General features: G+C 37.1%; 4 protein-coding genes across 5 annotated transcripts; 3 read left to right on the top strand and 1 right to left on the bottom strand.

Annotated features, from left to right (window-relative positions):
- The first annotated feature begins 7,941 nt into the window (after window positions 1-7,941).
- On the top strand, window positions 7,942-11,096 carry LOC145115804 (Putative endonuclease or glycosyl hydrolase). Its single transcript, XM_079052157.1, has 3 exons — window positions 7,942-8,422; window positions 8,619-9,906; window positions 9,997-11,096. The coding sequence occupies exons 1-3, from the start codon at window positions 8,011-8,013 to the stop codon at window positions 10,898-10,900; spliced, it is 2,604 nt and encodes an 867-aa protein (XP_078908283.1). The 5' UTR covers window positions 7,942-8,010; the 3' UTR covers window positions 10,901-11,096.
- A 25,489-nt stretch (window positions 11,097-36,585) lies between these two features.
- Window positions 36,586-38,752, top strand: LOC145113036 (protein neprosin-like). The gene is made up of 7 exons (XM_079049146.1): window positions 36,586-36,612; window positions 36,718-36,804; window positions 37,466-37,657; window positions 37,759-37,920; window positions 38,014-38,067; window positions 38,150-38,281; window positions 38,369-38,752. Exons 1-7 carry the CDS (start codon window positions 36,586-36,588, stop codon window positions 38,750-38,752), a joined length of 1,038 nt encoding a protein of 345 aa, XP_078905272.1.
- Window positions 38,753-63,124: 24,372 nt separating this feature from the next.
- On the top strand, window positions 63,125-65,962 carry LOC145114966 (endoglucanase 25-like). The gene is made up of 6 exons (XM_079051093.1): window positions 63,125-63,691; window positions 63,915-64,228; window positions 64,296-64,757; window positions 64,837-64,972; window positions 65,201-65,373; window positions 65,450-65,962. The coding sequence occupies exons 1-6, from the start codon at window positions 63,319-63,321 to the stop codon at window positions 65,849-65,851; spliced, it is 1,860 nt and encodes a 619-aa protein (XP_078907219.1). The 5' UTR covers window positions 63,125-63,318; the 3' UTR covers window positions 65,852-65,962.
- On the bottom strand, window positions 65,940-69,761 carry LOC145114965 (DEAD-box ATP-dependent RNA helicase 3, chloroplastic-like). Of its 2 annotated transcripts, none has more exons than XM_079051091.1 (10): window positions 69,191-69,761; window positions 68,875-69,011; window positions 68,365-68,779; window positions 68,171-68,269; window positions 67,862-68,086; window positions 67,383-67,760; window positions 67,132-67,275; window positions 66,867-66,962; window positions 66,451-66,785; window positions 65,940-66,310 (listed from the first exon to the last, which is right to left on the bottom strand). In XM_079051091.1, exons 1-10 carry the CDS (start codon window positions 69,641-69,643, stop codon window positions 66,229-66,231), a joined length of 2,364 nt encoding a protein of 787 aa, XP_078907217.1. In that variant the 5' UTR covers window positions 69,644-69,761; the 3' UTR covers window positions 65,940-66,228. The 2 variants fall into 2 exon arrangements, with proteins under 2 accessions (XP_078907217.1, XP_078907218.1); XM_079051092.1 differs by having other exon boundaries at window positions 65,940-66,307.
- Between the last annotated feature and the right edge of the window lie 2,328 nt (window positions 69,762-72,089).

The following is a 72,089-nucleotide window of genomic DNA, read 5'->3' as shown; positions in this document are numbered from 1 at the left end:
CAAGAAAAAGGGATGGAACAAGAGGAAAATCGGGACTTCACAAGAATCCTCAAAGAGACAACAACTAGTTACAATCAATGCTGCCACGGTAACTCCTGTTGTCCCTGCTAATCCCTTACCAGCGAAACCTTACGCCGGTAATCTTCCGAAGTGCAACAAATGCACCTTCCACCACAACGGACCTTGCCGGGAAATGCAGTGCACTAACTGCAACAGAAGGGGGCATACTGCCCGTTTCTGCAAGACTCCAGCAAGGCCGACCGCTCAAGTTCCTAACGCCGGTGTGGGCCAAGCTTGCTACGGTTGTGGCGAAGTGGGCCACTACAAGAGGAACTTCCCTAAGGCAGGGATATCTGGCGGAGTAGGAAGAGTTCTGGCCATAGGCCACGAGGAAGTCGTAGCTGATCCTACAATAGTTACAGGTACGTTTCTCCTCGATAACTCATATGCTTGCATACTTTTCGACAGTGGAGCGGAGAAAAGTTTCGTAAACCAGAAATTTGCACACCTGCTTAAACAAAAACCACGTGCACTAGATAAATCATTCACTGTAGAAATGGCAAACGGGAAAACGGAAAGTACTAACTGCATATACGTAGGTTGTACTCTAACTTTAGATGGTCATACTTTCAAGATAGACCTCATGCCGGTCCCAATTAAAAGTTTCGACGTCATAATCGGCATGGATTGGTTAAGTCAGCGTCGCGCCGACATCATGTGCTTTGAGAAAGCAGTTCGTCTTAACCTCCCTAACAACGAAACTCTAGTTATCTACGACGACAAACCTAGTACGAACTTTCGCATCATTTCGTGTATCCAAGCTCAGAAGTGCTTGCGAAAGGAAAATCATGCATTCCTCGCACACATCGTCGATACGAGTCAAGAAGTGAAGGACATTCAGAACATCCCAGAAGTACGCGACTTTCCCAACATCTTTCCGGAAGAACTACCAGGATTACCACCTCAACGCCAAGTCGAGTTCAGAATCAACTTAGTGCCAGGGGCTACCCCAGTAGCCAAATCTCCATATCGTCTGGCACCAGCGGAGATGCAGGAACTTTCCAGTCAGCTTAACGAACTTCTCAAAAAGGGATTCATTAGGCCAAGCTTCTCACCATGGGGAGCACCGGTCTTATTCGTTAAAAAGAAAGACGGATCGTTTCGTATGTGCATCGACTACAGGGAACTCAACAAGCTTACCACTAAAAATCGTTATCCTTTACCCCGCATTGACGATTTGTTTGATCAACTTCAAGGAGCCAACTACTTCTCGAAGATAGATCTACGATCCGGGTACCACCAACTACGAGTGTTAGAGGAGGATGTTCCCAAGACAGCCTTCTGAACTCTTTATGGACACTATGAGTTTGTAGTGATGCCGTTCGGATTAACCAACGCACCAGCTGTATTCATGGATCTAATGAATAGGGTGTGCTGTCCTTACTTGGATCAGTTCGTCATTGTCTTCATCGATGACATACTCATCTACTCTCGAAGTAAGGAGGAACATAGTCAACACCTGCGCAGAGTCTTAGAAACATTACGATCGGAGAAGCTCTATGCGAAATTCTCTAAGTGCGAATTTTGGATTCGAAGAGTAGAATTCTTGGGCCACGTAGTTAGTGAAGAGGGAATTCACGTGGACCCTTCCAAAATCAAGGCCATTGAGAACTGGTCAGCACCGAAGACACCTACAGAAATTCGTCAATTTCTAGGTCTCGCTGGCTACTATCGCAGGTTCATTCAGAACTTCTCCCGAATTGCGAAACCTCTTACAACACTGAACCAGAAGGGCGTAGCCTTTGACTGGGAAGAGAAGCAGGAGAGAGTATTCCAAACGCTCAAGCGAGCCTTGTGCACCGCACCAATACTATCTCTCCCCGAAGGGATAGAAGACTTCGTTGTCTATTGCGATGCTTCAAATCAGGGGCTCGACTGTGTACTGATGCAATGAGGTAAGGTCATCGCCTATTCCTCGAGGCAGCTGAAGACACACGAGGTTAACTACACCACTCACGATCTTGAGCTAGGAGCAGTTGTATTTGCTCTGAAGATCTGGAGACACTACCTGTATGGTACAAAAAGTACTATCTTTACAGACCACAAAATCCTACAACATATATTCGACCAGAAGGAGCTCAACATGAGACAACGACGGTGGGTCGAGCTACTCAATGATTACGAATGTGAAATTCGTTATCATCCGGGTAAAGCCAACGTAGTAGTTGACGCCCTAAGTCGGAAAGAATATTCTGGTCATAGAGTCAAATCTTTGACTCTAACCATCCATTCACACTTGTCCATGCAAATTAAGGAGGCTCAGCTCGACGCTTTGAAACCTGAAAATGTGGCGAGTGAATCCCTGAGAGGGATGGATAAGAACTTGGAAGTCAAGGGTGGCGGAGCCTTATACCTCATGGATCGGATCTGGACATCGAAACACGGTGGCTTCAGAGACTTGGTCATGACCGAGGCACACAACACTCGTTATTCCATCCACCCAGGTTCAGATAAGATGTATCTGGATCTTAAAAAGCTATACTGGTGGCCTAACATGAAAGCAGAGATTGCTACCTTCGTAAGTAAGTGCCTTACTTGCGCCAAGGTTAAGGTCGAATACCAGAAACCCTCTGGTTTACTACAACAACCAGAGATACCAGAATGGAAGTGGGAGCGGATCACTATGGACTTCATAACCAAGTTGCCCAAGACAACGGGTGGACTTGATACCATATGGGTCATCGTCGACAGATTGACCAAGTCTGCACACTTCCTGCCTATCAAAGAAACAGACAAGATGGAGAAACTTACAAGAACCTACATTCGGGAGATTGTACGACTGCACGGTGTTCCCATATCCATTATCTCGGACAGAGATAGTAGATTCACTTCGAGGTTCTGGCAGTCGCTACAAAGTTCCCTAGGAACTAGGCTGGACATGAGTACATCCTACCATCCACAGACCGACGGACAAAGTGAGAGGACTATCCAAACCTTGGAAGATATGTTGCGAGCCTGTGTGATCGACTTTGGGAAGGCATGGGATACTCATTTATCCCTTGTCGAATTTTCTTACAACAACAGTTATCACACGAGCATAAAGGCTGCTCCATTCGAGGCCCTATATGGCCGAAAGTGCAGATCCCCTCTGTGCTGGGCTGAGGTGGGTGATACCCAGTTAGCTAAAGGACAAGTTCCTGACAGCACTCTCACGGGTCCGGAGATCATTCGGGAAACGACAGAGAAGATCGTTCAGATTCGTGAACGATTGAAAGCCTCTAGAGACCGACAGAAAAGCTACGCAGATAAACGAAGGAAACCATTGGAGTTTCAGGTGGGCGACCGTGTTCTATTGAAGGTCTCACCCTGGAAAGGCTTGATACGCTTCGGAAAGCGTGGAAAGCTAAATCCAAGATACATAGGGCCTTTCGAGATTCTCGCTAGAATCGGCCCTGTAGCTTACAAACTCAACTTACCGCGTGAACTCAGTAACGTACACTCTACTTTCCACGTCTCGAACTTGAAAAAGTGTCTGTCCGACGAGACTCTTGTAATCCCACTCGACGAGATCGAGATCAACGAGAGCCTCAACTTCGTGGAAGAACCTGTAGAGATCATGGACCGAGAGGTCAAGCAAACGAAACAAAGTCGTATCCCTATAGTGAAGGTTCGCTGGAACGCCAAGCGAGGACCTGAATTCACTTGGGAACGAGAGGATCAGATGAAACTGAAATATCCTCGTCTTTTTACTACTTATTTGCTTAAACACTAATTTCGGGACGAAATTCCTTCTAACGGAGGGATGATGTGACAATCCGAAAATTCTATTATGTATAACCATTCACTTTAATAGAAGTCAGAACTGTTTCTGCTAACTTTCAAGCTTTCTGGAGTCGGTTTGAGTGTTTTCAAGTTAGTACTTCAAGAGATATCAGGAGAAAGGATGCCCTAGGGTTTATTGTGCAACAATAAAGTCCCAAAACTCCAAGAGTTTGGAGTTTACGGCCTAAACATGGTGTTTACGGCCGTAAACCCCAAGGGTATAAATATGGCACTTAGCCATTTTTACCACTTTTTCACATTTTCAAGATCCAAACTCAAATCCTCTCAAGTATCATCCGATTTTCCTTGTTGATCTTCAACTTTGTAAGTGTTTCTAGCCCTAATAAGTTGATATCTTACTTAATCTAGTGATCTTACATGATTCCATCCGTGAAATCATTCCATATGTGTATATCTTCAAGTTTCACCAAGAACACCAAGAACACACACTAGTGTTCTTGGACTTTTAGCACATTTTCAAGCTTCTACATAGTAAGTACTCTTACCCTAGTGTGTTATAAGACTTGTTACACTTCTTAATCATCTAGAAAACACCAAGAAACACAAGATCAAAGGTGTTTACGGTCCAAGAACACCTTGGACCGTAAACCCTAATAAAGGGGCCAAAGTGTGCCCTAGTCCCTTACCAAGCCTTGGATACTAGTCTAGATACCATCCTTGATGTGCTTAGGACATAAAACATCAAAAAGACCATAAACCATTAGGGTTTACGGCCGTAAACCCAAGGAGAAATGGTCCATGGACCGTAAACCCCACAAAGGGGTGAAATGGTGCCTAATCACTTCCAAAGGCTTAGACATGAAGTAGAAATGCTTCTTATGACCTTATAAGCTTCAAAACACAACATGGTAAAAGTACCATGAGTTTACGGCCGTAAACTCATGGGTTTACGACCGTAAACTCAAATGGAGTTGGTCCCAAAACCGTAAACTCATAAAGAGTTTACCCTTGGACCCTAAACTCAAATACAAGGTCCTACAACCCTTAGATGCAATCCTTAGGACTTATAACACTTAAATCAAGTGTTTTACATGTCTTAGGATGTCTAAACTTGGTTAATTAGTTGTTTAATGACTAATTGGATACATATATGTGCTATTATATGTTAACTAGGATCCTTGTGTGTGTTCAAGTCTTCACTTGACACTTAGCATCCTATACCATCCGTTCATCCAAACCACTCACTACAGGTGAGTTCATACCCCTTAATCAATCCTTTTAAATGATTTTAAATGCTTTTATGGGGGGGGGGGGGGGAATACAAGTAGAAAACATGAAGTTATAGAATCAATCACATGTGATTTATAACTGTGTTTTCAACCAACTAATTTCACATACTTCAAAATGTGTTAAATACAATGGTTTTCAGTTATTTTATACTTTGTTATCAAACAAACTTCTTTTGAATCATTTTATAAACTGACATCAAGTCATTATTACTTATTGTTCAAAACTCTTAAATGTATTACAAAACCTCTTTCAACTTAGTGTTAAAAACCATATCTATACACTTATGTTTCAAGTATATATGTATTTATATGAGAGCTTTCATTCTTTATTCAGTTCCAACACTCTTGAGTAGCAAGGGTGTATAAACCTACTTGGACATTCAATCTACATTCCAGTAAACTATTATAGGTATAGTTTAGGAGATACAAATTACTATTCCTAATACAAGGAATTACACAAGAGTCAGTTCATTCATGAGTCTATACAAATATACTAAATACTATATGAAGAGATACTATTACATGCTATACAAAGAGAAATACTATATACTATACAGAGAGAGATACTATATATATATACTATACGGGACTGACCATCCTACACCTGGCTGCTAGCTACAGCGGGACCTGTTCATCGACGGATGTTCTCGGTTGTACTGTTCGGCGAGTTTCCACGCCGTGATTATCCTAAGGCAAAAGGATACGATTTCAATGATTATATAATTTTCCCTATTACTTTTATTTTGTGACACATTCACATAAACGATGAGGGAGACTATATTTTTATAATAATAGTTGTACAAGGGAAAAACCTTCATTGATACAGAAATGCAAACCTTCAAAGCATTCGGGTCTTGGTAGAAGACTACCTTTTATACTAGTAGGAAATATGGGATTTTCTAGGGTTTTCACACTTATACTAAATGTTCCATTAAACATTGACAAGTCTTTCATAACAGCTTTACAAATCAATGACACTAAAATACTTATGAATTCACCAGCTTTATGCTGATCTACACTTTCAAAATAACTTGTATTCTCAGGTCACCAGTAGACAGGTACGATGACCAGGTTTTGAGAAGACGGAGCACAGACAAGACTCGTCTTTTATTTTGATTACATATTTTGGTGTCTTATTACTATGAAAGAACACTCATGTATTAAAACTTTACTTTTAATGCAATGGATGATGTTGTTGCTTGTTTACTACTTTGCACTGTTATGATACTTTACATGACGTCCTCCACCCCTGAACGTTTCCGCCGTTCTTGGTCTTGGGGTGTGATAAGATCTATGGCCAAAATTTTACTAGGAGCCATAAAGTTTCCAACTTTATGACCTTGCATGCTCAATAAGTGCTTAAAACACCAAAACTCCACATCTTAATGCATTAAGTCCTTCAATATCATGCATGGGACAAAACTAACCATTAAGACTCCATTTTTATGGCTTAAGACCCTTCCTAAGGTCTGAAAGGACAGCTTAACAGGTCAAGAACATGCTATGTTCATGAATCTCCATATTTGGGACAAAAGGGCCAAAAATCAACCCAACACAAGATCTAAATGAAACTTCACCAAGTTTAGGACTTTATACCTCCAAATGATGCCAAAAGGTGGTGAGATTCTGGATCTAAAGAACTTCACTCCTCCAAGATGGTCTCCACTCCTTTCTTTCTTCTTCAAAGGCATAAAACACACACACTTAAGCTTAGAAATGCTTCACAAGATGGATTATGGTTGCAAGAACATTTTAAGAGGATGAAGGCTGATGAAGTGAGGGGAAATGAGGCTATAATGGGGTTTAAATATGCGCCAAACCCTAAAAATTAGGGTTTGCATGTATGGTACGTACACCCTAGTACGCTCCGCGTACACACGTACGCATGGCGTACTCCCCCAAAACCCAATTTACGAAAATGCCACTAGGGCCCTCATTGCACTCTTTCTTTTACTTAGGGTCCAAATTGCAATATAAATAAATCATAGGGTCAAAATTAGAAGTACCTCATCATCAGGATGTTACAGTTAGTTTAGGAGTTTATTATATTTGCCGGTAAAAAAAGGAAAGTCATTACATTACACGTTAGGAAACGTCTATATACAGTTCAATTCTAGGTCTTTTGAGCTTTTTGTTGATATCGCATATACGTATTTGGTACAGTACTAATTTCGGGTTCGGGAAATGATTTTGGTTGCTAATCCCTAGACCCTAGATGTAACGATGTTGATTGCAATGGGTATGACTGTAAACGAACTGAACGTTCAACGAATTGTTTGTGAACCGTTCGACGAGAAAGTTCGTTTATGTTCGTTTATTTAATAAATGAACGAACATGAACACAAATTTTCGTTCGTTTAGTTAAACGAACAAACATGAACAATGACCTCGTTCGTTCAATTATGTTCGTGAACGTTTGTTTATATTGTTCGTTTACGGTCGTTTATGTTCGTTCATATAAGTTTTTTTATGTTCATATATGCTTAATTGTATTTGATTTCATTTGTGTTCATACATTTTCAATTATGTCTGTTTATCTTTGTTCATTTATGTTCGTTTAGCATGTTCACGAACATAAATGAACAAACATGAACGATGTAATTTGTTAAACGAACATGAACAAGAATACTTGTTCATTTATCCGTTCGTGTTCGTTCGTTTGTTCATTTGTTTACTAACTTAAACGAACGAACAAACATGAACAAATCTCCATTCATATTCGTGCAGTTTGTTTATAGCCGTAACAATGGTCACCATTTAATTTTTTTTTTTTGATGGCTTTTGTTTTATACGTGACCCGTTCTGTGTACAAGTCTCATGGCTCACGTGATGTGCATGTGATGTAGGGTTTTAAGCTGTATCGAAGGTTTTTGTTATGTTCACCGACCTTCCATTCGACGGGGGTATGGCACGGTGATACGCAAAAACTGCCTCCACCATGAAACCTCTCTCTTCCATCACCATCTTCCTCTGCTCTTCCTCACGCCGTCTCTTCACCCATACAACACCACTACCGTTCCTCAATTATGAAGCTGAAAAACTCCTCGGAATCTCCCATTTCTCAACCTCATCGCCGGACTCAGCCTCCTCTTCCTATCATTCATCTTCAAGACGCAACCCTGATGATGTTAGAAACGTCAGGGTTTCCGTGTGGTGGGACTTCGAGAACTGCTCTGTACCTTGTAACGTTAATGTCTACAAAGTTACTCAATGCATAACTGCTGCAGTCAGATCAGTTGGTATTAAGGGACCAATCCAAATTACGGCGTTCGGTGACGTTCTTCAGTTATCTAGGTCTAATCAGGAGGCGCTCTCTTCCACAGGGATCAACCTCACTCATATCCCTCATGGTTAGATGCTTCTCTTCTTTTATTCATTTTGTTAACTCTCCATCAATTGCAAAATTACTCTCCCCTTGTAAATTTGCCTCTAATATAGATCAATTAACTATACAAGGTGCAATTTGATGGTTTTGTTCCATTAGAACAGACGATTTTAGACGGGATCTATACAATGTGTAACCATCTTTTCTTTTGTGTCATACAGGAGGGAAGAACAGTGCTGATAGGTCTCTTCTAGTGGACCTCATGTATTGGGTTTCTCAAAATCCACCACCAGCACATCTTTTTCTAATTTCCGGGGACAGGGACTTTGCTAGCATATTACACCGATTAAGAATGAACAATTATAACATATTGCTTGCTAGTACAGAAAATGCTCCTGCAGTTCTTTGTAGTGCTGCAAGTATCATGTGGCAATGGCCAGCAATGGTGAAAGGAGAAAATCTAAGTGGAAAACATTTTAATCAACCTCCAGATGGACCTTATGCTTCATGGTATGGCCATTATAGAGTTCCTCTTGAGGACCCTTTTGCAGTTTGTAACCATGTTTCTAACCAAACTTCATCTGTGCAACCAGAGGAGGAACCTCGTCCAGTTCCAAAGGCAGTTGTGAATGTGATACGTAATATAATGAATTCATACCCTAAAGGGCTTTCAATTACAGAATTGAGAGCTGAATTGGGGAAGAGTAATGTTACTATTGAGAGGGATTTATATGGTCATAAGAAGTTCTCCCGTTTTCTCATGGCCATGCCACATTTGTTGAGGCTTCAATTTGAAAAAGATGGGCAATATATTATACATGGGATTACCCCAAAAAACCGTGAAACATCTGTGTCTACTCCTGATACATCTACTGCTCCTAATATGAGTGCAAAAGACTCTGTTCCTGTCACTTCTGTGCCTCATAAGGAGGAAACATTGGCATCATCATCCAAATTACAAGTCCCAAAGGTTTCTACAGACTCATTACCACTTCCAGAGGCACAACAAGTTAAAGAACAGTCTCCTGTTATTGAAAAGTCAAAAGAAGGTGAAGTGAGCCTTGGTCATCAGCTGTATCCAGTAAAGATGAAGAGCCAGACACCTGAAGTGGGAGTTTTGAAGTCTATCTGGAGGAAATGGTTTGGGGGTAATGATGGTTATCAAGATAAGATGACTCCTATTAATGAGTGTTCTACTTCAAGAAATAGCACTGATACAGTAAATGCTGATGCAAAAGATCAATCTTCCCCTTCTTTATCAACTAATGAAGTGATTCAAGATGCAGAGAACAAGCCTCATGGTATCTTGAATCAGTTTGTGAGTTGGTGTAAGTTTTGGAAAAATGATAAGAAGTCTGATAATCTTGAAGCAGAATTAAGTAAAAGTGATAAAGAGATACCGAGTCATTTAGATATGCAGGAAATCTTTACTGAATCTTTTTGGAATGACATTTTGACATTTTTAGAAACCTCCAAAAATTCAGCCTCAGTTTTACAATCCAAGACCAGGTGCATGCTTCTCTTATTTCCATAGTTATAGTTACTTACCCATAATTATAATTAATTGAATTGTTTCATGTTCTTTTTGTTTTCAATTAGGCACGAAATGGGACAAAAGTTACAGCAATTTGGTCCTTCTCAACTCCAATCTCTAAGCGAAAAAGACATTCTACACCTTGTTGAGTTACTGATTTCTGAAAAGAAATGGGTGGTGGAAACCCCATCTCACACTTTCCCATTCAAACTCGTTACACCTTCAAAAACCACTTCTCCAACCAAACCTTCCATTTTAAAGGAATTCACAGAATCCAGCAATTCACAAGGGCAAGAACGTCAAATCAAGAAAAGAGTCTCTCCAAAAACCCGAAGTCAGATACTAAGTCATTGCCAAAAGCTCGTGAACGAGGTCGTTAAAGAACACCCTAAAGGTTACAAACTTAGCAGCTTTAAAAAACTGTTTCTTGAAAAATACGGGTACCCTTTGGAAGTTCAACAGCTTGGTTATCAGAAACTAGCCACTTTGCTTCAGATAATGCCAGGGGTAAAGGTGGAATCAAGTTATATTCTTCCATCTGGTGAGCATTTCCGTTCAGAAAACCGTAAATCAGAGGAGGAGAAAGATAATGATACAAAATGGGAAGAACTGGGACCGATTTCAAGTACTAAGAAAGATCATGACTTTGAAAGCGTGTCAGATAATGACATGTCTGATTCAGAAGAAGAGAACAGTTGTCAGAAGGGTAAGAGGGAAGAAAATAGCAGCTCTTTATTGCAGATACTTGATTCATGGTATAGTAACAAAGAGGATAATTTGAATTCAGATCATTTGAATAATGGAAAGAAGGGTGAAGGGAATGACTGGGCACAGAAGGAAAAGCCTGTGAAACAATACTCATTTGTGACAGATAAACCCAGGAATGAGAAGGAAAATAAGATAGATGGCATATTGGTTAATTTGAAGAAATTGGGTAATGGTGCACAAGAATCAAAAATTGAAGGCTGAAAGATAAAATGAGGTATTGTTAAGATTTTAAATGATGAAAACCATATTTTTGTTACCCATTTATAATATCTTGATTCTATTAACTATTTAAGGTTTTAGTAGGCATAGAGTAGAAGCACTGATCTATCGAGAGATATAGAGATTGTATTTTTGATGTTTGAGCTTCAGTATAATCTGAACTTATGCATTGACAACTTGTTTCAGTTGCCTTGACAATATATATATATATATATATATATATATATATATATATATATATATATATATATATATATATATATATATATATATTTATTATCATCTTTGTGCTTGGATTTTTCTTGATTTTACTTCCTTCTTTGTTTTGGGATATTGTGGTTTACTTTTCTATGTTGATCGGTGTGTTCTCGCTAATCAATTTAATTAACTCAACGATTATTTGGTCTTTGTATGGATCTATTAGTTTCAGCTCACGTTGGCGTTAAAGCCAGTGTGTTTGATGTCTTTCTAAATAGCAATTATTACTTAGAGCTATAATAAGATTTAATTGTTATTGTCAATGAAATAGAAACCCAAAGGGTCTCACCCTTTGTGCGTGTTGTTTAATTAGGATTAACAATTGTTTTATAGTTTTGTTAATCAGATTAATTAAACAAATATTAAATGGTACCAAGGTTTAATGATGAGAAGAAAAAAAAAATCCGTAAGCCCAAAAGAAAAAAGAATTTGTAAGATTTTTTGATTTGGGACAAAGTCAATCTCGTATAAAACCCTAATGTTTCAAGGTTATGTTTTTTTTTTTTTTTTTATCTTAATTTGTATTTACTTAAATAATATTATAAGTCTCCACTAAACTGTTATTTGTTTATATACTAACAAAAACAAACATTTTATGTTTACAACAACACTATTTTTAATATTCTATAAATATAATATTTATAGGCATTCCATTTTAATAATATACATAATCTTTTATTTTTTTCATCAATTGGTCTAAAATTGTTCTTACATCCATAAAGTAGATATCATTCTCTTGAAATTGTGAGTGTGAGTTATACGGTTTTTAATATGATTTCGTATTCCTATGAGCATGTCATACTATGACTTATAATTTTTTTTAAATGGTCTAATTTTACTACCTACGAAATGTATTTTTCTACGAATGATATTGCAATTTATGTTCTTTAATTTTATCATTCTCGTGAGAATGGATCAAATTTGGTGGAATTTATAATACGTATTCTATAATCTAATTCTTGATAACTTCAATAGAGAATGAGTTTCAGTAGAGACTAGAATCAAATAGGGATGAATAGATTGTGTCAAATCTCGATCCCGTACCGAAACCGGTATCGAATTTAAAAATATGAGACGATACTCGGTACTCCAAAATCATGAAATTCGGGATTTGGTACCGCCTGGTACGAGTAACGAAAACCGGTACCATTTCCGGTACCGTTACTGGTAAAGTTAATACCAGTAAGGCTTCTTAATATGCTAGAAAAGCCCTCAAATCCACCCAAAAGAGATCTAGAATGAAACGAGGTTAAGATAACGGCTTAATACCTTCCAATGGATGCCAACTGAGGTAGATCTCTGATTCCCACACGTTCCTTGCTTCTATTCACTTGCTCTCCAAGCCTTTCTCACCAAAATCCTCTTCTAAATCTTAAAACACACAAATGGAGCACACTCACACGAATTAAGTTTTATGGAATATCAAGAGGCTGTAAGGGGAGGCTGAGGAGGCCAATGATCCTTTAAATAGGGTGCAAAGCCCCGGAAATTAAGGTTTTATCCTCCAGCTCCTACTCGTCGAGTCTTATCTTGGACTCGGCGAGTAGGTCACTTAAACATGTGGCCCAACCCGTTGCTACTCGACGAGTCAGGCATCCAACTCGTCGAGTAGACCTTGAATTATGAAAATTAAAACCATAAATTAATACTTGAGAATCGGGGCGTTACACCCAAAAATATATATAATTTATTTTTTAGCATTCACAATGTGAAGTTGTGAATTTAGAAATTTTTAGTTTTTTTCGATAAACAATAAACTCTAAAACTTGGAAAAAAAAATTTGGTTCCTTGGAGAACCAATAATTATGATTCTTTATTGAATTTTTCCATATATATCTATTGAACTTTTCCATATATATATACAAAAGATCAAATGAGAACAACTAAAGGTTAAGAACCATGTTTATTAAAGTATAACACAAGAACTCACTTTTATCTTTTGTTATATCTGATCTACACACTACATACACTCTCACATTGTTATCTTCTCTCTCATCTCAAACTTGAAGAACACACAAACATTACCACCAGTTAGCCACCAGCCACCACCTTTGACTGCCGCCACCTCCTACCGCCAGTGAACCGTCGCCACTTCTTACCACCGACGAACCACCGCCAAATCTACAAATTCAACTTCTGATATGCTATTTTACTCTTCAGATCTACAATTTCAGCTTCATATCTGTGATTTCCCTCTTCAGATCTATGAGTTTTGTCTTCAGATCTACTATTTTTGATTTCAAATCTTCGATTTTCTCCTCCAGATCATGAGCTCCAACGAGTGGTGATAACCACCACATTCCTCCATCACTGTCACCGCTAATTCATCTTCCATGTTATTACCCTACCACCAACAAAAACACAAAGCTGACAAGATCCGATGAAAATACCTCCATATCCACCGTCGATCGCCACCTGGTCTCAGATCTGGAGTCAAGAAGTTGTTTTAGCTTCACTTTCTCTTTCTAAAATGTAAAACATATCAGATCTGGTGCAATTTGGTCTCTCACTAGACTAGTTTCTTAAGTTGTGAATAAGTGTTTTTTACTATTTTTTAAGTTATTAATGCATGGATTTTATACATATCTGACTGTTTCAATTAAAATAAGTTTTTAATGTGTGAATGCATGATTTTTTTTATAAGTATTAAGTTTTGAATGCATGATTTTTTGTAAGTGTTAAGTTGTGAATGCATGATTTTTTTATAAGGTTTAGTTGTGATTAAATGAATTTTTTAGACAAAATTAAAAAAATGGTCCATATGGTTTGCCAAAAGTAACAAAGTTAGTCCCTGTTATTTTTTTTTGATGCAAATGACCCTTATGGTTTGCAAAACTTGCACAAATGGCCCTTTTTACTAATGTCGTTACTATTCAGCTGTTAGGGACTGAATCTGTAAGGGCATTTTCGTCTTTTCAAGTATAAAGGGACTGAATTCGTGACATTTGGTAAACAATAGGGACCATTTCTAAAATTTCTATAAAAAAGACAATTCAATTGCTAGTGGGAGGGCTCAAACTCATGACCTCCACCCCCTTAAATTATCAAGGCCTTAACCAATTGAGCTGAATAAATTGATGAATCAATGAATCGACTAATGAATTAATCAGAGTATGAATTCAAGTAAGAATATAAGATTTGAACATAGGATGTAAATATGATCTTGTTATGCTCTATTATGCTTTCGAATTCTTTACAGAGTATAGTAGACAAGTCTGTAAAAGTTCTTATCTAACTCTAGTAAATAACCCTATTTATAGGGAACTGAAAGCATACAAAAAATATACTAAGGCATTGACTCTAAAGCTTCGAATAAAAGCGCCCTAGTAAAATACATTACAAAACATTCGAAGAGTCCAAAACATACTTCGACTAATTACAACAATTCGACCCTTACAATCTCCCCCTTTGTAATCATAATCGAAGTCTTCAATTTGTAAGAAGTGTGATGAAATACAGTAATACTCTTCGAATCTCCGTGCACCAGGAAATAATCTTCTTCAGCTCTTTCTTGTCACCTTCATTGTTCTTCTTGCAATGATTCATACGAACAATCAAGTTCGTATATTGAGATGTTGAATATCTCTCGACTTCACTTGCTTGGAATAAGAACCGTTTAGACTTTCCAGCTTTGTCTTTTCCTGCGAAGACAATTCCAAAAGGCTTCATGCAAATTTCACCATCAGCATACTTCTTCAGTTCCGCCTGAGTCTTCGTAGGAGCCATCGGAGCTTTAATTTCCATTCCTTTGGCAGTAGCTAATTAAACATCTGTTAGTGCCAAGCACTCATAATAGTTTTCGATAAAAATCTTGATGTGAGCTACTCCAAGCTTGAATTCATCTGGTTCTGTGTTTTGAAGGTATGAGAATGATTTGTCTTTCAAAAGTAATGCAACTTGTATAAGATCATACAAGTTCATTAATGGAAAATCTGCAACAGTGAATTCACAAATATTTCCATTTGCCCTGGCAACCACATACTTAACATTTTGGACTGTGTTTTCGAAAACCACATCCTTTTTCATACTTATGACCTTCTTGATTTTTATTAAAGACCAAACTTCCTCAGGGGCTTTTCCAAGAACAGCATGAAAACGAATTTTCATGTGTGTACCTTCATCTTTATTTTTAAAATTCCCTTCTGCTTTGAACTGAGGCATGATAAACATCATTTCGTTTATGGGAAAATCCAGCTGGCCTGCATCAGTATTTGTGACCAAATAACTCTGCTTTGGTTTCTTCTCGAATGTATACATGTGATTAAAAGCAACCTTGGCCTCAATTGTTTCGTAATTATAATGTTTGGCTGGATCACCTTTATCCATTCCCTTCGGATCACTAGCACGCTGAGTCATAATACTTTGAATAATCCTCAGTTTTTCAAGTTCAGCTTCTACTTCAGCCTTCTTTTCCTCTTTCGATTTTTCCACTACAATTGATTTGCCTTTATCTTTCAAGGCTTGATTGTCAATTGTCTCTTTTGGTTTTGAACCACTCCCACCAGTCTCCGAAGATTTACCAATCATAATTCCTTTCGAAATTGGTCTTGCAATTGGCATTGTTGTTACAACAGTTGAAGTAACAAGTTCAGCAGAAACTATTACTGGTTTTGTTGTTGGGATTTTCGAAGAAAAGACTTTTCCCACAACTTTCGCATCTTCTCCACTAGTCTTCGACTCACTAGTTTTTCTTTCTCCCCCTTGCACCCCTGTGAAAACAGGCGGGGCAAACGTTGTTGGAAGAAGACTTGATATGCGAAAGAGAGGAGCAAGTTGTTTGTTGAGAATTGCTTCGAAGTGGACAAACTTTTGTGACAAAAATTCAGGTGTAATCAAGGAAGAAGACACCGGCCTGCCAGATATTTCTTTTAACTCCTTGAGTAAAGTTATCACTTCCTCAAAGTTTGTACTTTCAGTTGATGAAATTTGAGTAAGTTGTGGACTCAAATTTTCATATAATTTGACAAATTTGGTGACAGCGTCACAAATTATATCAACCTTTTGATGCAATGATGCATAGTCGTGTTGAACAGTAGCTATTTCTCTTTTCATATCTTCACGAAGTTCGTGAATTTGCAAGTTTACATCCTCTCGAACTTTCTTCACATATTGAATAAAAAGAACATGTCTTTCCTTTGCAACATTCTTCAACTCTCTCAGATCACCAGCAAATTTCGAATTTTGAGAATTGATTCGAATTTCATTGTTTTGATCATTGAGATCAACTTTCTCCAAAATTCGTGATTCAGAGTCTGTAAGCATTCCAGAGACTTTGCTCACAACTCTGGCTTCGAACATTTTCAACATCGAATCAATCTCCAGACTTGAAACAGATGAACCACCCCCCAGATCAGCTTGGGATTGAAGTATCGAATTCAACTTCTGATTCAGGATTTTAAATTGTTTCATGGTCATCAGCATATGATCAGGAAACTGTTCCTCGTCTTCATGAAATTCCAATTCATTAAACATACCACCAAACCCCTCATTATCAGTCTCTGTCTCCACAAAAACGGTTTCTTGAACAGGTGAAGTGGGTTTGGGTGGCTCAGTAGATTGAGAAGAAAAAATAGAAGTAAAGGGTTGATCAAGAATGTGTTCGAATGTTGGGGAATCTGTTGTTGAAGTAAGAGGAGTAGAAGATAATGGTAAAGAAACAATACTTGCAAAAGGAGAAGTAGATGGACCTGTAGCTTCATTTTTCGAACCTCCTTCACCCATATTGACATTTGCATCCGTATCAGATACGTGTGCAGGGATGCCTGAAGTTCGAACCTCCTCAGGAACTGATTTGGCAATCGAATCTTCGGGTGGTATGACAACTGTCTTCTCAGGAGTGAAACTTTCTGTGATAAGAGTAAACTCTGGAGTTTCTGGAATTCTTTCACTATCATCTTCTGTTGACTCAGTAGAGATTACAAGTTTTCGAGTCTTCTTCTTCTTTTTCTTTGACAAATGCTTTGCCATATCTTCAGCCCTTCGTTTCTTGGACACCGGTGAAACAGGTGCGGGCACTTCCCTAATTAAAACGCCTTGATGAGTGATTTTAGGTTTTCGAATCACTTGTTGTGTGGGAGACTTGCGTTTATGAGTTGACTTCATTTTAATTCTTCGAAACATTCCAGTCTTCGAAGGAATGATAACATTTTCTTGGGTTTCTTCAAGAATAGGCTCAATCACTTGAGTCTCAGCAACAGACACTACATCAGTTTCAGGCTTCTTCTTTGGAGATTTCGAAGATTTTGACTCAGTTTCATTCTTCTTCGTCTTCTTGGATTTCGTATCATCTCTATCCATGAGTATGTCGGTTTTGTTTGAAGAATCAATAGTCTTCAAATATGCCACCAATACAGAGTTCGAAGGATCAACTCTTTTAAGCATAACATCTGGAATACGAGAAACTGATGGAAAAGCTTCAGCACTATCTGTGACATCCTTCGGATAGTGGTATGATTGAAAAACTGTTTTGTCTTCATCATTGGGTACCAAAATCCCTTCCTTATTGTAAAAGTGTTGCAAAATCAAACTCTAGTATCTTGCACACGAAATACCATGAATAGCATTCGTGTGTTCTACACCCTTTTGGAATTCCTTCCACAACTGTGTAGAATAATCTACTTGAAGATCATAGTAGATGCCAGTAACCATGGCATAAACCTTCATTCTTCCTTTATCAAGGCCAGCTGATCTCCCAATCAAACATCGTAAAAAAATACCAAATAAGAAATTCCAGATTCGTGGAAGTCCAGAGTTCCTAAAATCACTAATCTTGGACAATGGTGGCTGATATCCCATCTCATTAAACATGTGAACGATTTGTGGAAAAGTAAATGAAACAAATGGAGGCGAATTCGGAATATCAAGAATTTGGCAAAATAGTTTCTTGGTTAGCCTGACCTTTTTGTCGTTCACCAGATGAAAAGTAATCGTATCAGATGCTTTGTTGTATGTCACAGTTGATCCTGCTTGAGAAAGCCAGGACAATGGAACAGAGAAAGAGTTGAACATCGCTTTAGCCAAAACCGAGTTCTTCAAAGCAACTATGAGCATCTTTAATTATTCCGGGTACTGAGAAACTTCACCCTCCAAGTAATAGTTTGTTGCTTGAATCTTCATTATCGGTAATGAAGAGGCATCTTCAGTGGTATGAGAATCAACATGAGCAGAAGTCGCCATTGTTAGGGTTTGAAGATGATGATGAACAGAGAATTTTGGAAAATTTGCTTTTTGATCGCGTAAACTGACAATGAACCCCTGGAATTCCCTTTTATATGTAACCCTTGAATTTGAATTTGAAGCGGGATATGTATTTAATGATATCCGACGTGGCACCTTGAAAATCGGACCATTACTGCGTAAAAGTAGCCATGCGTCAAAAAGTAGCAGTCACATCGCCTTGAGAAACGGACAGAATACCATACGTCATTTATAAACAGCCTGTCTTGTAATCCCCAAGAAAATTGTAACCGTCAAAACCCTTCGAATGGAAGCAAGGCTCTTTCACTTTTGGGATGAAAAGCGAAGTCATACGCCAGAAGTTCGAAATCATCAGCCTGAGTTGGTATTACTCATAACCTCAAGGATTTCGTGAGTGCTGTGTTCCAAAGAATAGAGACGTGAAACAAATATAAGAAAAATATGGGATATTGTGATGTCAAACCATTGACACAAAAGCAGATGAAATCCCGGGCAAAGATTACTTCATTAATCATTAAGAAAAATGATCAATAGCTTGTGTGGGTTCCCGTGAATTACAATCGAATACTTGTTGATAAGTATCAAAGGGCTTCTTTTATAATGCTTCGTGGATAGTTCAAAATTTCGTTACATGTCATCCTAAACATAAGGTGAGAAATTATAACAGAAATTACTTGTTTGACCAGTGTAGTCAGTGACAAGTTGGCGTTGAAAATTTTTGAAATGACTAGGACATTCGAATGAAACTCACACGGAAATCATATTCAAGAAAAAAAATTTGTGTTCTGGATCTTGTTGGGTAACAAACATCATGGGTTTCAAATGTTTGATCAAGACCACTCATTCGAAATGAATATGATTTGGAGATTCTAATTTTGGCACAGAAACAAAAGTTTCGTGAAAATCTGGAACTTAGTTCCCCGTCAATTCCTTAAAAAAGATAATGAAAATTGGGTTTCACTTTCATCACGGTCTCATGATGTCAGATCATTAACACAGAGTTTTGATATATCTAAGTCTCGATGGGTTTGATCAGAGACCTCTCGGACATATGTCTTCGTGTGTGATCGTGTAAGAACTTTATGGATGAAAAAGATTGATATAAGACACGAAAAGTACCTCTGTTATGTTTGGACCAAACAGTAAACTCTTAACTCATTTTGAGAAGAGTAAGGTAGCTCAGAGACTAATGTGAATATAAGCCTGATTGGGAAGAAATCTTCGTATGAATAATATCATTAAGGCTTTCGTACACACACATTGAGTCATGGAGGCTTTGGTCAACATACAGCAGCATGCTTCTAGGGACATCCTAACTAGTTCGAATGATGAAAAATTTATCGATTCATACGAAAAATGTACCTTACCCGAGTACTGCAAGCATAATCTCCTCTGTATCTTCATGAGAATCTGCAACAAAATACTAAAAAGAAATAAGAATCAAAATATTTTTGATGTTTTGATTTTTCGAAAATAAAGACAGAACAAACGAAAATCTTTTTGAATTTTTAAATTTTTCGAAAATTAAATGACAAAATAAACGAAAATCTTTTTGGATTTTTGAATTTTCCGAAAATTAAATGACAAAACAAACGAAAATCTTTTTGAATTTTTGAATTTTCGAAAATTGAAATAGTACTTGATGCAAATATGCAAAATTTTATCATTCCCTTATAAGTAACAAATGTACGAATTCGAAGAGGTCGAAGCGTTGACTATGAACAGTAACAGCTGAATCAATCCTTAAAATGAGTAACAAATGTGTGAATTCGAAGGGGTCGAAGCGTTGACTATGAACAGTAACAGCTGAATCAACCCTTAAAATAAGTAACAAATGTGCGAATTCGAAGGGGTCGAAGCGTTGACTATGAACAGTAATCTCTGAATGCTGAATGACTTTGTCTTGTCTTTTATTAATCGCCTCTGATTCATTCCTTATCGTGCATCATTCTTCTTTTTCGTATGGAACAGAATTTCCATCGATCATTCCAAGTCCCTCTATAATTCTCACAAGAGATTTTTCATCTAAAGGTTTCGTGAAAATATCAGCTTACTGATCAGTTGTTTTCACGAAATGTACTTTAATATTTCCATCTTCCACGTGATCTTTGATAAAATGATAACGAAGAGCTATATGTTTAGTCTTCGAATGCTGCACAGGATTATGACAAATTCTTATTGCACTTTGAGAATCACAATATAATGGAATCTTTTTCATATTTATTGCATAATCACGCAATTGACTTTGGATCCATATTATTTGTGAAGTGCAAGCAGCAGCAACAACATATTCTGCTTTAGCTGTTGAAATTGATACGCATGTTTGCTTTTTCGACTGCCAGCTTACCAATTTGCCATCAAGAAATTAACATCCACCACTTGTGCTTTTTCGATCAATATTACAACCACCCAAGTCTGCATCCGAATACGCTTGTACAAAGAACCCAGTTTTCGAAGGATACCACAATCCTAACGAAATTGTTCCTTTAAGATAACGAAAGATATTCTTTACAGCAGTGAGATGTGGTTCTCGTGGATTAGACTGATACCTAGCACAATTACACACAGAAAACATGATATCAGGTCTACTAGCTGTAAGATAAAGTAATGAACCAATCATGCTCCTATATAAAGTTATGTCAACAGCAGGTTTATCTAACGAAGGTGTAAGCTTTATGCCCATTGCCATTGGAACTCGTAACTTCGTGCTATTCGTCAATCCAAACTTTTCCAACAGATTCTTCGTATATTTTTCTTGATTAATAAAAATTCCTTTTCTGTTTTGACGAATATTCAAACCAAGAAAATTATTGATTTTTCCCATCATGCTCATTTCGAACTTACTCTTCATCAAATCTTCGAATTCTCTAGACAAAGCAGGGTCAGTTGAGCCAAAAATAATATCATCAACATAAATTTGAACAATCATTAGATGATTCCCCACTTTCTTTCGAAATAATGTGGGATCAACTGATCCTTGTTTAAATTTAGATTGTTTCAAAAATGAGGTAAGAGTTGCATACCATGCTCGTGGTGCTTGTTTCAAACCATAAACTGTCTTATCTAAAATATAAACATGATTTGGAAATTCTTCGTTAATAAAACCTGGGGGTTGTTCCACTTAAACAGTTTCTTCAAGCTCTCCATTTAGAAATGCACACTTCACGTCCATTTGATAAACATCAAAATCTTTGTGAGCTGCATAAGCCAGAAATATACGAACCGCCTCGAGTCTTGCGACAGGGGCAAAAGTTTCTTCATAGTCGATTCCTTTTTGTTGTGAATATCCTTTAACAACAAGTCTAGCTTTGTTTCGAACAATATTTCCATCTTTGTCGGTTTTATTTTTGAAAATCCATTTTAACCCGACAATCGAAACATTTTCAGGTTTAGGAATTAACCTCCAAACCTTGTTTCGTTCAAATTCAGACAATTCAGATTGCATTGCAACAACCCAATATGAGTGTTCCATTGCAATCTTAACTGTTTTTGGTTCAATCTTAGAAATGAAAACATTGAACATGCAAAATTTTTGATGAGTATTCAATACCTCATTCTTTGCACGAATTTGAGCTCTTGTTAAAACTCCCTCTTGTGGATTCCTAATTACTTGATTCTTCGGATGATCTTTTGTCCACTTTTCCATTGGTGGATATGCTGGATCAAATTCCAAAGGTGCATCTTCGTATATATCATCGTTTTCTGAGCCTACAATCGAACAAACATCATCAAAATCATTATTATTCTCAATGTTTTCTAAATTCTCCCTCTCAACATTATGCTCCCCCTCAACATTATGCTCCCCCTCAACATCATCATTCAATCTTTCTTTCTCCCCCTCGAAAGAATGTATGTTGTCATCTAATGTATTCGAATCCAAGTGCTCCCCCTCCACTGGATTGTTTTGCATACTTTCGCCTTTCTCTGGAGAATTTGATGTTGAAGCATCATTAAGCTTTGTTAGTTCAGTGATATGATTATCACTTGCATTTATTTCAGCATCAACAACATGATCTGAAATTCCAAAAATTAAATCATAATCAATATCTAATGTTTGTGAGAATTCAGATTCATCTTGTATGTTTTTCAGAATTGGATGATTTTCAAACTGAGATGTTGTTTGTTTAATGTAGTAATCATCAAATGTAAGATTAAAAGTTTCTTCAACTTTTCATGTTCTTTTATTCAACACACGATATGCAACTGAATTATGCGAATATCCCAAGAAAATCCCTTCATCTGCTTTTGCTTGAAATTTCGTAAGATTATCCTTGAGATTCATAATGAAGCACCTGCATCCGAAAACATGGAAAAATTTGACATTAGGTTTTCAATTGTTGAGAATTTCATATGGAGTAATGTTAAAACGACGATGAATGAACGATCTGTTTTGAGTGAAACATGCGGTTGATACTGCTTCAGCCCAAAGATATTGTGGAAGATTCGCATATGCCAACATAGTCCTTGCCGCTTCGCATAGAGACCTATTTCTTCGTTCAACAACACCGTTTTGTTGTGGTGTGTATGGAGATGAAAAATTATGTGAAATCCCTTTGTCCATCAAAAATGAATCAAGAACATTGTTCTTAAATTCAGTTCCATGATCACTCTTAATTTTTCGAACAATCTTCTTCAATGTTGTTTCCATCTTTTTGATAAAGTCAATCATGATTTGTGCAACTTCAGATTTAAGCCTGAGAAAATAAACCCACGTAAATCTGGAAAAGTCATCAACAATCACTAAAATGTACCGTTTCTTGTTGAGAGTTGAAACTGTCGAAGGTCCACACAAATCAATATGTAAGAGCTCCAGAGGTGCAACTATTTTCGAATCAATCGTAATTGGATGACCTTGTTTATGTTGCTTGCCAACTTCACAAGCTGCACATAAAGAATCATTGTCAAATTTAAGTACAGGTAAATCTCTTACCAGATCTTGTACCACAAGTTTATTGATGTTTCGAAAATTTAGATGAGAAAGTCTTCGATGCCAAAGCCAACTTAAGTCTGATGTTGCCTTCGAAAGAAGACATATAGCAGTTTTCCCTACTATCGGATTGATGTCCAAAGTGAACATGTCACCTTTCCTTTTGGATTTCAGTAACACCTCTTTTGTTGTGACATTCGAAATAATACTTCTTCGTTAAAAAGAACTTGATTGTCAGTGCCCACAACAAGTTGAGAAACACTTATCAAGTTATGTTGAAGACCTTCAACATATGCCACCCGATTCACTGTGAATTGACCATTCGTGATCTTCCCATATCCTTTGACTTGACATTTTTTTATTGTTCCCAAACTTCACTACTCCAGCATTTTTGAGACTTCGAAAATCACGTAAATTCTCATTCTTCCCAGTCATGTGACGAGAGCAACCACTATCGATGTACCACTTGTTATCATATTGCTCATCACATAGTACCTACATTCAATGGAAAAATTTAGGTACCCATGGCTTTTTGGGTCCTTGGAAATTAGATTTCAATTTCGAATGTAATGAAGAACTTTTAACCCAATCACAAACTTTTGTTTTGAGACTATCAATTAAGTTTACATCTTCATTTAAAGGAACCGAAACATAAATTTTTGATGGTTTCGAATGTTCACTGACATTACCCTTCGAATTCTGAGTTTGTGAATGAACATTCTTTGCTTTTATTACTGGTTTCCATGCTTTGACTGAAATGTTCGAATCCTTAGACGATGAACTGCCATTTGATGAATTATTCACATACTTTTCATATGCTTCGTGAATTTGCTCCTTTGAAAATGTATTTGACTGATACATCTTTCCTTTTCCTTCAAGCCAATGATCAATGTTCTTCCTTGACGTTATTCCTTTTTCTCGTGAAGTCTTCATAGTTTCTTTCTTCGTTTGATTTGGAAAATTTGGCTTTTTAGGAACAAAATCAACTTTTGGATTTGTTATAAAAGATTTAGCATATGATGTATCAACTGTTGATTTAAAATGTTGACGTTGAATGAATTTTTGATTTGGTTTTGAGTTATTTGAATTTTTTTTTGGAATATTAGTTTCTGAAACTTTCGAAAACCTTCGGTGTTTATTTACTTCAGACTTTGAATGATTTGATTGAGATGAGTGTTGAGGTTTTGTTGAAAAAGATGAAGTTTTAGCTTTGAAAACATTTTTGGGTGATTGTGATTCAGACATCTTTTGAGACTCAAAATTTTGCCAAAATATTTTCTTTCTTGCTTGTCTTTTTGAAATGTTGTTTTCCTTCGAAAATTTGTCAATTTGATCTTTAAATTCCTTGGAGTTTAATTTGACAACTTTTTCACTTTCCTTTTCAACTTGTTTTGAATTCTCTTTTTCAATTTCTGATTTTTCAACCCATTTTCTTTGTGGTTTTTGACGTTGGAAAACATACGAATTCTTTGTTAAGTTGTTTTCAACTGTGCTTTGATTTGCGAAAAAACCTTCATCAGTTGTTTTTGTATTATCCTCTTCAACTAACTTCTTTAATTTTGGTTTGATTTTCTCAACATTTCCAGTTGTTACGAAAACTTGATTTGGAAAAATGACATTATCTGTACATTTGAAATTTGGATAAACCACTGAATACGTTTCAAGATAGTGTTCACCTTTTTCATTCATCACTTTTTCGAACTTTTGAGTATCACCATACACCTGATCAACCACAATTCGAGGAGTTTCTTCTTCCTTTGAAGATTTCTTTTCCTTTGAAATGTTCACTTCATCTTCATCATCACTATCATCAGTTTGGCTGTCTTTGAGATCTACGAAGTTCATATCATAAACTTTCGAAGTTGAGGGTATATCAGTTTTATTTTCAACCATCAAATCCTTAACTTTTTCTTTTCCTTTAGATGTTGAAGCAACATTAACAACAGACAACTGAGAACAATCAACATCTTCAAGTTCACTAATTTCACTAATATTGTCAGAATTATCTTCAATATCAGCAAAATTAGATTGAGAATCAGATGTTGAATTCTCAGTCTTTTTCAAAATTTGAATTTGTTCAGATTTAGTCAAAGTATCATTCACTATGTTAACTAATTCATTCGCATCAAGACATTCATCAATTTTGACAATTCCATATTTATATCTATCATCAGGAACTCTGTCAAAATCAGCTATTATTTGCTCACAATCATACGAAATATTATCTACCTTGGCTCTTTCGAATGCTAGGAAGGGTAGTAATTTTCTATGTTGCTCTTTACTTATATCACATGAATGATGTAAATCAGTTAATTTGCTATAAAGTCGTTTAGCAGAATTACAATAGATGTTTCTTTGAGCTAGCAAAAGTTTAACATCACTCGATAACCTATCCCTATCACACATTATATTTGTCATTTGTAATTCCAAACATTCAATTTTGCTTATTTTCATGTCTAATCTCTTTTTGACCTCTAACAACTCCATTGACAACTTGTTGGCCTCATTGCTAGCAGACACAACAATTGAATCAAAATAAGTAACCGTCTCATCAAAAGAAATTAGTTCAGAGTCATAAGCATGTGTAGGAATATTAAAAGATTCGAGAATTTTACGTACCTTTGTTGTCATTGGAGATTTGTCAGCTGCTTTGGATACGAAGCATCGTCCCCTCACTTCGAATTCCTCATCATCTGAGTCCTCCTCCATTTTCGCATACAACGCTCCATGCGTTGGATTCCTCATATCTTCATCGTCTGACCTGGATGACCAGATTTGATAAGTTCCATCTTCATCCTCATGCTCAACCTTTGCAACCAGTGACAAATTCTTTGTTTTAGCACGAACCACCTCAAGCTTCTCTGCATAGTATGCCTCATCTTTGACTTTATTCTTCCTCTCATCCTTCTTTCGAAGCATACAGTCATTTGCAAGATGATTCGCACCGTTGCAATAATGACAATCTATTCCAGCATCACCTTTCAGCTTCTTCTCACCCTTTCCATCAGCTATCTTCGAATCTTGCTTCTCAACTTTCTTTTTCTCCTCAACAACATTTTTACTCACAGAATTTCCTTTCACCTCAGCAAGCTTAGTTTTCGAATTGAACGGCTTTTTGAAAAATTTCTTGACACGATTATTCGAGTAAAATGCTATTGCTTCATCATCCGAATTCATGATGAATCCTTCTTCTTCCTCAGAATCACCATTTTCAGCTTCTTTCTCAGAAATCTTTGACACAAGAGCTAATGGACCTCCCAAATTCAACTTCGATTCCTCAGCAATTTCATTTACCTCAATTTCGTGTGTTTTCAACTGATTGTACAAATCATTGAGAGTTGATGTATCAAAACTTTGCTGATACTTCACCATCATACTCACACTTCTCCATTCTTTTCGAAGTCCCATTACAAAGATGAGATTGAATTCCATTGAAGTCCTGGTAATTCCATAGCGATTGCACCGATAGATTAACTCGTTCAGACGATCATAGTAAACTTCAATTGTTTCTCCTTCTTTTTGTTTGAAATCTTTTAACTCAACCAAACACTGTTTAACTGAATTGATTTTTGTCTTCTCACTTCCTTGAAATTTATCTTTCAGATTGTTCCAGACTTCCTTTGCAGTTGTACAACTCCTAACGTAATTGTACACAACTGGAGGTAATGCACCTCGCAGTTCCCTCATACACCTCTTCTCTAGTTTCTTCAGACGATCAGTTTGATTATCAACTCCAGAATTTGTAGAAGATGATCCAATTGGTTGAACATTCACTGGAACATTGACATTTCCAGTGATACATGACCATAATTCTTCATCCAGACCATTCAGATAATCCTGCATACGATCAGCCCACTGATCATAGTTTATATAATAACAAAATCGTTAAAACATAAACAATAAATAAATTATAAAAAATATTTTTTTACATAACTTTTTTTAAATAAAACAAAATTTATTTTAGTCGTATTATAAAAAAATAGTTTTTTAAAAACAATTTGTATGTATTTTTATGCATTTGTTTTACGTACAATATATTTTTGTCTTTATAAAATACGTTTTCGTAAAATATATATTTTTAATATATATATATATATATATATATATATATATATATATATATAGAGAGAGAGAGAGAGAGAGAGAGGGTAAGGTTCAATAGAGAACCATAATTATCCAAGGAACCAAAGAACCAATCTTTTTTTCAACTTTTAGAGTTTATTTTTTTATTAAAAAAAACAAAAAATATAGAAATTCATAACCTTTTATCTTTTTTCCAATGATATCAAATTCGATAAAAAAATTCGTCAAATTCACAGTGTGAATCTGTATAGATTCACAGTGTGAATCTGAATTCACACGGTGAACCCAAAAAATATATAATTTATTTTTTAGCATTCACAATGTGAAGTTGTGAATTTAGAAACTTTTAGTTTTTTTTTTTCGATAAACAATAAGCTCTAAAACTTGAAAAAAAAATTGGTTCCTTGGAAAATCAATAATTATGGTTCTCTATTTAACTTTTTCTATATATATATATATATATATATATATATATATATATATATATATATATGTGTGTGTGTGTGTGTGTGTGTGTGTGTGTGTGTGTGTGTATATATATATATATATATATATATATATATATATATAAGATCAAATGAGAGCAACTAAAGGTTAAAAATCATTTTTATTAAAGTATAACACAAGAACCCACTTTTATCTTTTGTTATATCTGATTTACACACTACATACACTCTCACATTGTTATCTTCTCTCTCATATCAAACTTGAAGAACACACAAACATTACCACCAGTTAGCCACCAACCACCACCTTTGACTGCCGCCACCTCCTACCGCCAACGAACCGTCGCCACCTCTTACCACCGACGAACCACCGCCAGATCTACAAATTCAGCTTCTGATCTGCTATTTTCCTCTTCAGATCTATGATTTTTGTCTTCAGATCTACTATTTTTTATTTCAGTTCTTCGATTTTCTCCTCCATATTATGAGCTCCAGCGAGTGGTGATAACCACCACATTCCTCCATCACTGTCACCGCTAATTCGTCTTCCCTGTCGTTACCCTACCACCAACAAAAACACAAATCTGACAAGATCCGATGAAAATACCTCCATATCCACCATCGATCGCCACCTGGTCTCAGATCTGGAGTCAAGAAGTTGTTTTAGCTTCACTTTCTATTTCTAAAATGTAAAACATATCAGATCTGGTGCGATTTGGTCTCTCTCTAGACTAGTTTCTTAAGTTGTGAATAAGTGTTTTTTTTATAAGTGTTAAGTTATTAATGCATGGATTTTATACATATCTGACTGTTTCAATTAAAAAAAGTTTTTAATTTGTGAATGTATGATTTTTTATAAGTATTAAGTTTTGAATGCATTATTTTTTGTAAGTATTAACTTGTGAATGCATGATTATTTTTTCATAAGTTTTAGTTGTGATTAAATGAAATTTGTATAAGTTTTATGCAGTATATGCATGAATGTTTATAAGTTTTAATGTGAATTTAAACATGTTTTTATTATATTAGTGTTTTCTCAAATATTGTGAATTTAAGTTTTTTAAGTTGTGAATTGTGATGATTGTGTGAATTGCTATCTAATACAGCCTCCAAGGCTCCAAACATCATTAGATGTAATTTTTAATCTGTAAATATATTTTATTAAACTGTGAATTTGTGTATTAAATTGTGAATTAAATATATTAAGTTGTGAATTGAGTATATTAAGATGTTTTTTTACGAAATTTATGTTTGCTTCTAAAATATGAGATGAAAAAAAAGCATTATGCATAGATTTTATTTTCTCTAATTTTGAATAAAATATGTAAAATTTAAATTGTGAATATTATGTAAATTAAAATTTGAAAGAAACACTAGCACACATATTTGAAGGTATAAATATAAGTTTTAAGTAGAGAATATGGATGCAAATGTATAGTTTTTGTGTATTAAACTATGAATTAAATATATTAAGCTATTAATTTTGTGTATTAAATTGTGAACTGATTTTATTAAGTTGTGAATTAATTGTATTAAGTTGTGATTTTTTTTTATGAATTTTATGTTAAAATATGAATATTTGTATTAATTTTCTTGTGGGTATTTTTTGTAGAGTAAATATGTAAGAATGCATTAATTTTTATAATTGTTGCATTAAACTCTAAATTAGTGAATTAATAGGTTTATTAAACCGTGAATATAGCATTTAAGCTGACAATGTATGATTTTATATACAGATTTGGTTTGAAATGAATGATGGTTGCGACGTTGATTAAGATGATTCATGCTGACGTGTGGTAGTTGGTGATGGTGGTAGAGTTTGGGTTTGACTCTCTTAAATTAGTGAATTAGTGATATTGTAACGTCCCAAAAATTAAGACAAAAAATTTCAGTTTTTAGAATAATGAAACCATCATTCAAAACATGTTCATAAAACCATGATAGAACCAGAGTATGATCAAAACATCCAAATACATCAGAGTCAAATAAAAAGCGGAACGATATTGTGTGTGCGATGCGATCACCCCGAGCTCTTCCCTTTGATCCGGAAGTACCTGAAACATAAACTGAAAACCGTAAGCATGAAGTTTAGTGAGTTCCCTAAAACACCACATACCATACATATCTAACATACAATGGGCCATTGCCCAACACCCATCGAGCCCTGCTCGAACAGATCTGTCAATATCATGAGATGGGCCCCGCCTCATCACATCCATCAGGCTTAGCCTGACATTGAACCCCCCCCCCCCCCCGGTATACATATAGACACATAAACACATGCAATAAACAGTAAGACAAACAACATACAATATATTCATCAGGCCCTGCCTGGCATCGGGCCTTGCCTGGTATACATATCACATACAACACATGCAGACAACTAGCATCCTATCCATAACAAATCATGGACCGACATTCGTGCCTTCGACCAATCAAGCACAATGAGGAAACTCACCTCAAGCTGCTGAATATCTCAGATAAAAGCTCGAACTGCTGATCCGGAAAATCCCCGCACTAGCATCATCAAATAATACCCAATTAATAATTGATCCTCATCCCATAGCTGGAATCCTAGTCTGATTTTCCACCAATCAGGGTAAAACACTTGGCCTAAAATCTGAGGCCCAATCCAATAGCACCAAAAAGCCCAATATGGCGCAACTTCTTAATTGGGCCCAAACCCCATCATGGGCCTAATCCAATAAGGCTCAAAGCCTTATAATGCCCCAATTTCAAAAGACTATTGGCCCAACAAGGCCCAATACCTAAAAGTTCAAATATGGCCCAAAACGCAAAAGTAAAAAAAAAGTCAAACTGTTGAGTACGTTCGACGTACTCAGACTTATGCTCAGCGTACTCCCTCCAGGGCCAGTACGAGCTGGGTAATCCCTGCATACTCAATAGACGACCAACGCATCCCATTAAGCACTTAATCGATTAAGCCACTAATCCAAACTCTCAGATCTTATCCTAAATGGTGTCTTAACACGTAAAGTTGGAAAGTTTACACACTTTCATGACTTAATGGGGCCCAAAACTCAAAAAGTAACTCTAACTCATGCATGGGCCAAAATGACTAATCAAGATTGCATTTTTATGAACAAATGACCTCAAAAATGCCAAGATCTACCATCCCTAGCTTCTGGAGTAGCTCATACTCTCAAGCATGGCTTAATGGACCATAAAAAGCATAAGATGCACCCAAGGCAATAAAGATTAGGGTTCCGTTCTTAGGTTTTGGAGGAGTGGAGACTAACCATAAGATGCACCCAAGGCAATATAAGTTGCTTAAATATGGTTTGTCCCTGCTTAGCATACGCTCAGCATACTCCCACCGCGTCCATTCTTCGATCCAGTATGCTCAACGTACTCATAGAGTACGCCCAGCATACTCGGCTGGGGACCAATAATGAAAAGAATTTACAAATAGGGGTTAAAAGGAACATACCCCTAAATCGCAAATGTTACATATATTATGATTGTATTAAATTGTGAAATTTGTATACTAAAATATGAATAGACTGTATTAAATTTTATATTGTATATAATTTTTGTGTTAAAATATGAATCGATGTATGAATGAAAAATTTAAACTGTAAAAATTACAAATTTGCCATTTTTGTACCAAAAAGACGGAAAAAAAAATCAGGATTTTAATATGTTTAAAAAGTATTGTGTACATATTTGGTTCTTACGGTTCTTTATATATATATATATATATATATATATATATATATATATATATATATATATATCATCAATATCTTCATTCACCATAAAACTTGAACATTCAACTCTTCATAGGAGTAACATATTTTCAAATATTTGATACCAATAATGTTAAAATCCTCTTTTAGCAATATACTATATGTGTACCCGTGTGTTGCACAGGAGTAAAATAAAAGGTAAAAAATATTAACAGATCACATGCAATTCAAAACTTTAGATCTAATCTAGTTATCTAAAAACTAAATAATAGATATTATATATCAATAATAAAGTTGTCAATCTAATAATATGATAAACTACCATAATCACATTTTTGAAGTCAATTGTATATAGACAATCTAATACTAAAACACAATTATACATATTTAATTGAATATCTTAAACTTTAAAATAGAAAGAACATACTAATACTATATGTGTACCCGTGTGTTGCACATGAGTAAAATAAAAGGTAAAAAATATTAACAGATCACATGCAATTCAAAACTTTAGATCTAATCTAGTTATCTAAAAACTAAATAATATATATTATATATCAATAATAAAGCTGTCAATCTAATAATATGATAAACTACCATAATCATATTTTTGAAGTCAATTGTATATAGACAATCTAATACTAAAACACAATTATACATATTTAATTGAATATCTTAAACTTTAAAATAGAAAGAACATACTAATACTATATGTGTACCCGTGTGTTGCACAGGAGTAAAATAAAAGGTAAAAAATATTAACGGATCACATGCAATTCAAAACTTTAGATCTAATCTAGTTATCTAAAAACTAAATAATAGATATTATATATCAATAATAAAGTTGTCAATCTAATAATATGATAAACTACCATAATCACATTTTTGAAGTCAATTGTATATAGACAATCTAATACTAAAACACAATTATACATATTTAATTGAATACCTTAAACTTTAAAATAGAAAGAACATACTAATACTAATACTAATAATAATAATAATAATAATAATAATAATAATAATACAACGGTTTCATGTATACGTATTGTTGTGGATTTTTTTTATGAGATCCACTAATATAAAATAATAATTTATGATTTCATGAGGTACATTTTTAGTCAATATATAACTATTAAGTAGGGGTTGGAAATTATATTATTAAAATATTAATTCAGTCCAATTAACATATATACTATTTTTATTTTTTAAATAAAAAATGATGAATTGCATATTGTTTTAGAAAAGTTAGTATAAAAATCTAAAGTTACAACATATAACCAAAAATTTAAATAAATTTTTTAACTAATAAGTATTTTTTTTAAAACAGCATTTATTATAAAGGAAGAACAAACAAAAGGCTAGCAAGAAGCTAGTAAAAACCAATTACAAGTTCATAGGGAATTGAAGCCAAACATTCCAATCCCTAGACATTTTACGGTTTCTAACACAATACCAATTAAATGAAAACAATTTAATTGTATCAATAAGAGTATCTTTACGATATTTTTAGTGCGAAAGACCATCGCATTTCTATAACCCCATAAGACCCATAACGTAATCATAACAATTGCAAGAATCTTCTCTTTTTGCATCCCTTGCATCGATATCTTTTCGATACTTTTTACTAATAAGTATTTAATAAAATATAATTTAATATTTTGTATATTTTGTCTTTTTATGAAAATATATGAATATGTTTTTAACAAATTTATTATTAGTAAACTTTATTTCCCAGTTTCATTCTTTTATTATTTTCTATTTGTAAAAAGTAGTTTTCCTTGTGATATTTTATCTCTTTGTTTTTTTCATTAATAAAAAATGAAATATTTTCATGTGTTTAAAGATACATATATACCTTAAACCATATTAATTAGAGTAATAAAAACCATTTAAACTCATTGAAACTTTATTTTAATATTTTAACTATTTATATTCCAATTAAAGTTAATTAGCATTAAATCACTACAACTCAATGGTTTTTATACTTATGATAATTAATTGTTACTTATTCTACTTAATTATATAATATTTAAATGCTTAAATTAATGTTACTCAATTAAACGGATAATACGCAAATACTTAATGGTCTAATAGTGTATTATATTGGATCCTTTTTCTTGTGATTATAAAAACAATAATATGATATTTCCATCTTTTTAAAATTTTCATTATAACTTATTTTTGTGAGTTTGTTTTAAAGTAAATTTAAAACCATATACTCTACATATGTTTTGGAAAATAATTATCTAATATGTTGATAAAATTTATTTAATACATAATTGGTGATTGTTTGATGTATTTTATTGTAGAAAATGTGTTTATATTCCATTCATTAGTATATAGTAAATTAACAAGTTTTAATATTATATCATTTAAACTAAGCATACAATTAAATGATTATGTCAAAAAAACTACAAGCTTACTATTAAAAACTTAATAATAAACATCTACTATTTTATGTATGTTATTTATATAAATGAAATTATATAAGAATATGAGTTATGATATAAAATATATTTTTGAGTTATATTGGGAAGAGTTTTTAATATTTTATAATTTTTCTATGATATTATCTAAGTATAATATTCGGTGATTTCAAATTTTCAATCAAACAATCAAATTGATGGCTCCCACAACACATGTATTTTCTTTAACTATTTTCTTTTTTTATTTTACTCATCTTTTTGCTTTTTTAATTTTCATTAAATCATTTTTATTACTGTTTAATACCCACATGAAATTGCAAATATGAATTTTCATTGAAAATAGTTCTATAATCATAGAGCTCTATGTGGTTTATCTTTTGGTTTTGTTTTTAATTATATCTAATTTTTATTTCGAAAGTTGAACTTGGATTTGGTTGTGTAATTAAGATTTTAGTTTTTAGAAGATGAAAATGATAAAAAATAAAAATAAATTTATTCATTTATGTTAAGTTAATGGCTGAGCTTACAAATTAGACAATTTGAAAATAAAAACCATGTAAAATAAAATTTTCCAACATGATAAAAAGAATAAAAAGTTTTAAAAACACTCATGTTTGGTTTTGATCCGTTGGAATTTAAATAATATAGACATGTCATGTTGTTTGTTGTGGAGTGCTTTAGAAATCTTCGTGGCGTTTTCCCTCGCATCGTTCTCCAAACACCCATTTTTCAATTGTTATGAGTTGCTTAATTTATTAATTTAAAAAATCAAATATTGAACGTTTGATTGATAAAACTCTAAATGTACAACCATAATTTTTTTTCATGAAATTTAAAGAAGGTGAAAGGAAAAGAGTGATATAAACTGAAACAAAGAAAGGAACCCAAATAATTTATAGTCTTTCAAAATCTAGATTAATTATATCACTCTTTAGTTCTTCTTAACATATTTCATCATTCAACTCTTTTTTTATAGGTTATACGACTATCATCGATCTTTTTCTTCACCCACAATCTTGAGACCGTGGCTCAATGTATATGTAACAGAATACACCTACACACACTTTCCCTTTTTATTTACTCTATCTCTTCGAGTAATATTTTTGTATTGAACATGTATATCTATATAAACATTTTTTTCCATTTCCATGCATTCCTATAACAATAACGAAAAGAGAAGATAGAAAAATATGATAACAAAAGCATGGATATAATGTTCTTATATAGACAAAAAAAAATTAACCAAACAATTAAGTATGATAAGTTGAAAGGTCTTAGAAGTTTCAAATGAATATTGTTTAAGATAATGGTGTATCTTGGATTACAAAGATTTGGATAACCTCCTTTATAAGATTTATGTATGCATTAAATGCATACCACAACAATTCAAAATAACAACATATCTTGCAAATTTAATTCTTTTGGTAATTATTATGTATGTTTATAGCTGTAGAAAGCTATAGAGTTTGTGGGAAGTGATTCGTACACAATAATTTTTCTCCGTACATAACAATTTGTTATTTATAGAGTTGTACAACAGAACATTTTAAAACACAATCTGTTGTATACGGAGAACAATTATTGTGTACGAAAACAATTATTGTGCACGAGACAGCTTCCTCTATAAATAGATGCAATCAATAAGGTGGTTGGAAAAAGATTGACTATTTTTGTAAAAATACATTAAAGAAGCTTATTCATATTTTGGGTGTGTGTGTGTGTATATATATATATATATATATATATATATATATATATATATATATATATATATATATATATATATTAACCAAACAAAATTAAGTATGATAAGTTGAAAGGTCTTGGAAATTTCAAATGAATATTATTTAAGATATTGGTCTATATGGGATTACAAAGATTTGGATAACCTCATTTACAAGATTTATATATATATATATATATATATATATATATATGTTATATCTATGTATATATTTATGTATGCATTAAATACATACCACAACAATCCAAAATAACAATATATCTATCTGCAAACTTAATTCTTTTGGTAATTATTATACATGTTTATAGTTGTAGAAAGCTATAGAGTTTGTGGGAAGTGATTCGTACACAACAATTTTTCTCTATACACAACATTTGTTATTTATAGAGTTGTACAATACAACATTTTAAAACATAATTTGTTGTGTACGGAGAAGAATTGTTGTGTACGAGACAACTTCCTTTATAAATAGATGCAATTAATAAGGTGGTTGGAAAAAGGTTGACTATTTTTGTAAAAATACATTAAAGAAGCTTATTCATATATATATATATATATATATATATATATATATATATATATATATATATATATATATATATATATATATATATATATATATATATATATATATATATATATATACTTGCACCATTTCATGTTCATTGATTTCCATTTGTACCATGGCCTTCAAGTTGATAATATTTTCTCTATTGCTCATAACACCCATAGTCACATCACAAAAAACAAGCATTCCTAAAAGTCGTCCTATAAAAACTATTCGGGTTCGAGCTTCATGTTTTTTTTTTATCTCTATAGCATAATAATAATAATTTTTTTTGATATGTATATGTTTTTTTGATTTGTAAGTATATGTTGAGTTACGATGCTATATTATTGGTATATACTACTCCATAAAATATGCTTACACATCTTTTTTGTCATAGATAAACGCCCTTTGGAATGATGCTTTCTTTTGGAAACTGATTAAAATTATTTGCATAGGTTAAAAACGGAGACATTATTGATTGTGTTGATATCTACAAGCAACCGGCATTTAAGCATCCGGCTCTGAAGAATCATATCATTCAGGTATTGTTTTTTTTTTCTTTTCATCTTTTAAATAGTTGAGTTATTATTTTCTATCATTTTTGTTGACACTTCCATCTAAAAATCCAATGTACTTGTAAAATTAAACAATTTTTTAAACGATACACAATGCAAATAAAATAAAGGTTAAATGGAGTGGAAGAGATAAGAGATGATGCTGTATTAAATGAGAGTTGAATGCATTGTAAGTTAACGATGTGGATATTGAAATCAATAAAGATTTCAATTCGTATTGAAGGGTTAAATGGAAAAAGTATGATTCTCATTTTAATTAAATGATTAAAATACTATTCTCATTTGAAATCTACTAAATTTTTAAATGTTTGAATACATTATAGGTAGGAGTTACACTTTATAGAATGGATTTGCATTTTTTCTATTACAATGCCCTTCCAATCCCTTGTACTATAACATAAACTTATTAACATTAATTTGTGTGGTGCCCTTGAAATTGCAAAAAATATTCTAGACAAACAAAAACATTGTTTTTAATTTTTATTTCAATTGTTTATAATATAAATAATAATTAAATAATACTAATATATAAAATTTCGCTATTCAAAAGATTATCAACTATATCAATAATTAACTAGACATGCATATGGTAATCTTTAGTTAATAAATATATGCATATGCCTATCAGATGAAGTCGAATCATCTTCATCCAACAACAGATCAAACGAGGACATCTCCCAAGGTACCATCACAAATATGGCAGCAATATGGAAGTTGCCCAAACGGAACAATCCCAATTCGAAGAACATCAATTAATCATCCAACTAACCATCCAGCTAACATTCATCCCAGCAAGGTTATCGTAACCCCACATCACTCGGTAAATAACCCACCGTCTCCATCTTCGTTTGATTAAACACACATATACATACATATAACATATATATCTATCTTTTTCTAACCTGTATCTATATTCTATAGTTTTCAGTGGTGTTAACCGAAGGATTCAGTTACTCAGGAGCTAAAGCAAACATCAGAGTATGGAAACCATATGTCGAGTCTGCCAATGACTATAGTAGCTCTAAAGTTATGCTAAGGAATGGCCCTTTACAAACCTTCGATACCGCAGAGGCTGGATGGGCAGTTAGTATTATATTAACTACATATACAAAGGCTATCTTTCAATACTTGATTCCATATAGTTGATAATAAGGTGGTGTTTATGAATAATTTCAGGTTAACCCGAAAGTATACAATGACAACAACACCCACTTATTTGCATATTGGACAGTAAGTTCCAAAACACTAATCATCAGCATTTTGTATCTTACTAAGCTACCATGTTTTTAATTAATTAGCACATCTTATACAGGTCGATGGTATGAAAAATACAGGGTGCTTTGATCTCACTTGTCCTGGATTCGTTCAGACATCACGTGAGGTCGTTCTTGGAGGGGATATTAGTGACTTATATGGATCTGATATCACAATTCAAATATCCAAGGTTAGTAAAAATCATCTCTTTTATCTATAGTCAGTGATTTAATTTTTTTTATCCTATCCTAATATCCTAGTTCTTACATGCATGTAGGATCCATACACATCGAACTGGTTTTTAAGATACAACAACAAGGAAGTTGGGTATTGGCCAGGGGAAATCTTTCCTATACTGAGACATCAAGCAAACTTGGTACAATGGGGAGGTGAAGTCTCCAGCCCAAATGTTGGAACCCACCCACATACATCAACAGCCATGGGTAGTGGAAAGTTTGCTGATTTCATATTTGGGAGTTCAGGAACGATAAAAGGGATGTTGATCGAAGAAAATTCGAATCCTCTAAAGCCACCAGAAAATCTTTACCCTAGCTCCGATGAGTGGGACTGCTATGATGCATATCTCTTGAAAGAATATGTCAAGGAACCATCGTTCTTTTATGGAGGTCCAGGTAGTCGTAACAATCCAAGGTGCCAGTAAATTAATGGCAGTTGTCGGTTGTAGAATAAATGTTATGAGTATGTTTTTATTTATAATACTAAGATTCTGGCTTTTACAAAAGACTGGTGTGGGTCATATATACATGAATATCGGCACGTTGCCCATGAATATATTTAAATAGTCAAAATTAGAGAAAATATATTTCGTTAAAAATATATTGATGTAAAACATAGACAACTATTAAAGCTAATGTTTAAACATTATAGTAATTAATAGTTGATGCAAAACATTATCATGTGGAATAATTTAATAATATAGACCACTATTAAAGTTAATGTTTAAACATTATAGTAATTAATAGTTGAAGATGACGATGCATAATAAAATCTATGTATGTTTTTATCTTATAATATAGTTTTATTCTTATAGTAAAATTAAATAAGAAAAATAATATCAAAGTTGTTAAAAAAATTTAAATTAATTATTGAGAGTCAATGAATAATAAATTTTAATTAGTATTGTAAAAATACTATTGTACCTAAACTATATTACTCAGATGACCTCTTATAAAATAATATATAACTAATACATATATATATATACATAAAATAATATAAAGTAATGTGAATGATATTTATAATGATTAATTTAAATTTTTAAATAATAATAAGATATGAGGTTAGTGGTGAAAATATTATTTTAGAATTATTATGTATGATGATCTTAAATTGTGACACCCATTTTAAAAAAAAATGAAATTTTTGTTAGTTTTATATAATAATGAATCAACAGTTATAGAAGTTCTTCAGATACCGTTAAAAATAAAAAAAATAAGCATGTCATATTATACAAAAAAAAAAGATTACTAAACACATTTATTTGGATAACCTCTATTATAAGAAAATTTGACTATTTTTATTGATATGTATAATTATTTTTTTTGAACGGCATGTTTATATAATTATAACTATTAAATGTTCTACTATGATCATTAAACAATTAACTAAGTCACTTAATTTTATTAAAAACTTATTTTAATATTAAACCTCCTCATATTCAAACTAAAATTATTTAGCATTAAATTATTACAACACTAAAAGACTTTGTTAACTTATAACATTTAATGACTATTGTTAATAATATCTATTAACATAAACATTATGTATTAATAAATGACAAAAATGATAATTTAATATGTAAATTATTGAGAATGATTATGAAAAAATATACATCAACATTAAGTATGCAAGTTCATGTATCTCATTTAAATGATAGATTTTATAAAACATTATAATATGTGTCAAGTTGTATACTCATTAACATATATTAACTTTTATATGGTATGAATAACAAATAGTAAAAATAAATATTATAACTTTTAATAACATAAAAAAACACTAAAACGTCTGTTAGAATATTTGTATGCAAAAAAACATTAAACACTTATAAAGCGTATAACAAATCATCAAATTCTTAAAAAATCATAATAAAGAAGGTTATTGGTCCTTAATTTACCTTCAATCTCAAGCAATATTATATCAACAAAAATATTGTGTTGCAACAAAGCATGGATGTTAAAAAAACTCATTTCTTCAAGTCTTCGTACAAATATCTAAAATATATGTTAATATCTATATATAATGAATAACATTTGATAACAAATAGCATCACCAAATAAGCATGATATAACTTTTAATAACATAGAAGCACTAAAACATATTTTATAATATTTTTATTCAAAAACAAATTAAACATTTATAAAGTTTGCAAAAAAGAAATCATCAAATTCTCTCTCTCTCTCTCTTTCTCTCTCTCTCTCTCTCTCTCTCTCTCTATATATATATATATATATATATATATATATATATATATATATATATATATATATATATATATATATATATATATATAACAAAGAATGTTGTTGATCTTCAATATACATTTCATCTCAAACATCATTATACCAAGAAAATTTTGTGTTGAAGTAACCATGGATGCGAAAAAACTCAGTTCTTCATGTCTTCATTATTGTTACTAAAACATTTGTTATAATATTTGTATTCAAAACATATTAAACATGTATAAATTCTACAAAAATAAATCATCAAATTCTATATATATATATATATATATATATATATATATATATATATATATATATATATATATTCCATAACAAAGAAGGTTGTTGATCTTCAATATATCTTTCATCTCAAATATTGTTATACCATGAAAATTGTGTTGAAGTAACCATGTATATGGAAAAAACTCATTTCTTCAGTCTTCATATTTAAATCACTAACTTCTTCCAACACATTGATGTTTTGTACCAAAATCTTACTTATATACTACTAATATGTAAACAACATGTATAAATAATAGGAAAATAAAAAGTCATTATTAAATGTCATTAACATAATAATTATAAAAGTTAAGTTTTAAAAAAATCTTAAGTGGTTTTTATTAACTGATTGAAATTTGAAGGGTTGTGGAAGTTTCAAATGAATATGGTGAAAGAATGATGAATTATCTTGAATCATAATGTTTTGGGTGGCCTCTTTTATAAGAGTTATATAGATAACAATTAACAAAATCGAGACACCTATTTCATATAATCTTTTGCGAAAAGGAAACGTCGCATAGCCTGACGTTTCCGCCGCTCGGCCGGGGGTGTGACATGTTAGGTTGAACTTTTATGTTTTAGTGTTGATATGAAACAAAATGAACTTAACTTGGCCAAATAAATAAGAAACACATACATACAAATAGTCATTCGGTCAAGTGGAAGAATGTTGAAAAATAACTCATTAATGTGGCCATCAGACTATTTTGTAATGTTTTTATCAGTTGGGTACAATTATATTATGTACCGTAACATTTGTCATGATGACATAACAGGTCCCTAGACTTTAAATTGTGTAGTATAATGAATATGACACATGTCTATAAATTAATGTACTAATCTTTAGTGGGTCTACAACTTACAGATTATGTGGAATAATGAGAATTAAACACATAAATAAATGGGAGAAACTTATTGGGAAATATGGAACGATCTCTTCCATTTTCATATTTGCAACATATCCCTTATAAAACACGATGATGATTATTTGTAACCAATCTATCCATCAAGAACTCAATATAGCATCTTTATGGGAAGTAAAAAGGATCAACATGACATCTTCTTCATCAAAGTTACCAACACCAATTAAGTTAATTCATTTTTGGCTCAATGTTTATCAAGTAAATGTGAAATTGATCTTGCTTTATGCATATAAATCCTACAAAGAATAGTTACAAATTCTTTGTACGAAGTCTTGTGGGTGTGTTAGTTTCAGTGAAAAATGTGGTAGGGATCATGAGAAATGGAAAATTTCTAGGTGTTCGTTTTCATGTGAAGGCTTAAGAGTTAAAAGATCAACCTGAAAGGCAATGGATATAAGTTAGTTACCAATACTTCAATTTCAAGCTCGGTAAGAAGGTTGCACTTTAATTTTGGATGCATTTCTTGTATTGAAAATACGTTTGACCATAGTATATTTATTAAGGTAGAAATTTATGAATTTGTAGTGAGATACATATCATAGTCTAGGCAAAGAATCTAAAATAAAGGAAAAGTCAAAAAGTAGCCAATGACTTTTTCTGTTTGTCCTAGCTATACGAGTTATAAGATTAACCACACACTTATGACATGTGTTGTGTATAGCTTTTATAATAATATCGATACAACAAATACTCCTATAATAGATGAGTAGGATAAATACAAATACATTGATCTAAACAAGTCGTTATTATCTAATTACCCCTCCCCCCAAGCGAATAGGTGGTGGAACAAGACGTAGAATAGCTCGAAATTTCTCAAATAGAGGATGCGGAGTACTCTTACTGAATATGTGTGTTACCTGGATCTTGGTGGAGACATGCATGGTGTGGAGTTCACCATAAGCAAAAAGTTGTCTAACGAAGTGGTAATCGAGATCAATATGTTTTGCACATTTATGAGAAACGAGATTTTGAGTCATAAAGAGGGCACTTTTATTGTCACACAATAAAGTAGATACGCCTGGAGGTATTGCATGAAGCTCACGTAGCAAATGAGTGATCCTGACTATTTTTACAATGGTGTTGGTAATGGCCCTATACTCAGACTCACAACTAGATCTTGAGATAGTGGTTTGTTTCTTGGCACTCCAGGAAATCAAGTTGCCACCAAGAAAAATAGAATAACCATAGGTTGATCGGTGTGTTTCTATGCATGGGGACCAATCAACATTAGAGTATTCCAAGATGATGTTGAAGTGAGGACGCGTAAAAGTGAGCCCAAAAGAGATTATGCCTTGAGATAACGTAAGATACACTTGACTAATTGACATTGATCATTAGTTGGAGCATGAAGATATTGACTTGCCTGGTTGACTGTATAGGAAAGATCAGGTCTAGTGATAGTCAAGTGTTGAAGTGCACCCACTAAGGATTAATAAAGTGTCAGATCAGAGAAAAGAACACCATCACATGTAAACGGCTCATGAGTTGGCAATGGGGTGGAGATTGGTTTCAAGTCAAGTAAATCATAGTAAATCAGCCCGGGTGAGAATGTCTTCGGCATATTTAGTCTGACTAAGAAAGAGCCCATCATCAGTATATCCAACTTCTAAGCCAAGAAAATAATTGAGATCGCCCAAATCTTTAATAACAAACTCCCGATTAAGATGATCAATGAAAGAAGAGATGAATGATTCATTGTTGTCTGTGAGAATCAAGTCATCCACATAAACGAGCAAGTAAAGAATGGTCGAATCATGAGCAAAAATAAACAAAGAAGTGTTGGCTTGGCTATAAACAAACCCGTTTGAAAGAAGAAATACAAATACATTGATCCACAATATGCCTATGCTTCACTATGCATCATCACTTTCTGATACCATATAACAGTTATAAGATTAACAACACGCGTATGACGTGTGTTGTGTATAGCTTTTATAATAATATCGATACAACAAATACACCTATAACAGAAGAGTAGGATAAATACAAATACATTGATCTAAAGAATTCGTTATTATCTAATACTAGTGTGTACTTAAATTTTAATTCTATATTTTCTTTAGCCATCGCACTACTCTCTCATCCTTATTTATTCACATACCAAGGAGAATCATGGAATCATAAGATTTAGATTTTGGTCATCGTTGATTCTCTTTCTAGTGCATTTTTTATTCCACAAACAATTTTAGCACAACAAAACATGATAAATTAAAGAAGACAATTTGTTTAAAAAACTTGTGTAACATCTCAAAAATCAAGGGTAAAAATTTAATTTTTATTATAATCGAAACACCATTGTAACTGTTATCCAAACATTTAAAAGTATTTCAAATAAGATAATTATCAGAGTTCATTCCCAAAGATCACACATTGTGGAAAACACGGGTGTATGCGTTGCGATCAAGCCGGCCCCTTTCCTTTCAACATGGAAGTACCTGAAACCATAAATCGCAAACTGTAAGCACAAAGCTTAGTGAGTTCCCCAAATACCACATACCACACATACCAATCGAACCATAAATAACATTCATATCAATAAGCTATACTTAGCATACATATATCATAATCAGTAAAGGTGCTATGTGTCATCCATAGTCTTGCCATTATGCCACAAGCGGCCTCGTGGTCTTCCTTTCCAGGTCGGGGGCCACAACCTTAGGTCTTACAGACAAGTGCCATGAGCCACCTCTTGGTCTTCCATGCAACCATCACAAAGACAACTAGCATACAATCCTACCATTACTAACCAATTAACTGCCAGATTTCAGACTCTGGTCTTGCATACAGATTGCCAAGGGCCACCCCTTGGTCTTCCTACAATTCAAAAACCAAATGGGCCGGCATTGGTGCCTTCGACCCATAAAACAGTGAGGAGACTCACCTCGAATGCTAAAGCACACTGGAAGAAATCCCTAGCTGCTGCCCTGACAACTCCTCCGAACTGCCAGATCAAAACAACACCCAATTAGCAACTGGGTTCCAATCCATAACCACAACTTCATACCTGGGGTAAAAAGACCATTTTACCCCTAACCTAGCCTTATCCAAAACCATGACCCAGACTACAATCTGAAAAGCCCAAAGTCCCACTACTCAGCCACTGGCCCAGTTTTCCAAATTGGGCCCCAACCCCATATGGGCCTTATCCTAAGCCCATAATTCCCTTAATTACAATTCAGATTACCTCAAATACCCCTTGGGACAACCTTGTTCAAAGACATAAATTGAAAAGACAATATCCATAATCCTTATCAACCCAACTCGCCAAGTTCTACATCAACTCAGAAACGGAGAAAACCAAAACAACTCGTCGAGTTGACCAACCAACTCGCTGAGTTCGCCCGAGACCCAAAAACTTAATGCATTAAGCTGCCTTCATCGAATCCAAGAGCTCCAAAGCTCAGGTCTTGACCAAAATGAGATCTAGAAGGGTAAAGTTTCCAACTTTACCCCTAGGAACCATCTAAATGGGTCCAAACCCAAACCCTAGACTTGAAAGAGTGAGGGCTTAACCATTAAGAACTTAATTATCAAGGACAAAACTCCAAAATGCAGATCTGACCCCATAAGGCAAGATGGCCATGTAAAGTTTCCATCTTTACGCTTAAGCATGACTAGAAGGAGCTCAAAAGCTCAAAAAGGTCTAAGTGAAAGACTTAATGAATGCATGAAGCCCTTAAACCCATAAAGTTGGAACCTTTATGCCAAAAGAGCTCATTAAGATCATAGATTTGAAAGAATAAACACTTGGGAATTCTACTTCCCTAAAAACCACCCATCCATGGGTAAAAGCATACAATCTAACCCAAGAAGAGATCGAAGAAAATATTAAGCAAGGTTAGAACTTTACACCCGAAATATGATGGAAATAGAGCAGAGAATTAAGATCTGAAAGCTCCTACTTGAACCACCACCTTGCACCAAGCTTATCTTCCTTCAATGAGCTTCAAACACACCAAAACACACCCACAATGAGCTTACAACACTCAAGGAGGCTCTACGGTTTCGAGATTAGGGTTAGGGGATATGGAGGTTGGGAATGAGGCTAATACTTGGGACTTAAGGTGTTTAAATAGGGTGCAAAACCCTAAAATTAGGGTTTCTCAATCAGCGTCCAACTCGTCGAGTTCCCTTCACCAATTCACTAAGTTGGTTCATAAAAACGCGCGACCCAAAGGCCTCCAACACGTCGAGTTTCCCACCATCAACTCGACGAGTTGGTCCTTCGAATGGGGGATTTATTTCACAATTAACCTTCTAGATTCCCGGTGTTACAACTCCCCCCCACTTAAATTAGATTTCATCCTCGAAATCGCTCCTTACTAACACTGACATCACAACTAACAACCTGAGGAACACAATCGAAAATCACGTGCATATAACAATCTTCCCATGACAACCGAAACCCAAACCGAAACTTCCATCCCAAGGACAACAATCAAACCCTCAGCCTCTGCAACCCATTCCTACTTTTCTGAGATCTGAAATCTATAATGATCTGACTCCCCGACAGATCGCCCATGCTGAAACAACTCCATGCCAGCTCTCGATGAATAACAGACCAACAATAACACTTCCAACCCTGATCATACAACGGCCTATCCAAATCTACTGAAACCATCCTTAGAATAGTTCTTCAAGCCCAATGAAGAACGACTCCTCAATCTCTTGAATAAAAACCCATCCAACCTCACCTGAAATCCGAAACCTAAAGCCTCAATGGTCTGACTCCCTGTCGGACCTTCCACACCGAACCGCCACCATGCCAATCTCATAGAGTTTCGTACTAACAGAATGCTTCCAATCCCCGATCACATCGCTGCTTCCAAAAGGGAACAATGTCACTAACCAAAAACAGCTACAGAACACTTATACTTGACAAAAGGTTTATATAATCCTTTGAGTAGAAGATTCATCCCTGCAACGGTTAGACTCAGACGAGAGTTGCGCAACAGGATCAAATCAATTACTCTGAGATTATTTAATCCCACTGTGAGTGACTTAGCAATTCCAAATCAACTAGTTATCCCACTCCCACACGAAACCTAAAATCACAACTACTGCCCGAAGCACCATGCTGCCTCCTGGCTGCTTCCCACCAACAGCCGAGACCTCCTTGGTCCCAACTCCTGCCAACTATCTGAAATACTGGATTCCCGCCCGATTTCTGAGCCAAAAGACACTCCCACGGTCGCCCTACGTGACTTCTGAAATAAAACCTCAACTGACAATGATTACCCGAACCATCACGACACCAACCCGATGCTAAACTGGATGCTAAAGGACCAACTGTAGCTTTATCTCATGCCCGGTCTCCCGCTACCTACCAATTCCTGACCCCAAACATGCTGTGGCCCTCCCACAGTCTTGCGAACAGACCCACCTTGGCCTAAACCATTTGAAGAAATCCGTGAGCCAATCACAAATTTGCCACAATCTCACTACTGCATAGGGATCGGTGAATGCTACAGGTCACCCTGCAGTCTTACAACACTCCTACTCTATCTGCAAACTCGTGAATGCTATGGGCCACCCTGCAGTCTTACAACACTCTTAAATTATCTGACCGCTAGTGAATGCCACGGGCCACCCCGCAGTCTTACAACAGTTCTACACTATCTGCTAACTAGTGAATGCTACGGGCCACCCTACAGTCTTACAACACTTCCACCTTACCACAACTGTCGCCCAAAGCCTTACCGCTAATCTAAAATTTCGAACACATCCAAAGTCGAGCACGCACTCGACCCAACACCTGAGCTGAACTCGAATCATGAGTGGAACCCCAAACTGCCCCCCCCCCTAGAGCCTGCCATCAAATATCAAAAAGAAGTGAACCCAATGTTGGGAAGTTTACCGAACTCCCAACTCACAAAATCCTCAATCTAGATAGCCACTTGGGCCGCCTCCCCCGGTGGGGATGCGAAACTCATCCTAGTTTCATACTTGATTTTGTCTTGAATACTCGAACGGTTCTCCCCCACTTTGATTCGACTAAGTCCACGCAGCACACGAGAATTGAAGGATTCCCAATCCTTCTTACCTGCCAATGATTAATCTACTGACACCCGACGACGACACTTACCAATGCTAATATTTCATCACTATCCAACCCAAGGACTGCACAATCCCTGAAGACCATCGGACCACTCCCCGAATTCCAACAACACCGATAACCCCAAATGTTTAAAATGACATCACACTTAAATCTTGAAGTCCAAAGAACAGATGCTCAAACCAAAACCTTCGCAATAGACCACTTCCTTCGACATATCCAAGGGCCAACTCAGCACAATGCTAAAACCACTGAGTCCTGACAATGTTGGAGGATCATCCTGCCGAACCCGGGTCATAGACTTTCCGCACAACTCTCCTGATCCGATCCCGACCAAAAACCAGAATAACACCCGAACACTTGAATCCCACAATACAAAAAAAACAACCCTTACTAATACACTAATGATTTATGGCATGCAAAAATCATATACCATTACTTGAAGATATAATCCCAACATAACCAGAGAAATAAACCAAATATACGCTTACCAAAACCGATGCAAGATTCCAAACAACAAAATTACTGATATATATATATATATATATATATATATATATATATATATATATATATATATATATATATATATATAACCCGAAAAGAAAGCAAAAGATGCATACCCGCAATGTCGCCCGCTAGAGTCCTGACCTCCCCTTTCTGACACTGCAAAGCCCAACTCCTCTCTGTTAGGGCTCCTGCCCTACCATCTCATCCATCGGTAATCCTCAAAGTAGCTGGAGCAGGCGCACTCACTTCTCCTCTTCTCAACATCGAACAGTCAACATTCTTGTGGCCCACCTGATTACAGTGAAAACATAACGGGCTTGCTCCTGAGGACAATCCCTGCTGACATGACCAACTTTTCCACACTTGTAACAGCCCAAATCCCTGGAACGACAAACTCCATCATGCAGTTTCCCGCATGTGATGCACTGAACCCGACCCTGCTGGCCTCTCAATCGATGATCAGAAGTCTTGGGTCTCTTCTCGGGACCCTCCACTGTATGCACCTGATCTGATCCCCTCTTCCCGAGGTGCTCCAAATCAATCTCCCGCTCCTTGGCTCTAGAAACTATATCATTCAGGTTCTCGCACCCTGAAATACTCACAAACTCCCTGAAATCATCCCGCGGAAAAATCATGATACATCACCTTCTTCATTTCCTCATCTGATGCATATTATGTGTAACGCCTGGTTCCTGGTACACATTTATGTATAATTTATTCATTTTAATAGAGCTACTCGACGATTTGGAATCCCCAAACTCGTCGAGTAGAAACGAGTTTTGGACGCAGGTTTTAAGCTATCTACTCGACGACTCGAGAGCCCTCGACTCAGCGAGTAGGTCTGCCACAGTGAAACCCTAATTTCGGGGTTTTGCACCCTATTTAAGCATCTTAATCTCCGCCTTTTGGCCTCATTTCCAGCCTCCAATTACCAAACCCTAATCCACGAAACCCTAGAGCATTTTGTGAGTGTGTGAGCCATTCTTGAGTGATTTTGTGTGTTCTTGAAGCTAGAGGAAGAAGAAGGAGCTAGAAGGTTCAAGGAGAAGATAGTAGATCCAGATATTTCCTTCCATCCTCATCACTTTTTGGTAATCAAGTCTCTAGTTTGACCATTAGTTCATTAGATCTCTTTAGTTCCATTTTATGAGGGTTTTGGTTCAAGAATCTAGATCCTTGAGACATGGACATCCCAAGTGGCTTACCTTCCAGATCTGGAATCATTATGGGTTGTTAAGGCATAAAAGTGCAAACTTTATGCCATTGGAGCCCCATGCAAGCCTTAAGGGCATTATTATGGCCTTTTAAGCCCTAAAAGGCCATGCATGGAAGCAAAGTCCGAGACTTTACGTGTTCATTGGGTGTCTAGGGCCTAGATCTTGATTTCCATGCTTTGGGTTGGAGTAATAAGGCTTGTGGACAAAGATCTATGTTTTAATGAACTAGGGTTTTAGCTAAACCCATTAAGGAGGATTATTAGCAGGTAAAGTTGGAAACTTTACCCTTAAAGGGGCATTTACAGTGTGTAGAGGAAGTCTGGACCTTGGATTTGGAGAGTAGAGGCTTAATCTGTTAAGATGGCCAAGCAGACAGAGGAACTCGTCGAGTCCATAGAGGAACTCGACGAGTTGGATTGTTTTGTCACGTTTTAGCTTAAGGTAGAACTCGACGAATCGGTGAAAGGACTCGACGAGTTGATTCGATAAATCGCGACTATGAGTAGCCTGGGAACTCGACGTATCTGGGGAGACTCGAAGAATTAGATCGCGATTTCAGGATTCTAGGACTCGACGAGTTGGGTCAACCAGAAGGTTGACTTTTACCAAAGCGTTGACTTTGACCGGGGGTAAAATGGTCATTTTACCCTAAAGAGGATTAGTAGGTTTTGACTAAGTTTTATTGTGATATTAATAGCCGGTGAGTCGTTGGAGCAGCCGTCGGAGATTCCTCACTCGAGATTTCAGCAGTCAGCTTTGTGAGGTGAGTTTCCTTCAGTAGGAACGGGTCTACAGCACCAAGGTCGGCCAGTATATATGATATGTTAGTAGCTGAATATGGGCGGGGTCCGAATCTCATAGTATTTTGATATGATGTTTTGGGAATACATATCTTGTGATTTTAGTATGATGTTGATGAATTATGGTTTTCTTAAATGATTTTAAAACAAAATTTTTGGACCGTATTTTTGGGATGTTTCAAGTTGGTATCAGAGCCTTGGTTTGAGGGATTCGGGCACACTCTCGGGTGTGTCTGAACTAAAACTAAGGATTTGGTATGAAAATTTTCTAAAGAAAATCGTTTTATAAAAAGAACTTTGAAAAGAGAAAAGAATTTTGAAAAGAGAAAAGGGTGTGGTGCATGCAATCAGCCGAGCTCAAGTAAGTACTCCCAAATTAGCCATACAAGCTTATGTTATGATATGTTTATGAGAAATTCATGCTAGAATAGGACTAAGGATCTAGGACAGATGCCTTATGTGCCTGTTATATGTTTAACAGATTTATGAACTACATGCTAGTACAGAGTAGTCAGTGATATGATGGCCTGATTAGGATATGCTTGATTATGTTACTCGATGCTCGAATGATGCTTGCTTTGTGATTTTAGGAGTCTTAGTTATCTTTTACTAACTAGTAAACGAATATGTTAAGTTACATATTGCAAGGATTAAATAGTTTTGGAAGGTTAGGTCTAGCTCTATTTCGCAACTCTTGTTTGAGTCCAACCGTTGTAGGGTATGATCTCTCATTCGAAGAATTACCTAATCTTAGTGATATGTAATAGTATTCGCAATCTAGTTAGGGGGAGATAGCAGGGACTTCTTATGCAGCTGATAGCGGAGAGTGGGTTGGTTATTACCCTAGGGCAAGCCTAGGATGAGATTAGCGTGAGAACAACAGTAGTAGTACTAGAAGGGACTTGGTGGAGTCAAGTCAGTTCTTGAGGAAAGTACGGATAAATGTGGAAGGTAGTATGGGCCCGTACTACTGAAAGCAGAGGATCCGTACTCGAATCAAGGAAGGCTGATATGAATCTAGGAAACTTGTAGTGTGTGAGATCCCTCGAGATATGATGAGTATACTGATGTTTGTTATGGTGTATTTTCAGTATGGTGAGGCTACGCACTAGGCCAGTCGGCACTTCAGGCACCGGTGAGGGATCAGGCTCAGGCTCTGGAGTCGGGCAGCTAGATGACCATATGAGAGAGTTCCTCTTGTCTGAGATCACACGCATCATTCTAAACCAGACTCATGTGATCTTTGGTTCGGTCAAGGAGGGCATCTTGGAGATACTTGATGAGAGGTTGGGTGCATTCCGCACCGAGATGGCGGCCATGCTAGGGGCGCGTACACTGAAATTCAGGGAGTTCAGGGCTTGTGGAGCTCCCAATTACCATGGGGCTCAGGACCCCATTGTGAGTACCAGTTGGTTGACGGATGTCGCCAACGCATTCCGCACCAGCAGATGTTCCGAGGGGGACAAGGTTCGACTTGCATCCTGTCTTCTGAAGGACAGGGCACGTAATTGGTGGGAGGAGGTCGGACGAGCCATTGGGGATGATGGGGTTTCAGATGCGACAACCTGGAGTGATTTTTCAGCCAGGTTCAGGGTCGAGTTTGCACCTATGATTAAGGTGCAACAGCTAGCTAGGGAGTTCCATGATCTTGAGCAGACGATAGAGACAGTGGCGGAGATCACCGCCAAGTTTAGGGAGATGGCCCTTCTCGTTCCGCAGTACGTGGCGGACGAGGAGATGAAGAATGTCTGATATCATGATATGTTGTGGAGTGATATCTGCAGTTTGTGAGTCGCTCCAGTTGCAAGACGCTAGAGGATATGATTGCTAGGGCTTGTAAGAGAGAGATTGATTTAGATATGGAGAGGAAGAGGAAGCCAGATTCGGTGTCTGGCATGGAGGGCTCGGGCAAAAAGCCCAAGGTAGATTCCCATGGAAAGGGCCAGCAGGGCCGAGGTCGCTGCGGCAAGTGTGGAAGGGGGCACGATGGGTCGTGTAGGGTGGGTAGTTTGGGCTGCTTCAAGTACGGCCGAACTGGACATGTCAGCAGGGATTGTACTGCTACCACCACCATCACATCATCTGATTTGATTTGCTTTCAGTGCAATCAGAGGGGCCACAAGAGGTCCCAGTGTCCGAGTTTATCAGCAGCAGGGAAGGTGGCGGCACCTGCCCCTGCTACATTGAGGATTACAGACGGTCGTCAGGGCCGGGCAGAGTCGCCAGTGGCGAAGAGCAGAGCCTTCCAGTTGACAAAAGAGGAGGCACGTGCAGCTCCATATGTCGTTACGGGTATGTATCTTCTCTTTATCTCTTTATTTGTATTGATTATTGCTTATGTTTATGTGTTTGTTATAGGATCGTTCTTAGTGAACAGTATATCAGCCTTGGTACTGTTTGATTCGGGTGCTACCCGATCTTTTGTGTCGCTCGCGCTCAGCAAGCGATTCACAGGGGCTCCTGGAGAGCTAGATATCCCACTTGATGTGGAGATAGTAGACAATAGGACCGTCATGGTTGCGAGAGTTCACCGAGGATGTACACTACACTTATTTGATGAGCAGTTTTCTGTAGATCTAGTCCCTATTCCCCTGCTAGGGAATAAGGTTATAGTTGGTATGGATTGGTTGAGCCCCAATGGGGCAGTGATTGGCTGCGAGCAACAGCTAGTGAGGATTCAGACTCCTAGTGGGGGAGGGATAGTGATTCAGGGCGAGAGGTCGCAGGGTGGACTGACTCTATGCTCAGCAGCGAGAGCAAGGCACTACCTTCAGCAGGGTAGTGCAGGTTATGTCGCCTATGTCATGGATACCCAGGATAAGGGTAAGGCGACAGTCGATGACATACCGGTAGTGCGAGAGTACCCGAACGTATTCCTGAAGGATTTACATGGGATACCTCCGGAGAGACAAGTTGAGTTCAGGATTGACCTGGTCCCTGGTGCGGCTCCGATAGCCAAGGCACCAAATCGGTTGGATCCTCCAGAGATGCAAGAGTTGTCTACGCAGCTGCAAGAGCTGCTAGACAAGGGATTTATCAGGCCGAGTAGTTCGCCATGGGGAGCCCCGATCCTGTTTGTGACGAAGAAGGACGGGTAGCATTGGATGTGCATAGACTACCGGGAGCTGAATAAGGTAACGGTGAAGAACTGTTATCCCCTACCGAGGATCGATGATTTGTTTGACCAACTACAGGGTGCATCTTGGTTCTCCAAGATTGATCTGTGATCGGGTTATCACCAGATGCGAGTCAGGGATGAGTATGTGCAGAAGACGGCTTTTAGGACTCGTTATGGTCACTATGAGTTTGTGGTGATGCCGTTTGGGCTCACCAATGCTCCATCCGCGTTCATGGATCTCATGAACCGAGTGTGCAGACAGATTCTGGATCGGTTTGTGATAGTCTTCATTGATGATATCTTGGTCTATTCCAAGACTCATGAGCAGCATGAGGAGCACCTGAGGGAGGTGCTGGAGACACTGAGGAGGGAGAGACTTTTTGCAAAGTTCTCCAAGTGTGAGTTCTGGTTGCGCGAGGTGTAGTTTCTGGGGCACCTTATCAACCATAAGGGTATTCTGGTCGATCCGGCCAAGATAGAGGCCGTGATGTAGTGAGAGATTCTCAGGTCTCCAACTGAGATTCGGAGTTTCCTTGGTCTAGCGGGTTATTACCGGAGATTTATTCAGGACTTCTCCAAGATCGTTGTTCCTTTAACCTGACTGACCAAGAAGTCGGTGACCTTCCGCTGGGGGGCTGAGCAGCAGGCAACTTTCGAGACTCTCAGACAGTGGTTGTGCGAGGCACCAATCCTGACTTTGTCGGAGGGCGTCGATGACTTCGTGGTTTCTTATGACGCTTCGATTATGGGTATGGGTGCGGTATTGATGCAGCGGGGTCACGTGATACCTTACGCTTTGAGGCAGTTGAAGCCTCACGAGGCTAATTATCTGACGCATGATTTGGAGTTGGGGGTTGTGGTGTTCGCCCTCAAGATTTGGCGGCATTACCTCTATGGGGTCTGTTGTACCATTTACACGGACCACAAGAGTTTGAGGTACCTCATGGATCAGCCGAATCTGAACATGAGGCAGCGTCGGTGGTTAGATGTGGTGAAGGACTACGACTGTGAGATCCTTTACTACCCGGGAAAGGCCAATGTGGTGGCCGACGCCCTGAGCCGCAAGGCGGTAGCAACCCCGATTCGAGACATCTGTCTGAGGATGACAGTGATTACTTCATTGTTGGAGCAGATCAGAGAGACGCAGGTAGAGGGCCTGAAGGAAGAGCCCCAGAAGTGCGAGCGGATCGTAGGCCGAGTGGCCTTATTTGATTATGACAGTCGTGGGTTGCTGACCCTACATGGTAGGGTCTGGGTTCCGTACTTGGGCGGAGTATGACAGGTTCTGATGGATGAGGCCCATAATTTGAGGTTTTCCATCCATCCTGGGGCGACGAAGATGTATAGGGATCTTCGCCCTGATTACTGGTGGCCCTGCAGGAAGGTCAAGGCCGAACATCAGCGCCCCCACGACAAGATGTAGCCGTTGGACATTCTCGTGTGGAAATGGAAAGATATCACTATCATTACGAAGCTTCCCAGGACTGCATGTGGAGTAGATTCGATATGGGTTATCGTGGATCGGTTGACCAAGAGTGCTCATTTTATCCCGACCCCGGAGAGCATATCGGACGAGAAGTTGGCCGAGATATACGTGCGTGAGACAGTGGCACGACATGGAGTGTCTGTCTTGGTGGTGTTAGACCGAGATGTCCGTTTCACTTCCAGATTTTGGAAGCGGTTTCACGACGAGATGGGTACTCGTCTCCACTTCAGCACCGATTTCCACTCTCAGATAGACGGACAGAGCGAGATGACGATACAGACTCTCGAGGACATGCTACGCGCATATGTTTTGGATTTCGGTGGCATTTGGGATACGTATCTTCCGCTAGCGGAATTTTTGTATAACAACAGTTACCACGCCAGCATAGACCGACCTCCCTTCAAGATGATCTACGGGAGGAAGTGTAGGACCCCAATTTGTTGGGGCGAGGTCAGTCAGAGAATCATGGGGAGTACTGAGGTAGTACTCAAGACTACAGACCGGATCCAGGAGGTCCGGAGCAGGCTCCAGACTGCTCAGAGTCGGCAGAAGAGCTACGCTGACAAGCGGCGTTCAGACTTGGAGTTTCAGGTGGGCGACATGGTCCTCCTGAAGGTGTCACCTTGGAAAGGTGTCATCCGGTTCCGGAAGCGGGGCAAGTCGGGCCCCATATACATTGGTCCTTTCAGGGTTATAGCCCGGGTGGGCAAGGTGGCGTATCGATTGGATCTTCCAGCGGAGCTTAGTCATATCCACAACACTTTCCATGTTTCCCAATTGCGGAAGTGCTTAGTGGATGATTCAGCGATTGTGCCCTTAGAGGATATTCAGGTTGATGACAGCCTGAACTACATTGAGAGACCGGTGGCGATTCTGGATCGCAGGACGAAAACCTTGAGGAACAAGGTTGTTTAGTTAGTGAAGGTGTAGTGGCAGAACCGCAAGGGTTTTGAGTGGACTTGGGAGCCCGAGGAGGAGATGAGGGAGCACTACCCAGAGTTATTTTCAGACGCAGCAGACTTCGAGGACGAAGTCTAGGTCAAGTGGGGGAGAATTGTAACGCATGGTTCCTGGTACGCATTTATGTATAATTTATTCATTTTAATAGAGCTACTCGACGAGTTGGAAGCCCCAGACTCGTCGAGTAGAAACGAGTTTTGGACGCGGGTTTTAAGCTATCTACTCGACGAGTCGAGAGCCCTCGACTCGACGAGTAGGCTTGCCAAAGTGAAACCCTAATTTCAGGGTTTTGCACCCTATTTAAGCATCTTAATCCCCACCTTTTGACCTCATTTCCAGCCTCCAAGTCTCAAACCCTAATCCACGAAACCCTATAGCATTTTGTGAGTGTGTGAGCCATTCTTGAGTGATTTTGTGTGTTCTTGAAGCTAGAGGAAGAAGAAGGAGCTAAAATGTTGAAGGAGAAGATAGTAGATCTAGAGATTTCCTTCCATCCTCATCACTTTCTGGTAATCAAGTCTCTAGCTTGACCACTAGGTCATTAGATCTCTTTAATTCCATTTTGTGAGGGTTTTGGTTCAAGAATCTAGATCTTTGGGACATGGACGTCCCAAGTGGCTTACCTTCCAGATCTGGAATCATTATGGGTTGTTAAGGCATAAAGGTGCAAACTTTATGCCATTGGAGCCCCATGCAAACCTTAAGGACGTTATTATGGCCTTTTAAGCCCCAAAAGGCCATGCATTGAAGTAAAGTCCCAGACTTTACATGTTCATTGGGTGTCTAGGTCCTAGATCTTGATTTTCATGCTTTGGGTTGGAGTAATAAGGCTTGTGGACAAAGATTTATGTCTTAATGAACTAGGGTTTTAGCTAAACCCATTAAGGAGGATTATTAGTGGGTAAAGTTGGAAACTTTACCCTTAATGGGGCATTTACATTGTGTAGAGGAAGTATGAACCTTGGATTTGGAGAGTAGAGGCTTAATCTATTAAGATGGCCAAACAGACAGAGGAACTCGTCGAGTCCATCGAGGAACTCGACGAGTTGGATTGTGTTGTCCCGTTTTAGCTTAAGATAGAACTCGACGAGTCGGTGAAAGGACTAGACGAGTTGATTCGATAAATCGCGACTATGAGTAGCCTGGGAAATCGGCGAGTCAGGGGAGACTCGACAAGTTAGATCGCGATTTCAGTATTTTAGGACTCGACGAGTTGAGGGAGCAAATCGGTGGGTTGGATCAACCAGAAGGTTGACTTTAACCAAAGCGTTGACTTTGACCAGGGGTAAAATGGTCATTTTACCCTAAAGAGGATTATTAGGTTTTGACTAAGTTTTATTGTGATATTAATAGTCGGGGAGTCGTTGGAGCAGCCATCAGATATTCCTTACTCGAGATTTCAGCATTCAGTTTTACGAGGTGAGTTTCCTTCAGTAGGAACGGGTCTACGGCACCAAGGTCGGCCCGTATATATGATATGTTAGTAGCTGAGTGTGGGCGGGGCCCGAATCTCATAGTAGTTGAGTGTGGGAGGGGCCGGAATCTTGTAGTATTATTTGATTATAGATATGTGACTGCTTTATAGGAATATATATACTTGTTGTCTGTGTGATACTTGTATGCATGTTAGTAGCGGAGTGTGGGCGGGGCACGAATCTCCTAGACAGTGGAATGTGGGCGGGGTCCGAATCTCCTAGACAGCGGAGTGTGGGCGGGGCCCGAATCTCCTAGATAGCGGAGTGTGGGCGGGGCCCGAATCTCCTAGACAACGGAGTGTGGGCGGAGCCCGAATCTCCATGAGAGTGGGTGGGGCTCGTATCTCCTAAGTGCATGTTATGTGTATGGTATGTGGTAGTTTGGGGAGGCTCACTAAGCTTCGTGCTTACAGTTTTCAGTTTTGGTTTTAGGTACTTCCACTAGCAAGGGGAAGATCTCAGGATGACTGCATGACACACACCACAGTTTATAGACTGGGATGTTTTAGACTCTGATGTTGTGACACATGGTTTTGATACAGTATTTTGATATGATGTTTTGGGAATACATATCTTGTGATTTTAGTATGATGTTGATGAATTATGGTTTTCTTAAATGATTTTAAAACGAAATTTTTGGACCGTATTTTTGGGATGTTTCACTGTGGTACCAATAAATCCCTCTCCCGGAACTTGGCAGTGATCTCTGCCACAATCTTAGTAGTCTGGCGGAGATCCAAAAACTCTCGCGCCAACTGCTGCACCTCAATCGCAGGAGCAAACTCAGCTCAGAACCTAGTCGAGAAGTCATCCCATGACATAGCATCAACAACATCATCACCCAACTCACTACCGACCTCTTCCCACCAATCTCGTGCCCTGTCCTTCAACAGGCAGGAAGCATATCTGACCTTCGCCTCCTCGGGGCAGAAACTCATCCGGAATGTGTTAGCCATATCTGCTAACCATCTCCTACTGACAATGGGTCCCTCTCCCCATGGAACGCAGGATCTCCACAAGCACGGAACTCCCGGAAGGAAATAGTGCGAGCTCCAACAACAGCCATAATCTCAGCACGGAATGCGCCCAAGCGCTCATCCAATATATCCGAAATACTGCGAGAAATCTCCGATGAAATGAACTCCTGCAACTGCTCGCTAATCGGCTCAGCACCTGCACCTGAGCCGGATCCCGAACCAGAACCAGAACCTGAACCACCTTCCGGAGTGCTCATCTCCAAAACACGCCCAAGAATCCTCCTCCCAAAAGTTTCTTAGATTCTCCAAGACTCTCACCGATTTGAGTATGGATCCTGTGCTTTCAGTAGTACGGGCCCAATACTACCTTCCACACCTATACATACTTTCCTCAGCAATCCTCCTGAATCCTCTAATTCACTTCCTCAAACCAATGCACCAAAACTCACTAAGTCGCACCACTAACCCACTGAAACATATCCTAGGCTCGCCTAGGTTCCCGACCTCACCCTACCCTCAGCTGCTGAAAGACTCTCACCAATGTCGGCCAACTACCTCATGAATATAGTCACATGCAACAGAGATCAAATAATCCTTCGATTAAAAGACTCAACCGTAGAACGGTTGGACTCAAACGAGAGTTGCGCAATAGGGTCAAATCCATCACTCTTAGATTATTTAACCTATGCCGCATATGACTTAACATATTCACTTAGTGGTTGATCCACATCACTAAGAATCCCACAAAGCACAAAGCAAGCAGCATTCAGGCAACGAAAAATCTAACCAGCATACACTAATCAAGCCATTCTATCCTCTGGTCTGAAAACCATACTACATGCAATTCTAAAAGCTCATACAATCATGTATATAAAGGCATTTATCCTATAATATAATACTGAGCAGATCCTTAGCCTTAATCTAGCATATGATTCACACAATCATATCATATAACATAATAAACATGTATTGGTATTTTGGGAACCACTTACTTGAGCTCGGCCGATTGCACACATTACACCCCTTTCTTTGATTAGAAATTTCCTTTTAATTAAATGTTTATTTTATAAAAAAATTCACCAAGCCCTCAGTTTGAGTTCCGGCACACCCGAGAGTATGCCCGAATCCCTCAAACCAAGGTTCTTATACCAATTTGTAACATCTCGAAAATCAAGGGTAAAATTTTCATTTTTGCTATAATCGAAACACCATTGTAACTTTTATCCAAACATTTAAAAGTATTTCAAATAAAACAATTATCAGAGTTCATTCCCAAAGATCACACATTGTGGAAAACACGGGTGTATGCGCTGCGATCAAGCCGGCCCCTTTCCTTTCAACATGTAAACCACAAATTGTAAGCACAAAGCTTAGTGAGTTACCCAAATACCACATACCACACATACCAATCGAACCATAAATAACATCCATATCAATAAGTCATACTTAGCATACATATATCATAATCAGTAAAGGTGTTATGTGACATCCATAGTCTTGCCATTATGCCACGAGCCGTCTCGTGGTCTTCCTTGCCAGGCCGGTGGCCACAACCCTAGGTCTTACAGACAAGTTCCAGGAGCCACCTACTGGTCTTCCATGCAAGCATCACAAAGACAACTAGCATACAATTTTACCATTACTAACCAATTAACTATCAGGGTTCAGACTCTAGTCTTGCATACAGATTGCCAAGGGACACCCCCTTGGTCTTCCGACAATAAAAAAAACCAAATGGGTCGGCATTGGTGCCTTCGACCCATAGAACAGTGAGGAGACTCACCTCGAATGCTGAAGCACACTAGAAGAAATCCCTAGTTGCTGCCCTGACGACTCCTCCAAACTGCCAGATCAAAACAACACCAAATTAGCAATTTGGTTCCAATCTATAACCACAACTTCATACCTGGGGTAAAAAGACCATTTTACCCCTAACCTAGCCTTGTCCAAAACCATGACCCAGACTACAATCTGAAAAGCCCAAAGTCCTACTACTCAGCCAATGGCCCAATTTTCCAAATTGGACCCAACCCCATATGGGCCTTATCCTAAGCCCATAGTTCCCTTAATTACAGTTCAGATTACCTCAAATACCCCTTGGGACAACCTTGTTTAAAGACATAAATCGAAAAGACAAGATCCAAAAACCTTATCGACCCAACTCGCCGAGTTGTCTACTCAACTCGCCAAGTTCTACATCAACTCAGAAACGGGGAAAACCAAAACAATTCGCCGAGTTGACCAACCAAATCGCCGAGTTCGCCCGAGACCCAACAGCTTAATGCATTAAGTTGCCTTCATCGAATCCAAGGCTCCAAAGCTCAGGTCTTGACCAAAATGAGATCTAGAAGGGTAAAGTTTCCAACTTTACCCCTAGGAACCACCTAAATGAGTCCAAACCTAAACCCTAGACTTGAAAGAGTGAGGGCTTAATCATTAAGCACTTAATCATCAAGGACAATACTTCAAAATGCAGATCTGACCCCATAAGGCTAGATGGCCACGTAAAGTTTCCATCTTTACGCTTAAGCATGACTAGAAGGAGCTCAAAAGCTCAAAAAGGGCTAAGTGAAAGACTTAATGAATCCATGAAGCCCTTAAACCCATAAAGTTGGTCCCTTTATGCCAAAAGAGCTCATTAAGATCATAGATCTGAAAGAATAAACACTTAGGACTTCTACTTCCCCAACAACCACCCATCCATGGCTAAAAGCATATAACCCAAGAAGAGATCTAAGCAAATATTAAGCAAGGTTAGAACTTTATACCCGAAATATGCTGGAAATGGAGCAGAGAATCAAGATCTGAAAGCTCCTACTTGAACCACCAGCATGCACCAAGCTTCTCTTCCTCCAATGAGCTTCAAACACACCAAAACACACCCACAATGAGCTCACAACACTCAAGGAGGCTCTAGGGTTTTGAGATTTGGGTTAGGGGCTATGGAGGCTGGGAATGAGGCCAACACCTGGGACTTAAGGTGTTTAAATAGGGTGCAAATCCTTAAAATTAGGGTTTCTCAATCAGTGTCCAACTCGTCGAGTTCCCTTCACCAACTCGCCGAGTTTGTTCATAAAAACGCACGACCCAAAGGCCTCCAACACGTCGAGTTTCCCACCATCAACTCGACGAATTGGTCCTTAGAATATAGGATTTATTTCACAATTAAGCTTCTAGATTCCGGGTGTTACAACTTGAGTGTAAAATCGAATAACAAAACAACATAAGAAAGAGAAAAACCAAATGACCAAAATTCATCTACATTGTAGTTTTTGTAACTACAAGTGGAGAGGATTCATCAACATTGTAGTTTTTGTAACTACATTGTAATTTTTGTAACCATTTCGCATTATTGGACCAAGAAAATCTCAAGAGAAAAGAATGTGACCCATGTACCAAAATAAATCGTTAAGCATTTATATATTGGAATAAAATAATTGGTAGATTCAAATAGCTTTTTAAAATTTTATAGTCAAATTATTTTATCATCATAATAGAATTAAATTGGAAAGGTAAGCATCTCCATTGAGGGATTACAAAGCAAAGCATGTTGGTTTGGTGCATAATGTGGGCAAGGGATAGATACTCTTTAAGCAAAAGTTACTTACCCACGTCACGCCTATTTTTTTTTCTTTATGATTCGTAGTTTTATATTTTCTCTACATATGTTTTTAAATTTTTCTATATATTAATTTTTTTAGGTTATTGAGACACTTTAGTTCTTTTATAATATTATTTGTAACTTACTAAGACGTTACAATACACTTTAGAAAAGTACTTTGAATATATACAACCAATGATCGTTTATGCAACAAATGATTTAAATTGTTTATAATTTATTTGATAAATTGGTATTTAAACGAATCGAGCAATCTTATTTCATTTTTAAGAGTAAAATATGTAACATTTTACATGTACATGCACAATCGGTCCATAAGGAGGCAAACCTCAGAAACCATCCAAGGCCCAACTGGTTTGTTGTCCCAAATTAATGTCGACTATTTACAGGAGTTCATCAGCTTCATAAAATTATTGAAGCATAAAAAAACCAATGCATCGATGGCGACAATTTCCTCAATATATAAAAGCTCGTAAGTTTGTGTGATCAAAATTTAGCTCAGCGGTATCCGGTGTTGCTCTCCCTTTTTGAGGTCGAGGGTTCAAGTCTCACTGTGGACATAAGTGAAATAATTTAAGAATAGATTAGTATTTGCCAATTTCATTAAAAAAAATCTAATGTGGTGAGAGATATTCTTGGAAAGAAGCAAAGTATAAACATTAAAGTAATGTTTGGAAAAATAGAACGCGATCTTATGGGAACGGGATCGTATGGGTTCTGCTTCAATTCATATATATTACTCTTAATACAAAATCTAACCCTTATTATACTTTAACCACGAATAGACACTTTAGTTCTTTTATAATATATCACGCTTAACAAATCCGTCTTTATATTTTCGTAGCGGCTACACCACGAATCGCGTCATGACATGTCTTGAGGCACGCCGTTTTTTATTAGAACATGAATAAAATAGACATTGTATGCCATTATTCTCTATTTCAATATTTTTATTAGATAATATCATATATTCTATCTAAATAATTATTTTATTGTATAGATAGAGAAAATTATGCAACCTGGTTGGTTGAATGAATAAAACATTTGTCCCATCTTTAAAAAATTATATAAAATTAAAAATAGAAATATTATTAAAAAAATAGAGGTCATAACCGAATAAAACAGCAAATCCATCGACGGCAGGGCATAATTGCCACTGTTTCACTTTCCAGTCCAAGAACCCCACTGTCTTCTCTCACTTCCACACCCTCTCTGTGAGATCACAACAAGTAGATTCGCATTTCGCCTTCTTCATTTTCGGATATTGGTACTCATCCTTGTGAACCCACGATCCAAACCAAAATTCAAAACTGAATACAGATTAGAAACTTAGAATCGCGAGAATGTACGGGAGGGATCCATGGGGTGGACCATTAGAAATAAACACCACTGACTCAGCGACGGACGATGATGGCAGCAGGAACTTGAACGACTTCGACAGAGCGGCGTTATCGCGGCCGTTGGATGAGACGCAACAGAGCTGGCTGTTAGGTCCCGGAGAAGAGAAGAAAAAGAAGTACGTTGATCTTGGTTGCATCAGTGTCAGCCGTAAGATCTTCGTTTGGACGGTTGGATTGATATTCGCAGCTGGTTTCATTGCTGGGTTTATTGTATTGATCGTTAAAACTGTTCCTAGGCATCACAAACACCCCCCACCTGCAGATAATTACACTGTTGCGCTTCAAAAAGCTCTCATGTTCTTCAATGCCCAAAAATGTTAGTCCACTTTCTAATTTAATCGGATCTATTGATTTCCCGTTTTCTCTTTTCTTATTTTGTTTGATCATTTTTGAACTTCTTATGTGTTTGTCTGTACTCTGTATCAATATTGATATGCCTAAGGACTCGATGTCATTCACTCAAGCCATAACAAGCAAATCAATGAAAATACGCTGCTAATTTTTGCATCTAATCTGCTAATAAAATGATATCCATGCAGCTGGAAGACTCCCCAAGCACAATAACGTGTCATGGAGGGGTAACTCCTGTCTAAATGATGGAAAATCAGACAAATCAGGGGCAGTGCTAAAAGATCTAGTGGGTGGATATTATGATGCTGGAGATGCTATAAAGTTCCATTTCCCTCAAGCTTTTGCCATGACCATGTTGAGTTGGAGTGTGATCGAATACAGTGCTAAATACGAAGCTGCAGGAGAGCTCAACCATGTTAAAGAGATCATTAAATGGGGCACCGATTACTTTCTGAAAACCTTCAATTCTACAGCCGATACCATAAACCAACTAGTAGCTCAGGTAATTACTCGTTTCCCTGACTTTCTCTATTAAGTCGTTCTTTCTGTATTAAGTCAAAAAGAAACAGGTGGGGACTGGTGATACGTCTGGTGGGACAAACGATCCGAATGATCATACTTGTTGGATGCGACCCGAGGACATTGATTACCCTCGCCCAGTGACCGAATGCTCTAGCTGCTCTGATCTTGCTGCAGAAATGGCTGCTGCTTTAGCTTCAGCTTCCATTGTTTTCAAGGACAATAAGGTGTATTCAAAGAAACTGGTGCATGGGGCTGCAACTCTTTGGAAGTTTGCTAGGGATCAGAGGGGTATGTACAGTGGTGGTGGTGCAGATGCTGCAAACTTTTATAATTCGAGTATGTATTGGGATGAGTTTGTTTGGGGAGGGGCGTGGATGTATTATGCAACGGGTAATCAGTCTTATCTTTACCTTTCTACTCACCCTACACTCGCTAAGCATGCTGGTGCTTTCTGGGGTGGTCCCGATTATGGTGTTCTTAGCTGGGATAATAAGCTTACAGGAGCTCAAGTAAGTTAATCAACTAACTCTCTACTTATTTTGTTATAACCATATTATGATATTAATCAATCTTATTCTTTTGTACTAGGTATTACTGACTAGATTGAGATTGTTTCTGAGCCCTGGTTATCCCTATGAAGAAACATTGAAGACGTTTCACAACCAAACAAGCATAATCATGTGTTCATACCTTCCATACTTCAATAGTTTTAACAGAACAAGAGGTAAAATAAATTAATAAATAAAAATCCTCTTCCCCTTTTTGGGTGAATAGGTTTTTTTATAACTGATTGGGTCAGCCACCTAATAGACCACTAATAGACCACTGTATACTTGATTTACATATTGTGTGATGTTCACAGGACAATGACTGTGTAGGTCAGCTCAGGGTTGCTAAAAATAAATAAATAAATAAAAATTGGAGAAATAATGGGATTCGTCTTCAATTGCAGGAGGGTTGATCCAATTAAACCATGGGAGACCGCAGCCTCTTCAGTATGTTGTGAATGCAGCTTTTTTAGCGACACTTTATAGCGACTATCTTGATGCAGCCGATACTCCGGGGTGGTATTGTGGGCCCAATTTCTACTCAACCAACGACTTACGTAAATTTGCACAAACTCAGGTAGAATCCAGCTCTCCTCTCTTTATGCATGGCATTTTTGTAAATTTTATAACTTGTTCCAATTTTCATATTGTAGATTGATTATATACTTGGGAAGAATCCAAGAAAGATGAGTTATGTTGTGGGGTTTGGCAATCACAACCCGAAGCACGTGCACCACAGAGGTGCATCAATCCCGAAGAATAAGGTGAAGTATAACTGTAAAGGAGGGTATAAATGGAGGGACTCTAAAAAACCGAATCCACATACGATAATAGGGGCAATGGTTGCAGGGCCAGATAAATATGATGGTTTCCATGATGTGCGTACAAACTACAATTTCACAGAGCCAACTATTGCTGGAAATGCTGGTTTAGTGGCGGCTCTCGTGGCCCTTTCCGGTGAAAGAACAACCAAGATTGATAAAAACACCATTTTTTCAGCGGTGCCACCTATGTTTCCGACTCCACCACCGCCACCGGCTCCCTGGAAACCTTGAGATTTTGCATCAGTTGTATGATTTTTTTGCGAATGATGTCACACATCAACAATTATTAGTTAACAGTTATAAAGGAGTCATAGTGATATGAGATGGAAATTCATTTGTTAATCGATATATAGGAAGATATAGCATATAGTTTCATGCCAAATTACAAGAAGAAATAACAATCCATATCACATGATGTATTTTAAGACGAAGAAATCATGATATCAAAAATGCAGCTAAAGCTTCTGCTACCTACTAAAGCTATCTAAAGACCTTACATTCTTTTTTTTTTTTTCATTTCATTTCTATTCAACTATTTGTCTGAAGAAGCCTGGCAGGTGGCAGCCTCTAAAACAAACCTATGAACGTGTAGACTCTAAATAGGAAGACTAGTAGTCTCTCTTCTTGGGACATTCTGATGCCCTGTGCCCAGATTGTCCACAGTTGAAACATGCTCCATCAAAGTTCCTACTATTTCAAACAAAAAAATATATTATTATTATTAGTATTTCATGAAGTATATATGGTTTTACTGTTATATATTGCTTCTAAAAATCCAATTTGAATAACATACAAAGCTACCCATTTATATCAAAATGCAACTTTAGTACCTGTCCCTAGTCCGAGAACCACTTCTTGCCCCAAAAGATGAAGTGCTTGAAGATCGTCTTTCACCAATTAGCCAGTCACTTCCACCACCACCTCCACCGGTTCTTGATCCGCCTCCGCCTCCGCCTCTAGACCAACTACTGCCACCGCCACTCCTGCCGCCTCGTCTGTAGCTATCCCCTTCGCCATCTGATGAGTATCGACTGCTACCACCCCAACCACCACGAGAACCACCAGCACCTCCCCTTCGTGACCCTCCTCCTCGTGAGCTTCTCTCTCTGTTAGAAAATCTACCATAAAAGTCACCTGCTGGACCATCATCTTGTAATACAGGCAACTGAAACAAGTACACAAATACCATTTCAGTAACTCAATAAAACTCTAGAATTCTATATCTACAAAACCAAACTGACTTCACCTTTGTAATTTTTATAATCGTATTGCCAGGTGGCACATCCTTAGTTAGTAGCTCTTTAGCAATCTCTTCCGGAAGATCAAAAACTGCACCCTGAACCTGATAACACAAATAGATGTTACAAAATAAGGTTAGCTTTCTAGAGCTATTACCGATAAGGAAGGCATTTATGTCTTTTGCACAGACAAGAGATCAAAACAAAAAGTTGCAATTTTTATCCTATTGACATCAGTAATGCAGTATAACATTAGCTAGCTTGAGTACACACCCTTTCATCTGCAATTATATGAATTTTTCCCAGTTCATCAGCAGCAGTTGAATAAACATCAGCCAAGAATCCAGTAACTGTTCTAGCCGACATAAACCCTCTCGATAAAGTAGGATCCCGTGTCAGTTGCAATGTAGTCCATCCCTGCAATGCAATCAAAATGAAGATACAGATACAGATACAGATACAGATATAGATATAGATACAGATACCCTCATACTAAAGAATTTAGAAATGTTAATATAATTCACCTGTTCATGTGTGATAAGAGAACGGGATGATGGAGGCTTTGAAAAGCCACTCAACTGTGCAAGGGCAGCAGCAAGAGCACTTGCACCCTGCTCCTCAATTAGCTTTTCAGCAGTTGGAGTGAAAAACTCTATAGACTCCCGATGAACACCAGCCAGGGTGGCAACAACTTGCTGAGCAGAAGACTCCAATACATCTTCGACAGCTGGCGGACTTACAAACTCAAAATGGCATCCCACATCACGCTCAAGAGATTTAACTGTTCTCCTCTGACTATTTGTGAACATCAAAATGGCATTCCCTACCTTCCCTGCACGCCCTGTTCTACCAGAACGATGCACAAATGTCTCTGGATCATTTGGTAGTTCATAATGAATAACCTAAAAAAAAAGAAAAAAAATATCAGTAATGTCATGTACTACCTAACAAATGGGGCTTAAAAAAAATTAGTAGAAAGCCCAATCCAATAGTTGGAACTTACTAAATCAACATTGGGAATATCAAGCCCACGAGAAGCAACATCAGTAGCAACAAGCACAGTAAACTTTCCCTGTCTGAAATTATTAAGTGTTCTTTCTCTTTGATGTTGAGATATGTCACCATGTAATGCCTCTGAAGTTATACTATTGGTTAATGCCAATGAGACCTCATCTGCATCCCTTTTTGTCTGAGTAAAGACAATGGTCTTCCCACCCTTTGCGTATACCTAACCTCATCACAACATAGTAAGAGTTCAGTTCACAAAACAATTCAAAATTTTGATCTAAACAAGATCCAATAAGTCTCATACCGTTACAAGATCACCAAGTATTGTCCGCTTTGAAGTTGATGTTGTTGGTATAGCATACAGCTTGATTCCCTCTGCTAGCTTTTCATCTTGATCACCAACCTTTTAGGATCAATGAGAAGAAACATGACACATTACAAGACTAGCCAATAAGCTATAATATATTTAGTTATATACCACAAGAACAAGAAACTTACCAAATCAATTGTCATGGGATTGTTAAGATATTTCCTAGAGAGTTTCTTGACCCAACCAGGCATAGTTGCTGAAAAAAGCATGCTTTGCCTCTGTGATGGAAGTTTTTCCAAGATATGTTCTACATCTTCCTCAAAACCAACAGCAAGCATTTGATCAGCTTCATCAAGAACCAAGAACTGAACCTCCCCCAATTTTAGGGTGTTACTGTCAATAAGATCAATAAGTCTTCCTGGTGTTCCAACCACCACATCAACTCCACGAGACAATGCATTTTGCTGTGAATTATATGAGACACCACCATAGACACAAACAGTGCTCAAATATGGAGCAGACTCTTTGATCTCTGATTCTACTTGCCTTGCCAATTCCCTGGTAGGTGCAAGGACCAAGACTCTGGGAAGACGTTGACCACGCCTTTACATAAAAGATATAAGAAACCAGTTAGATACAACATATTATCTGACTTACCAAGTACTGAGTGTTAAATAATCAAGAGTTTTCATGGGTACCTAGGAGAAATCCTTTCTTCATCGTCTTCTGTAAGTCTTTTGATTATTGGAATTCCAAATGCTAATGTCTTCCCAGTTCCAGTTTTGGCTCGAGCAATGATATCTCTACCTTCTAGTGCAGGGACCAATACAGCTCTCTACATAATTCAAACAAATACAAGTTACAAACTTGCTTAAATAAAAAGTCACATGAAACCAAGTACAAGCACCAAAGAGAAATTACACTGAAACATATAGAGATAAGCAGTAGAGATAGAGTGAGGTGTATGTAACTTTTGGATAAACATGTTTAGAAGTGGAGAAATGGATAACGTACTTGGATAGGGAACAGCCTAGTAATTTCTCGTTTTTCAAGAGACTGAACCAGCCTTTGGGGCAAACCCAATTTGGTAATTGAAAGTTCGTCATCATCAGCAACATTTCCAGCATCAACTATTGATGCTTCACTTTCAGACTCATCACTATACTCTCTGTCGCTATCGTCCAAAGAGCTATCTTCATCGAACACACCAAAACCCTTAAACGCGTTCTCGCTCAAAACAGAATTGGGGGCGGCAGTCGCCGACGTAACAAAAGCAGAACCACCACCGACACCTGCGCTGTTAGGTTTGAGTCTAGAGGTGACTTTCAAGGAAGTGAAGTGGGTTTTATCGGCAGAACGAGGAAGGTGCACGGGAGCGGCAGGGGCGGCGATTTTTCTAGAGAGTTGTTCTAGTGATGGGTTTTTGTGGTATACGGATACGCCTATGATGGAAGAAGAACACGCCATGAGTTTGATGGTAGTGACGGAACCGAGTGAGGAGGAAGGGGAAGAAGATGGGGGGATAAGGTGAGAGGTTTATGGAGATGAATGGTCCTAGAGACCACCTTGTTGGCTATAACTAAAACCTCAACTCCTTTTATACCTTCAAATTTTTGTTTCTATATTTCTCCCCGATATTTTCCTTGATAAAATTTCACAAGGTTTAGCAAAGGGTTATTCATATACTGAATAGGGATCCAAGCCCATAAAAGATACGAGAAACCCATGAAAACCTTGAAGTTCATCTCGTTAATCTGATCTTGTCGTTTTTTTAACAAAAATTGTTCGACTACTACTCACCGTCATTTTTATTCGCGAGGTTTTATTACTTTTATCTTTCCGTGCATTAAAGACATCCTTATAATGAAGCATCACTAAAGACTCACGGACCGTATTAGTTACTTACGAGTGTCAACAGATGCTATGTTTCAATTCTCGATTCTAGTATTGAACGAAAGGTTATACCTATAGGTTTGTTATTACAGGTCAAACCTACTGCACTAGACCAATAGGCAGCAGAGCACTGAGCACTACATCTAGCAATCAACAACACGAAAACTTTGTAATAAATTATTCTTTTCTTTAACAGGATTGAGATTAAAAGAATGGTTGGGACAATAAACATACATCCCGTTTGTATTTTTGGATACATGTATAACCATCGAAGGTTGTTGAAGTTATCATTTCTCTCTTTTGAAACTATCTTAAAACACAAACAAGATGGAAGAGGAGTGGAGATAATACTATGATACTAATATATAAGAACAAAGAAGATGCCCAAAGTTTTGCAGTAACTATAGATATATTAATCTATTTAGTCATAACATGAAACTATTAAAGAATAACCATTATATATATATATATATATATATATATATATATATATATATATATATATATATATATGTTTTTTTTGTACAATCACAGTTACTATATGTATAATATTTTGATGAGGATAGTCATATCAAACATGATTAGGGTGAAAGAGAATAAAGAGAGGCAACTTAAACAAATAGATATCGTTTTCAAGAGGCGGATTGTAATTTTGTTGGAGCTTTTTATTAAATGTTACTTGAAGTATCTTTTGATATTGAAGATTTTTGCTTAAAGTGGAAGCTTTAAGTTATACTCATGAACGAAGTTTTTCATTTAATTAGATTTTTTTTTCTTAAAATCTATAGCTAAAAACTCGTTATTGAAGACACACAAGCCATAAAACTCTAACAAACTGGTTATGATGGGTGATATAGAATTTTTTTACTAATTTGGCACTTGACTTGTTGATTTTTGCAAACATGATATTTGGAGTGGTCAATTCATGTTTATTCGAGTCTTCAACATGAGGTTTTATGATTATGGGATTTCCACCTATGGTTTTCTTCTTGAGGGTGTTATTCTTATTGTAACGCCCTGTTCCGAATCGCTCTCCTAATTCGGGACTGTGGCCTGAAGATGGGTTATCATAAGGCTTAGGGCTTTTGGAAAAGAGAGATCTAGACCCATTTAGGAACGGACGATGTATTTGAGGTGATATGGGGGTTTGGGTTGTGCCTTGGAGCCAAGGGGTATATCGGTAAAGTGGCAGTCCGATCTCTTTATGAATTTTGGATTTTCGTTTGGAAGGTTTTGAGGTGAAGATAAGTTGATAGATGTGTAGAGCTTCTCGCCACCTTTCTGTGGATATAAAGAACGTCAAAAACGGAGTTGAAACGAAGAAGTTATGGCCGTTTGAAGTTGGAGTAGTTCGGGTGAGTGATCGTGTAACATTCCAAAAATACAGTCTGAAAATTTCGTTTTAAGTCAGTAATAAAACCATATTCATCAAACGTCATATAAGAATCATAAACAATGTATCTCAAAACATCATAACAACTGTCAAATATATCAGAGTATAACCATCCCAGGCTGAACAAATGGTGTGTGCACTGCAATCTTTCCGAGCTCCTCTTTTGAAAACTGAGTACCTGAAACCAAAACTGAAAACTGTAAGCACGAAGCTTAGTTGAGTCTCCCCAACTACCACATACCATACAATAACATATAAAGCACATACTGGGCCTCGCCCACTGCATCGGACCGAAGTCCGGAAACTGCATCAGACCGAAGTCCGGAACTAACCAGGGCCTTGCCCTCTGCATCGGACCGAAGTCCGGAAACTACATCGGACCGAAGTCCGGAACTAACCAGGGCCTTTCCCTCTGCATCGGACCGAAGTCCGGAAACTACATCGGACCGAAGTCCGGAACTAACCAGCGCCTTGCCCTCTGCATCGGACCGAAGTCCGGAAACTCACTGAACATAGCATAGCATAATCATAACTACTGGCATAAACACATATACTGCATACTGCATCGGACCGAAGTCCGGAACACATAACACAAAGACGTGCTTGAATCACAAAGACATCGAGCAC

The sequence above is a fragment of the Lactuca virosa genome, chromosome 5, assembly GCF_052849685.1.
Source record: "Lactuca virosa cultivar CGN04683 chromosome 5, Lactuca_virosa_CGN04683_v6, whole genome shotgun sequence".
NCBI lineage: Eukaryota > Viridiplantae > Streptophyta > Magnoliopsida > Asterales > Asteraceae > Lactuca > Lactuca virosa.
Note: the sequence above shows the minus strand (reverse complement) of the source record. Positions and strands in the feature narration are given on the sequence as shown.

Excerpts from the sequence above, each read along its gene's own strand:
- LOC145115804 (XM_079052157.1), top strand. The coding sequence starts at position 8,011 with ATGAAACCTCTCTCTTCCATCACCATCTTCCTCTGCTCTTCCTCACGC. Across the intron at positions 8,423-8,618 it reads CCTCACTCATATCCCTCATG|GAGGGAAGAACAGTGCTGAT; the intron begins GTTAGATGCTTC and ends TGTGTCATACAG. Across the intron at positions 9,907-9,996 it reads GTTTTACAATCCAAGACCAG|GCACGAAATGGGACAAAAGT; the intron begins GTGCATGCTTCT and ends GTTTTCAATTAG.
- LOC145113036 (XM_079049146.1), top strand. The coding sequence starts at position 36,586 with ATGTTGAGTTACGATGCTATATTATTG. Across the intron at positions 36,613-36,717 it reads GTTACGATGCTATATTATTG|GTTAAAAACGGAGACATTAT; the intron begins GTATATACTACT and ends TTATTTGCATAG. Across the intron at positions 38,068-38,149 it reads ACTTATTTGCATATTGGACA|GTCGATGGTATGAAAAATAC; the intron begins GTAAGTTCCAAA and ends CATCTTATACAG.
- LOC145114966 (XM_079051093.1), top strand. The coding sequence starts at position 63,319 with ATGTACGGGAGGGATCCATGGGGTGGACCATTAGAAATAAACACCACT. Across the intron at positions 64,229-64,295 it reads TAAACCAACTAGTAGCTCAG|GTGGGGACTGGTGATACGTC; the intron begins GTAATTACTCGT and ends AAAAAGAAACAG. Across the intron at positions 64,758-64,836 it reads ATAAGCTTACAGGAGCTCAA|GTATTACTGACTAGATTGAG; the intron begins GTAAGTTAATCA and ends CTTTTGTACTAG.
- LOC145114965 (XM_079051091.1), bottom strand. The coding sequence starts at position 69,643 with ATGGCGTGTTCTTCTTCCATCATAGGCGTATCCGTATACCACAAAAAC. Across the intron at positions 66,963-67,131 it reads ATATAATTGCAGATGAAAGG|GTTCAGGGTGCAGTTTTTGA; the intron begins GTGTGTACTCAA and ends TTGTGTTATCAG. Across the intron at positions 66,311-66,450 it reads GGTTCTCGGACTAGGGACAG|TAGGAACTTTGATGGAGCAT; the intron begins GTACTAAAGTTG and ends TGTTTGAAATAG.